The sequence below is a fragment of the Meriones unguiculatus genome, chromosome 11 (genome assembly GCF_030254825.1).
Source record: "Meriones unguiculatus strain TT.TT164.6M chromosome 11, Bangor_MerUng_6.1, whole genome shotgun sequence".
Lineage (NCBI taxonomy): Eukaryota > Metazoa > Chordata > Mammalia > Rodentia > Muridae > Meriones > Meriones unguiculatus.
Genome location: NC_083359.1, coordinates 99795359 through 99866392, shown reverse-complemented (window position 1 = coordinate 99866392; position 71034 = coordinate 99795359). Strand labels below are relative to the sequence as shown.

At 48.5% G+C, this 71034-nt stretch overlaps 1 protein-coding gene and 1 long non-coding RNA gene across 3 annotated transcripts; one reads left to right on the top strand and one right to left on the bottom strand.

The window, feature by feature from the left end:
- Positions 1-19697: 19697 nt before the first annotated feature.
- Parp1 (poly(ADP-ribose) polymerase 1) lies at positions 19698-52159 on the bottom strand. Of its 2 annotated transcripts, none has more exons than XM_021654925.2 (23): positions 51903-52159; positions 46654-46819; positions 43422-43537; positions 41789-42003; positions 40548-40647; positions 39810-39926; positions 39226-39402; positions 36569-36716; positions 35289-35429; positions 34433-34672; positions 34164-34232; positions 33814-33946; positions 32935-33130; positions 29291-29419; positions 27553-27636; positions 26565-26687; positions 26007-26135; positions 23626-23724; positions 22794-22946; positions 21935-22062; positions 21350-21411; positions 20735-20849; positions 19698-20538 (listed from the first exon to the last, which is right to left on the bottom strand). In XM_021654925.2, the coding sequence occupies exons 1-23, from the start codon at positions 52020-52022 to the stop codon at positions 20457-20459; spliced, it is 3042 nt and encodes a 1013-aa protein (XP_021510600.1). In that variant the 5' UTR covers positions 52023-52159; the 3' UTR covers positions 19698-20456. The 2 variants fall into 2 exon arrangements, with proteins under 2 accessions (XP_021510600.1, XP_060220796.1); XM_060364813.1 differs by lacking the exon at positions 51903-52159 and adding an exon at positions 46975-47123.
- Positions 52160-52166: 7 nt separating this feature from the next.
- LOC132646409 (uncharacterized) lies at positions 52167-64607 on the top strand. The gene is made up of 3 exons (XR_009584659.1): positions 52167-53983; positions 63213-63348; positions 63969-64607. It is a non-coding gene; the product is annotated as an uncharacterized LOC132646409 (long non-coding RNA).
- Positions 64608-71034: the final 6427 nt, after the last annotated feature.

Here is a 71034-nt window from a genome sequence, read left to right as displayed (position 1 = left end):
CAGTTGTGAGCTGCCATGTGGGTGCTGGGAATTGAACCCGGGTCCTTTGGAAGAGCAGACAGTGCTCTTAACCACTGAGCCATCTCTCCAGCCCCGAGGGCTATCTTTTTCGATGTTGTTTTTGTTTTTTTAAGATTTTATTTATTTTGAATGCTCTATCTGCAGGTACACCTGCATGCCAGAAGAGGGCAGTAGAGGGTATAGATGGTTGTGAGCCACCATGTGGTTCCTGGGAATCTTGACCTCAGGGCCTCTGGAAGAGCCGACAGAGCTCTTAACCACTGAGCCATCTCTCCAGCCCCCTTGATGTTGGTTTTTTCAGACAGAATCTCACTATGTAGTCCTGGCTGTCCTGGAACTCAATCTGTAGACCAGGCTGCCCTTGAACTCAGATTCGCCCCTGCCTCTGCCTCCCAAGTGCTGAGATTAAAGGCGTGTGCCACTAAGCCTGGCAGGGGGTATTCTTTACGTAAAAGTCACCAGGCTTTTAAGGAAAGTCAGTGGAAACTGACCCACAGAACGTTTGGAGACAGAAACAGTTAACAGACTAAAATGTCCCTGGGGAGCACAGCAGGCACAGCCACCAGGCTGTTGTCACATCTGTCATCAAAGGGAGGCAACCCTGGAGGAGCAGTAGACCCAGGGCAACCACCCCAATAAAAAGTCGTGATCCCTGTCCAGTTCTGGGCCCTGAGCCAACCTTTGGATCTGGAGCTCACTGAGGAGCTAGCCAGGACCGGGGAAGAGAAGACTGTGACACTGTGACAAGTGTGCACTGGAATGATAGCGATAGCTCCTTATTCCCCAGAGGGACCCACTTAGAGCAAAGGGAAATATGCCTCCAGAACTGCTGAATTGACGCTAATAGTCGTCAACCTGGAGCCACCTCAAGCTATCGTTCCGGAGAGTGGAGGAGGAAGGCAATGAATGGAATAAGCGGACTCTTGACCAAAGTCTGGCTCACTGTGGACCTGCTGACACACTTGATGGTCACTTCCTGGTTCCCAAAGGTGGAACTCGGCAGCTGGAGAAATCTCCTGTGGGTTAAAGCTTCTGTAGTAAGAAGGTTAAAGGGCAAACGGAAGCCACCAAAACTTTCCCTTCGTCCCCCAGAGGACATTAAATAAAGAGCAAGAGCTGAGCTTGGTGATGCAGGCGTATAGTCCCAGTCAGGAGGCTCAAGCAGAAGACTAGTGCGGTGGAAGTCAGCGAAGGTTAGAGACCAAGACTCTGAACAGGAAAGATAAATGAAAAACAGAATCAGATCACACTCTGCAGCGAAGACCAGGGCTGCCATCAGAGATCTACAGGATGGCCTCGGTCTTCATTCTGTAGGATTATTAGGCTGGCCAGGGATACACAGTCAGATCCTGCCTCAGAAAACTTTATTTAGTTGTTTTTTGAAATTACATTTACTGATTGATTTTCTTACTTAGCGTGTGCATGCAGAGGTCAGATACAACGTACGGGCCCGCCTGGGGATGACTGTGCTCTCCACCCACTGTGTGGGGCCTGGGGACGGAACTCGGGTGGTCAGCCTTACTGGCAAGTGTGTTTACCCACTGAGTTACCTCAGCAGTCCTATTTATCATGTCTTCGTTTATGTGCATGCATCTGTGTGAGTGGGCGCCATGGTCGTGGGCACGGGCGCTGAGCACGGAACTCTCTAGAAGAGCAGCAAGTGCTCCTCACTGCTGAGTCATCTCCCCGGCCTCCCGGATTTGATTTTTAAAGAAATTACTCAAAGCTTAATATACAGTATACACAAGTTTGTCTTTCTGTCTTTCTTTCCTCCTCCTCCTCCTCCTCCTCCTCCTCCTTCTTTTTTTCCTTTGTGGTGTACTCCTACCTGTCCTGAAACTTGCTCTGTAGACCAGGCTGGCCTTGAACTCAGAGATCCACCTGTCTCTACTGGGATTTGCCACCACCGCCCAGCCTACTAGTTTCTTACCACTTGCAAAAATCATGACATCAGTCACACTTACATTTTTGTGTTGGTTAGATGTAGCCATCAACCTAACAGAACCTACAGGCAAGCACCTTGGACTGTGGGCATGTCAGGACATTTTATCCCATCCCAGTGACACACTCAACAAATTAATCCAAATGGTTATCCTACCACCTAGAGAGCAGGGATGAGCAAATGCTGGCTGTATGAGCAACATGCTAATAGGAGGAAGCGCAGTTTGCTTGGAGCTTATTAAAAACAGGTTGTTTCTTTAAAAACTCAGATATGCTATGTAAATATGTTTTTGTTTTAATACCAAGTGTGTGGGATTTTAGTTTGGGCTTTGGTTTGCCCACAGCTGATAATTGCCTCCCGCAGGGTGTGGTCTTTGCCAGCTGGTAATAGCCTGTTTCGAGCTACACAGAGAGGCTGGTGGCCTAGGGCTCTGAGGACATAAACACGAGGTCTCAGCAAGAAGGAGTATGGCAGTGGCATGTGGCGTGTGGCAGTGTGTAGAGACCAGAGACACTTTTGGCACAGCAGCATGGAAGGAGACCTCTTGCTGCATTTGCTGTTGACAGAGACTGGTATAGCCCATCTACCCTGAACATCCAGAAGTACAGGGGTCTGCGCCCCTCCCCCCACTAGCCTTCCCTCTCCTTCCTAGGGTTGGAGGGTTTGGGAGGGAGAGGCTTTAAGGACTCCCAAATAAAATAGAGTTTTTAAAAAGAGCCCAACAGAACTTGGGGCTGGGTGGTTAAGAGCACTAGCTGCTCCTCCAGAGGACCTGGGTTTGATTCCCAGCACCCACAAGGCAGCTCACGACTGTTGATAACATAAGTGCTAACTATGCACACAGAATGGGTGGTGGTGGCGGCACACGCCTTTAATCTCAGCACTTGGAGGCAGAGGCAGGTGGATCTCTGTGTTCCAGCCTGATTTACAAAGAGAGTTCAGGACAGCCATAGCTACACAGAGAAACCCTGTCTCTAAAACAAAACAAAACAAACAAACCCAAATATGCATATGCATAAGCTAAAAATAATTATATCTTTTTTTTTTAATGAGGGGCTGGAGGCTCAGTGGTTAAGAATACTTGTTCCTCTTTCAGAGGACCTGGGTTTCATGCAGTGCTCACAAACATCCATAATTCTAGTTCTAGTGCATCCAACACACTGTTCTGGCCTCTGGGGTCACCACAAGCACATGGTGCACAGAATAACATGCTGGCAAAACATCTATACACAAATAAATAAATAAATCTTAAAAAAAACTGTTAAAAATGAGATTTGGGAGGGTAAGCCAGGAAGATCTCAAGTTCAAAGTCAATCTGGGCTACATGGCCAGATCTTGGGGGGGGGGAGCACACCTTTAATCCCAGCATTCTGGAGGCAGAGGCTGACAAATCTCTTGTGAGTTCAGCCTGGTCTACAAAACCAGTTCAGGACAAGCAAGGCTACACAAAAACCAATCAACTAAGCAAACAAACAAAACAAAACAAACCAGGAAAGGTGGCACAGGGCATTATGGTAAGGAGGTCACTTCATAAGCTGAGAAAGGAAGAGGCAAGGAGACCAGAATCTCAGTACCCCATTCAAAGGCATACTCCAAATGACCTAACTTCTCATGAGGCCTAGGGTATACAACTGAGAACTCATGTACCATGATGCTCCCAGATCTCTCTCCATTTTCTGAATCCAGATAATTCCTCTGTCCCTACTTGATACAACTGCTATTGATTATGTGCATTTTATGTGCAGGGTAAAGTAGTCTTTGGGACTCTCTGGCTCTTGCCCATGCCAGGCATGTGCCCTGTCACTGAGCTACACTCTAGGCCTTTTGGGTGGTTTCTGGAGAGCAAACACCATACGTTAGTTGCCAGTGTTCTTAAGTTCATTGAGTCACTTGTATGAATGAAAACCAAACAAGTATGTACTATTTGTGTATTCACCAATTCTGCAAGAGATTCCAATGTGTAGTCATCACTGGGAACCAAGGCATGAACTCTGATTTTCCCTGAGTTATTTGCATGGCTGTTGTAGATATAAACGTGTTTTTGTTTTGGTCCCAGGTGTGGGACTGATGCAGATGGTCCACAGCAGCAGAGCATTTGCTTTGTGTGGGCTCTGAGACGAGCTCCTTGCCAGCTGCAGACAGTTTAAATCTGAGGACTCTGGAGAGAGAATAAATGCCAGGGTCCAGAGAGTGTGGAGGTCTGAGAAAGAACAAGGCTGCTCCTGCTTCTCCTTTGCTGCTCCTGGCTGCTGTTGTGAGACAAGAAGTTGGAGATCTCCTGGGATGAGGATTGGACTAGCTCCAAGGAACCCGATGACCCTAACCAGCAGGAAGCAGCTAAGAGAACTGTGTCCCCTTTCCCATTAACCCTTTCTCTCTCCTATCTGGTGTTGGGGTGTTGGGGTGTTGGAAGGGATTGCGGTAGAGTAGGGAGAAAAAGATTTGAGAAAAGTAAATAAGAGTTTAAAAAAAAAGTATGCCAACAGCTATCTGAAAAACAAGGCCAGGAGAAAGGTGAATGATTGCTGGGCTGATGAAAAACAGGGTCTGCTTCTCCTATTCACCTCCATCAAAGGCAAAGTGTTCAGCTTCATTGATTGCTTTCCTCTTCCAACAAACAGGTTTTGGCTGTTGCCTTTAATCCCAGCTCTCAGGAGGCAGAGGCCAGCAGATCTCTGAGTTTGAGGGCTGTAGAGCAAGTTGCAGGACAGCCACAGCTACACAGAGTAACCGGATGGGAACGAGAAGGGATGAAACAGGAAAAGCCACACCACAGCCAGGCCTGGCCATGACTAGGGAGGGCAGATTTTAGTCCTTGGCTGAACATTCTTTTTGGCAGTGCACAAACTCATTAGCTGGACACTGAAGCTGGAAGGATACAAAAACAGACGGGATTGTGCCTGTCAGGGTGTCATCCTTTCAACAAAGAACAAAAAAAGAAAGACAAAGAGGGGCACAACTGCTTTTGAGAGTTTAAGGTCCATCGTGAGTAACCACAGACAAGTTATAGCACGAGACGACTGTCCTGGTTGGTTTTGTCAACTTGACACACACCTAATCCCCTCTGGGAAGAGGGAATATTAATTGAGAAAATGCCTCGCTTAGACTGGCCCCTAGGCACGTGTGTATGGCATTTTCTTGATTAATGATTGATGTAAGGGCCAACCTATTGGAGGCAGTGCCACCCACAGGCACGCGGTCCTGGAGAGTATGAGAAAGCAGGCTGGGGACACCATCGGGAGTAAGCCAGTGGGCAACATTCACCCGTGGTCTCTGCTTCCATGGCCGTGACTAGGGGTATGTAAGGCAAACAGACTTACCTCCCCAAGTGCTGGGTTTTTGGTTTGTTTGTTTTTTTTTTTTTCTCATGAAGTTTTATCACAGAAATACAAACCTAACTATGAAAATTACATTTTTATCACTTTTCATAAAACCAAAACCAAACAGTTTTGACAGTTATTTTTTTTAACCAAATGAACAAATTAGATACACAGACTCATGTATTGGCATTCAGCATAGTGATGATTATAAGATTGTTTTAAACATATATTTTAAGAAATTAAACAGTTTTTTGGGTAAAGGCTCCTGCTGTCTGACAACGGGATTGAACCCGCCTAACAGAGAGCAATGATTTCTACACACACACACACACACACACACACACACACACACACACACGAGCGCGCGCATGACTTCTACATGCTGTGGCAAATGAGTGTACACATACCTGCATACACAAATACGACTGAAGAGAAATTTAAATATACAGTTTTTAGCAACTTTTTTTTGCCTTCTCAAGGCACTGCGAGCACACACGTTCTCAGCAAATGAGAGCGGCCATACTAGCTGGCCAATCGGCACACAAGAGTCTCCTACGGCCTAGGCTTAGAGCCATTCAGTGTCTCCTTCATGATCCTTGGTGAAGTTCTGCCAAAGATGACAGCCCCGTCCTTTGTGGCCTCTCCTTTTGTGTGTATTTTATTTCTGGAGAGTAGTTCTGACCCACAGCGGGTGGCTTTAGGACTACAGCTGGACCTTTTTCCAGAAGCACAGAGAAGAGATGCTGGATTTTAGCAGGGGTGGAAGAGCCTTTCCAGGAAATGGTCCATAAGGATGGTCAGGAGTCCTCTGACTCCAGGAAGGAAGCCCTAAACATCTCTTTACCCTCAGTGTATCTGTCACTCTAACAGAATACCTGACAAAGGACTTAGGGTGTACAGAGAGTATTGGCCTTGTAGTTTAGAGGTTCAAATACAAGATCAGATGGTCCTATCAGTTTGGGTTTCTACTGAGGGTGGCAATGTCACAACCGGGGTGAATATCGGAGCACATTGTTCACAACTCAAATCGGCAGAAAGACCAGAGTCCCTAGTCATTGGTGGCATTCCCCTCTGTGGTCTAAGAACCTTCCATGAGTGCTCTCTCTCTCTCTCTCTCTGCAGATTTTCTCTGTGTGGCCCTGGCTGTACTGGAACTCACTATGAGACCATGTCGAACCCAGAGATCCAAGTGTTGGATTAATGGTGTGCTCCATCACCACCCGCTCCACTTTATTTTTTTAAGACTTTCTTAAAATATAACTTACTTATTCTTATTTTACATGCATTAGTGTTTTGCCTGCATGTATGTCTATGTGAGGGTGTCTGATCCCCTGGAATTGGAGTTACAGACAGTTGTGAGCTGTCATGTAAGTGCTGGGAACTGATATATATTTTTTAAACTAGACAGGGTTTCTCTGTGTAGCCCTGGCTATCCTGGGACTCGATTTGTAGACCAGGCTGGCCTCGAACTCACAGAGATGTGCCTGCCTCTGACTCCTGAGTGTTGGGATTAAAGGCTTTCGCCACCATGTGCTGGGAACCGAATCCTGCCCCTCTGGAAAAACAGCCAGTTCTCTTAACAGCTGAACCATATCTCCAGTCCCAAAGGCCCCACTTATGATGATGATGACGATGATGATGATGATGTGTTTAAAGCCAGGCATGATTTGATCTCAGCACTAGAGAGGCAGAGGCGGGGAGATCTCTGAGCTAAAGGCCACAGACTGATTTCTAGGACAGTCAGAGCTACACAGAGAAACAGGTTGGGGGGCTGTTACGTGTTTGAGTTTTTTGCCTACATGTATGTCTGTGCACCAGAAGAGAGCTTTGGCTCCCTTTGGGTGGGCCCAACCTCTTCTTTTTTTTTTTTTTTCTTTTTTCTAAATCGAAAATATAATTTTTTTTAATGAAAATGTATCTCTTAGCACATGTGAGGCAGTCTGCATGCCTGTGAAACGCAGCTTTAAACATGCTTTTGAGAATTCTGAAGAAATAAAAAATTAATTTATTTTCTTAATTTATTCATTTTACATCCCAATCAAGGCCCCCACCCTCCACTCCTGCCAGTCAGTCCCACCCTCACACCCTCCTCCCCCCAATTCAGCTCCTTCTCTGAGAAGGGGAGGCCCTTCTGGGTACCAACCCACCCTGGCACACGAAGTCACAACAGGACTAAGAGCATCCTCTTCCACTGAGGCCAGACAAGGCAGCCCGGCTCATGGGCAATGAGTGGTCACCTTTCAGGGACCTGCTGTCTCCTTCCGCTGTGGACTCCAGAACTCCGATCACTAGCTACTTGTACTGCTGAGTCCCTCCACAGTCTAGAAAAGCTTTGGTTTGTTTGGTTTGTTTTGTTTTTGAGGCTAAGTCTCTCTACATAGCCTTGGCTATCTCAGAACTCACTATGTACACTTGGATGGACACAAACTCCCAGAGATCTGCCTGCCTCTGCTTCTCGAGTGCTGGGATTGGGTCCATATGCAACCATGCCTGGCCAGTTCTTAGGCCCAAGGGTCCCTGAGAACCTAAACTCCCATACTCACTGAACTGATAATCTATTGACACTATTAGCAACTCATTATCTCAGTCTCTATGGCCCAAGAAATAAAGACGGGCACCTGGGTGATTCTGGCTTGTGTTTTGAAGTCAAGAGGTCACCCAAGGTCAGAGTCATCTGACACAGCAGCTTTAGGGTCCTTAGGGGTCATCAGGCTATGTCTAGAGACATCATTGATTATGCTATTGACTTCCAGAGGGCAGAGGCAGAGAAAGCACTCAGCCCCCTACTGTGCACAACACAGCTCCTATAACAAACAACACATCATCCAGGCCACACATCAACAGACACTTGACGTCTGTTACTCAGCCTTCCACAGTGTTGAGACCACGCTGTGTCCTGCCCTGTTACTCCATACTGTGTAAACAGTGGTTTTTCAGGCTGTGCCTTATCCTAGGAGGTTCCATTTTATGAGCCGCTTTGACCCCATTTTACACTGTGCCTTGAACCAGTTCAGTCCCCAGCACCCATGTAGAGGATCACAGTCATCCATATAACTCCAGTTCTGGGGAAATCTGATGCCCTCTTATTTAGTGTGTGTATATGTGTGTGTGTGTGTGTGTGTGTGTGTGTGTGTGAGAGAGAGAGAGAGAGAGAGAGAGAGAGAGAGAGAGAGAGAGAGAAGATAGGATTTCTCTAGCTCTGGCTGTCCTGGAACTTACAACGTAGACCAGGCTGGCTTTGAACTCACAGAGATCCACATGTCTCTTCCTCCTGGGTACTGGGATTAAAAGTGTATGTCACCACTGCCCAGCTTGATACTCCCTTCCTGACTGTCACTGATACCAGGCACACATGTGGTGCATATACACACACGTGAACAAAACATTCATACACATAAAAAAATAAAACAAAACAGAGAGAAGGTCCAGGCAGGGTATGGTAGGGGCCTTCCTCCTGCCACTGTCTCAGCATAGGTGACAACAGTGCTTGCGGCAGGGAGCCACAACGAGCCCCCACCTCCACTCCAATCCTGAAACGAAGCATAGGCACTGAGAGTGTTGAAGCTCTGAGGGGAAGTCCCCAGTGTGTGTGTTCCGGCTCTGAGGGAGAAAGGCTTCCCCGATGGTAGTGTTCCGGCTCTGAGGGAAAAGGATTCAGCCACGGGGCTCAGCGGTCCTTGCTAGGAGCCCACCTCTGGCCAACTGAACTTTGCCTTCTAAACACACCTTCCCAGTCAGGAATGGTACTGTCCTCTGCTAGCAATCCAGGCAGAAAAGTGAGGATCCCTTTGTCTTGGCAAAAGGAATTGGACCAGACCAGGAGCAAGGCATGCATGATGTTCTTAGAAACTGATGCTAACTGGATTCCCTCGGGCAAAGAGTTCTGTGTCTCCAAACTTACTGAGGATGCCTGGACTCACCAGGCTTGCCCACCTCAGCCCAGACCTGCCTGAGGAGCCTTTTCCCACCACATACCTGTTCCTGGAGAAAACTAAAGAAGCAAATTAGAGAACCCAGGAGCAGTGCTTTCTCTGTAGTGACAGCACAGGGAGTGTGATAGGAAACTCCTCTCACATGACAGAGATTTATTGTTTCATCACCAGCTTATCCGGGCTCATTGTGGAAAAATACAAAAGCTCAAAGAATGAGAATTACTCAGAAGATGGGGGGGGGGGGGTGGCTCAGAGGGTGTGTGTGCCTTGCACATCCAAGGCTGTAGATCCCATCCAGCATCTAAAGAAAAACCCTCTTGCCCAGGTGTGGTGGTATATATCTGTAATCCCAGCACCTCGGGAGGCAGAGGCCGGCAGATCTCTGCGAGTTCAAGACCAGCCTGGTCTACAGAGTTAGTTCCAGGACAGCCAGGGGCTATATAGTGAGACCCTGTCTCAAAAACAAGCAAAGAGGAAAAATCCTTTTTCAATAACATAGAGATGAGATTTTGGCTTTATATCTGGGGGACTTTCTGTGCATGCATATTAATATTTTTCCTCATGGATTTTTATTGTACTACATAATACATTTTTTCATTTTATAGCCTAGGCTGGTTTTGAACAGTCTTTTAAAAATGTTTATTTATTATGAATATGTCTGTCTGCATGTACCTCTGCACACTAGAAGGAACCAGATCTCATTATAGATGGTTGTGAGCCACCATGTGGTTGCTGGGAACCAAACCCAGAACCTCTGGGAAGAACAGCCAGTGCTCTTAACCTCTGAGCCATCTCTCCAGCCCCTTGAGCAGCCTTTCTGCCTTAGATTACTAATGAGGTAGGCTTCTTTTCTTTGGTACTGAGAATAAAAATTGGAGTGTCACACATACTAGGCAAGGCCCCTACACTGAGTCACATCCCTGGTACCAATATAGATTTTTTTTTTTTACAAAAATTATTTTATTTTTGATTTTTTTTTTTTTCGAGACGGGGTTTCTCTGCGTAGCCTTGGTTTTCCTGGACTCACTTTCGTAAACCAGGCTGGCCTTGAACTTACAGAGATCTGCCTGCCCCTGCCTCCCCAAGTGCTGGGAATACCAGTGTGGTCCAGTTTACAAAGATAAGTTAAAAATTTTCATTATGTATGTATGTGACACAGGGGTGGAAGGTATGTGCCCCTTGAGTTCAGATGCTTGGGTTCAGAAGATGGTATCGTATCCCCTGGAGCGGGCGTGCTCGGCAGTTTGGAGCCCTTTGTAGGGCTGGAAACTGAACTCAGGTGCTCTGGAAGAGCAGCATGTGCTCACAGCCACTGACTGGTCTTTCCAGCCCAAGAAATTTAAAACTTTCTTTCTTTTCCTTCCCTTCCTTCCTTCCTTCCTTCCTTCCTTCCTTCCTTCCTTCCTTCCTTCCTTCCATCTACCTATCTCTGTCTATGTATCTGTCCATCCATCTATCATTTGTCTATTCATGTATTTATGTATCTATCTATTCACCTATACATCTATCATTTATGTATTCATGTATGTATGTATGTATCTATCATATATGTATCTATCCAGTGTGTATGTGTGAGACAGAGAAAGAGACAGACAGACATACAGACACACACAGAGAGAGAGAGAGAGAGAGAGAAATGTTTATAGGGATTCAAGGACAACTCTCCAGAGTCCATTCTTTCTTTCTACCATGTGGGTCCTGGGCATTGAACTCAGCTTGTCAGGTTTGTGGGCAAGCACCTTTACTCCTGAGCCATCTCAATGGCCCCAGATTTTAAGACAGGCTGGCCTGAAACTCATAGCAATCCCCTTGCCTCAGCCTTCTGTATGCTAAGATCATACATGTATAGCATCGACCTAGCTCCGGATTCTTTTATGATTTAAGAATGTGTAGATGTGTGCACGTGAGCGCAGGTTCCCTCAGGGACCCGAGGAGTCAGATCCCCAGGAGCTGGCGTTACAGGCAGCTGCGAGCCACCTGATGTGGATCCTGGAAACTGAACTCACACACATCCTTTTTAAGAAGAGTATATGCTCTTAACTGCTAAGCTACTTCTCCAGCATCAAGAGTTTTTTAAGAATAAGCTGTCCTGGACATATTTTAAACCTTTAATTTTAATCAAGTCAATTTATGTGGCGGCATGTGATAGGTAAATGCAATGTTGGAAAGGTTAGGGCGATCTGAGCTATAAGGTTACTTCAAGGCCAGTCTGTGTAACTTAGTAAGACCTTGTCTTGAAATGAATGTGAAACAACAGTAACAAAGTGAATTGGGAGTTGGGGCTGGAGAGAGATGGCTGCTTAGGGGCTGTTCTTCCAGAGGACCCGCTGTGCTCAGCACCCACGTGGTGGCTCACAACTGTCAGTCGCCAATTACAAGGCGTCTGATGCCCTCTTCTGGCATCCTTGGGCACTGTACACACAGTGACACCACACACACACACACCTCACCCACCCTCACACACATGCACAAGCAAAACACTCATAGACATCATACACAAAATAAAAATAAACCTTGAAAAGGAGTTGGGGGTGTAGCTCAGCAGTAGAATGCTTATGTGTGAGACTCTAGACTCAATTCCCAGTGCTGCAAAATAAATACATATAAAACTTAAAGCAGTTGGAGGCAGAAGAGCTAGCCAGGACAGCGGCACAAGCTGAATGTTTGGGACAGGGTCAGAGGACATCTCAGCGCTGGTGGTCAGGACTCTCGAAGGACATGAGCCCTTGCTATGACGGTTGCATAAGTAGTCACATCTATTGAGCAATAATAAGAAACCTGTCAAGATAAACTCTACCTTTAAGTGTTCGGAACTGCTCCAGGAAGCAGGTACCGTTTGCTGTTCCCATCTTATGGATGAAAGACTATGAAGCACAGAGAGGTCCAGCAAGCTGCCCAAAGCTTCACAGTTGGAGAAGCCATCCCGCAGGTGCCTGCACTCCTGTTCACTTCAAACTACAAGGGGCAGTATTAAACACCTTTAATATTGTAACAAAACACCTGAGATAGTCTACTTGAAAAGAAGAGAAGTTTGATTTGGCTCACAGTATGGCTCACAGTAAGGCTTCTGGCTAGGCACTGCTGCGGCACTGTCTTGCTTTCTTGCTCTATCATCACAGCTGCTGTAAAAGAAATAACAGGCACAGTCCTTGTTTGCTTTCCGTTGCTTCAACAAAACACTGATTGAGACCAACTGGGAGGAAAGGGCTTATTTCATCTTGTAGAAACAAAGCCAAGGCAGAAAGCAACTCAAGACAGGAGGCAGAAGGTAGGAACTGAAGGCCAGCCACAGAGCGATGCTGCCTACCGGCTTGCTCTCCATGGCTCGCTCAGCCTGCTCTTTACTGTACAGGACCACCGTTCGGGGCGAGGTGTGCCCTTCATGGGGCTGTAGGACTCTGTCTTCTTGCTCTTCCTGTTATTGTTTTCTTGCTCTCTGGCCCACAAGGTAAGCAGTATGCTTTGCCATACACTGTGACTACGATGGCCCTCACCAGGGGCTCAGAACAACAGGTCTCACTCAATCTTGGGCTGAGATGCCTAAAACTGTGAGGTGAAATATTTTTATTTTCTAAGTTATTTGCCACAGGAATCTGTCGTAGCGATAGAAAGCTGAGTAATACTGATGGGAAAGAGGCTGCAGGATAAAGAAGGAAACTTCCAACAGTGGGAAAGGGTGGGATTTTTTTTCTGGCATCTAGCCTGTGAAGGGAGGGATGTCAATGTTAAGTTAAAGAGGATGGAATTGTTGGCAAAGCAGCTGCAGGAGGCCCTGGGTTTGATTCCCAGCACAGCATTAATGGGCCTGCAATCCCAGCACTTGAGGGGTAGAGGCAGGAGGATCAGAGGATAGGATCATCATTAGCTATGTAATGAGTCTGAGGCTATCCTGAGATATGTTAGATCTTTCCTCAAACCAGCCAGCCAGCCAATCAACCAACCAGGCAGCCAGCCAACCAACTAGCCAACCAACCAGCCAGCCAACCAGCCAGCCAGCCAACCAACCAATCAAATCACCCCACCCCAATAGCCACAGCCTAAATTCATTAAATAGAATTAACAAACCCTGTAACTGCACTCCAGAATGAACATTTAAATCGTGGAGTGGCTTGCTAGGCCTGAGTTGAGTCTTGGAAGGGTCACCATGGAGAACTAAGGGGAAGAACTCTAGGCCTGCAGCTTCCTCCTGGTGGCAGGAAAAGCTTAATCACTCAATTCTAAAGGGCGAGTGCGAGACAAAGAAATGCTTCTGGTCACTAGCTGTTCTCTGTCAGGTCTGTCTCTTTGGTGGAGGTGTTCTATGTATTTCCTTAGAATCGCCACAAACCAGACCTGCCAGGTGATGATCCCTGCACTGGAACAGCGGGAGTCGCCCAGGGACTCCTGCTCAGTAACACAGCCTTGCTGAAGCTCCAAGGCGGTTGCCTTTGGGAAGATTACTTCACAGCTAGACACAACCAGCTGTACCAGGTCATCAGGTCCTGGGCACCACCTGAAGAAGCAATGAGATCACTGCCAGCATCAGTGACGTCTAAGACCAAGAATTTGGGCCCAAGGAAGCAGGGATAGAACCGACCTTTGGGCAAAGACAGAAATTCACAGTAGAAACTGAAGAGAAAGAGGAAGGCAGGTGCCTGGCCTTCCTGACTGCCCAGCACGACCTCTGCAGTCACCGAGGCCTCGCAGAGCCTGTGATTAGCACTAAAAGCTGCCGTTTAAACTATTCTGGGCAACAGCTTCTATTTCTGTGCTGGTTTACATCTTTCCTCACAAAGTCACAGAAGAGCAGAGCAGCTACGGGAAGCTTAGCAGTGGCGTGGTTAGAAGTCCTTGAGATCATGGACACAGAGGGTCGGGCAGAGGGGGCCATCTAGGATCCCCACAGGGAAGAGTCTGCACTCCTCAACTTCTGCAGTCTTCCCAGGGCACGGCACAGATTGCCGCTCTCCACTTCTTGTTTTTTTGCTGAGACAGCCACCTCCTCTAATCAGACTGATTGGGTGCTTTCTGTAGAAGGAGGGCAGCATGTGGTCCCAACCTTGGCCAAAGACAGGAGAAGAGATATGGATTAGTGGACAGCATGAGGTAGACACTGCTTGCCTTGGGGTGGTGATGCTGGGACTCTTGCAACCATGATGGGAGAAACAGAAACCCCATTAACAGATCCTATAACTGCTTGACAAGGGATGCTGCGTGTCTTGTCAGCACGGGTGGCACCTTGTGTGTTCACTGACCATTCTGGAAGCCTAATTAATCTGGACTTACCTTCCTGCTCCTTCTCTGGTCTTGAGTTTTTCTTTGTGACCAATAGCAGATCAAACCAGGATGGTCCATCCCTTTTCTAGGAGGGGCTTCTTATACTGGGGAGGGGTTGTTACATAGTCACTTCCCCTGAACTGAAATAGTCCTTCCTGAAGGGAGGCCAGTAAGACTTGGAAAATGAAATGAACTTGTTAACACCTAGGAAATTCCTGAAAGTGGTCAGATTCACAAGGCCCCTCTTGTAAGGGGATAAGCAGAAATCTATTGCTAGGAAGGCTTCCCTGTGAAGGCCAATGCCTGGCAAGCTGTGAAGGGGCCCTTAGGGCGCAGCTTACATCGGCTATCACGACGCCAGGGGTGTGTTTTTGGCATATGGCTGCCTTGACTTCTTAGTAGCCCCTTATTGTAGTGCCCGAAATAAACCCAGTGGCTCACTAAGCTAGGCTTGGGGGAAGCTGCTGCTTTGGCCTATTGATGGCACCCTGTCTGGGACCAAGCCACCTGCTCACATCTCCCTGGGAAGTTGGTCAGGGGGTGTGACGCTTAATTTCAACTGTCAGCTTGATATGACAGATCTAGAGGAGTGGCTCCCAACCTTCCTTGCGATGCCACTCTTTAATAGGTCTGTTGTGTTGTGGTGACCCCCAACCATGGAATTACTTTGTTGCTACTTCATAACTGTGATTTTGCCGCTGTTTTAAATCATAATGTAAACATCTGACAGGCAGGATGGTCTTAGGTCATCCCCATGAGAGGCTCCCACAATCCCGGAAGTGGAAGTGACCTCACAGGCTGAGAACCGGTGATCTGGAATAAGCGGGAGGACGGGCCTCTGGTCATGCCTCTTGGGGATTATCCTGACAAGAGAACTGAGGAGGGAGGACCCACCTACTGTGCGTGGCACCATTCCCTGGGCTAAAATCAAAGGCTGAGCTGAGCGGCATTCGCTACTCTCTTCTTCCTGGTTGCAGATGCAGTGACCAGTTGCTTCCAGCTCCTGCTGCCTCTACAGACCTGATACTTTTCCTGGGGCTGAAGAGATGGCTCAGGACTAAGAGGCCACTCACCCTTCCTGCCACACACTCCCCCCTTCCTGGAGTTCCTGTTGTCACAGTGTTTCATCACAGTAAAGAGAAAAGTAACTAAGGCAGGGGTGATAAGAAAAAAGGAAAGCACTTTGGGAAATGCAAGTTGTCAACTCCTCAGTTCCAACCTGTTACTGATTCTCAACTTCCGTATTAGGTGTCACTGAGCACCACCAAAGGAGAGGTCCAATCAATGTCTTATGGGAATGTGGTCCTTCCTAAGCTTCAAGATGCAGCTCACCACCCCGAAGCTGCTCGGTGGATATTCAGGAAGCCAATGTGGCTAGCTGGCTTCTTTTTTTCATTTTAACCAAGAGATCAAGGAGCAATAGGTGTCCCTGGGATATTGATGCTACCAGGAAGGCAGCACCAGGCGGTCCCCTGCTTCTTACCATTCATTAGCACTCTGCTGCTTTATCTGGTGGCTTCATAGCTCGGGCTCCCGATTCGAAGAAACAATATCCTTTAAAATTATCTTTCAGAAATTCCTATCAAATGCTGGGCAGATAGAGAAACCACAATTCAAAGCTTTGTTACTGGCTGTAAACCAAAGTCGCACGCTGGCTTATTCAAATCTAGAAAGCCCAGCCTGGTCCCTGGGTGAATAGCAGCAGCACATGGCTAAAATTAGCCCGGCCATCTGCTGAGACAGCAGCTGGCTATTCTAAGCCCCAGAGGGACTGCCTTGAAGTGGGGCTGGGCCTCTCAGGGAAAGAGCCAGAGGTCTGCTGCTTCATGGTCAAAGGAGAGGACAGGACAGCTAGCGAAGACTGGAAGAAAAGCCAGGTTCATGGAGACTAGAAATGCAGAGACCTGGACCCAGGTCTGTCTTTCCAGTTTCTTTTGTACAGCTTCCCGTTGGCCTTCAGACACTGGCAACACCATTCTCTGGACCTCAGCAGTAATGGTCTCGGCTATTCAGGACTTGCCATAGCGAGCTGAGAACCTGACAGTGTTCATTCTCAAGGTAACAGAGCTGGATGCCAGATTTAGAAGACTGTCACACTCATGTTGGGGACCCTGGCTCAGGCGACCCGTGAAGCTGAAGATCTTCTGTGGACTCCATCTTCATTTCTGCCCCCAGAGAGGAACAGTGTCCCTCAGGGCTAAGACTCTATTCAAATATGTACTTGATTTAAACAGTCACCTGTCCCGAGAAAGCCTCCCCAGGTCGTTTGCTCTTTGACTTAAAGCTGCAGTCAACGGCTCAAGTGGTTGCCCAGCTTTACCTCTGTAACTGCTCATGAAACCTTAGCTGGTACTTGCGCCTTCTCCTTTCTCAGCCTGGCTCATACTGGATTTTTACACTCTTTCCTTTTTATGTGTGAATGTTTTCTCCTGCGGTCATGTATGGGTACATGTGTGCTTGCAGAGGTCAGAAAAGGGTGCTGCACCCCTGGAACTGGAGTTATAAGTGGTTGTTAACCACTAAGCAGGTGCTGAGAACCACACCTGGAGCCTCTGTAAGACCCATGAGCGTCTCTTTAGCTCTGCCCTCCACTCCCTACTCCTCCTTTCAATTGGCACTGGATAGAACCCTTGCATAGCTAGCCAAGTGTTTTTTCACTGAGCCCCAGCCCAATAAAGTCCCTTGGGGGTGGGTTATTAGCAGCACACACTCACTGCCGAAAGGGAAGGACTTCACTGTGACACTGCACATAATATCTTAGAAACTTGTGTGGCGTATGAACGTATGCCAGGACCATTGGTCACCTTTGGTGTTCGCCCTTCCCACTCCCACCTTATCTTTTTTAGGCAGTCTTTCACTGAACCTAGTTTACCAACCTCCGGTGCGGGGACTACAGGTGCCTGCAGCCTTATATGGTTTAAGTTCTAGGATCCCAACTTGATTCCAACTTAGGTCCACATGCTCACGAAGCAAGCACTTTCCCATGGAGCCATTCCCCAACCCCACACCAGCTTTTCCACGAGACAAGTGTAGTCAGGCTGGCCTTCAGAAAGTAAGCCTTCTACTTCTGTCCAGTGCTGGCATTACAGGCACCAGCTCCCTGCCAAAAGTCAACGCTGCTGTGCTGGTTCTAGTACAGTGGGCACAGCTTTTGAAGGCCGGGAAATCGCCCAACAGAGGCTCGGAGTGACTAGCTGACTTACACCATGCACGCATCAGGGCCTACACCATCCCTGGATCTCAGCTGTCCCAGACTCATTCCTAAAAGGCAGGCCGTGAGGTTGACACCAGGCGGAATTCCAGGCAGATCACACTAGAGCAGCTCTGAGGTGTGCTGTGGGATGTGTTGAAGGAGCTGTTTTCCCCTGCCCAAGAGGGCGACACTCGGGCATAGCCAGACAACACGGAATCCTGCTGGCCAGCGCACAGCAGGAATGTGGAGTGCTTCTTAACCTCTGTGGAGACAGGCCTGAGCTGCACTGCAACAGCATGGTCTGAAACAGCTAAGGGTGGCTGGATAAACACTGGAGGGCTGCTTGTCCAGGCACAGGCAGGGGGCAGCTCACCAGATGAGCAGGGCCCATCTTTCTGCACAGCACATGCTCAGACACAGAGTTTGGAGCAAGGTTGCTGTCAGCTCTGCTGACAGGCCAGCACGTGCCCTACAATAGAGCTATACCAGAGCCTGGTTTTTAATCTATAGACTGACTGGTCTCACTTTCGGTTGCTATGGTAATAAGACTGAAAATGGCCCCCTAGGCTCACAGGGAGTGGCACTATTAGGAGGTGTGGCCTTGTGGGAGGTAGTGTGTCATTGGGGGTGGATTTTTAAGGTTTCAGCTCAAGCCAGGTCTACTGGCTCACTGGCCCTTTCTGCAGCCCGTACAGCCCTCAGCTACTTCTCCGGCACCACGCCTGCTTACATGCCACCATGGCTCCCCCCGCTGACAGTGGACTACACCTCTGCTCTGCAAGGCAGTCCCGATTAGATGTTTTCCTTTAGAGAGTAGCCGGTCACGGTGTCTCTTCACAGCAAAGCCGCCCTAACAAAGACAGCTGCTTTTCTCAGAGTAAGACCTGAATTTCTTTTTCTCTTCTCTGAGACAAGGCTTCTCTGTGTAGCCCCGGCTACCTCAGAACTCAAGAGATCCACCTGCCACTGCCTTCAGGGCTGGGGTTGAAGGGGGGTGCCACCAGTGCCCAGCTAAGACTTGAATTTCTGAAACATGGAGAACAGTACCAAGTGAACACTGCAATGTGGCAGGGAGGCTCCTTCTTAGAAACAGCCAGAAATGGGAATATGGGCTTCAGAAAGTCAGTTTTGATTACAGGGAATCCATTAAGCAGTATCTCCTAACAAGAAATACTTTGTTTAATCAAGCACTGCGGGGTAATTGCTTTTCTCTGCTGTTAGAAAGGTGACTGGCAGCTGATGAGCGTTACGAATGGTGGGGTGAGCTGGAGACAGTACTCAGCTCAGAGGCGCTGGAGACCGTCAACACGGAGAAGGCAAGAACTCCACTGCCATGTAACCAGTACAGTCACGGCCCTCATCAGAACCCAACACTGCCTGGTGTCCCCAGCGTGACTGCAGCTGCATACCTGGGTTCTCCAGGACATAACCGTAGACCACAAACGACAGAGAAAATGTAGTTTCTCTTCTTTCCTGTCTTGACTGAGTTCTGCTTTTTGTTTCTCTCATCAAAAGTCAAACCACCACCAACAAAACAACTCCAAGCTTGGAAGTCCTTGGGTTTGGCGGATGGTGGGAGTCCCCTCAACCACTGGAGGCTGTGACCTTCTATAACAGGTCAGAACAGAATGTAACATTCAGGCATAATTTTCAAATTCCAGATAGTTCTATGATGCCCTGTGACTTCATGACAGTATAGTGCAGTGGGTTCTCAACTCCTTTTACAGGAGTTGCCTAAGACCATTGGAAATGACAGACATTTACATTATGATTTTGTAACAGTAGCAAAAATACAGCTATGAAGTAGCAACAAAAATAATTTTATGGTTGGGGAGTCACCACAACATGAGGAACTGTATTAAAAGGTCACAGCATGAGGATGGTTGAGAACCACTGGCCCAGTGATGTAATCTGAAGGGAGCCTTCCCTACGACACAGCACTCTTAGGGTTCATGCCTGCAGGGCCTCCGCAGGCTTTTTACTGTGAAGACAACCACATCCCTGTAGAGGAGAGGAGCCACACAACTCAGGAGTCGATAGCCATTTGCATTTTAATGGAGAACTCTTAGCCCTTTGGATGGCTATGCCGATTACAGAGGGTTCCATTTGGAAGACAAGATTGCTCGTGGATATCAGGAATCCCAGTGCAACTGTGAACTGACCACACTATAGACTCAGTGTTTCCCTAGTTAAGGGCTTTCGGTAGCTCATCTTTTTGTTTCCCCATGTCTATCACTGAAAACCAAAGCAAAACAAAAGCCCAGAAGGGCAAGAGGGGGACAATTAAGTATAAGATAAAAAAAAATAAAAAAAGAAAATCTATATAGTATGAAAGTATTTTTATTTTTAGCTCAAAATAAATGCTTAACATTTTGCCAAAATCAAAGCCAAAGAAGAACCTTTGGAAAAAGAGAGGAAGCACATTTTCCTTCCCTGGGGAAACCGGTAAGGCAGACACTGTGACGGTGACGTGGCTTGTTTTTCCCTCAGGACTAGTCTAGGCGAACAAAACAAAAAGCTCTTCCCAACTTTTCCTCTACTGTCAGCTGTGTCTATCAGGGATGTGCCTGCTGTGCCTGCTGTGCCTGGTAGGATAAAGCCCCAAACAACCCCCCCGCCCCGAGCGCAACAGTGGACAAGGGTCTTGAAACCAGAGCCCTTTAACCTGTCCACATAAAACCTTTCCTAAGGAGATTTGGTGAGGATGCCACCCTTGGGCAGCGCATGGCTGAGGTTTGTGGTGTCTGGTGCAGAGGCACCGGGGGGAGTTTGCCCCCTCGGTACCCCACACTCTACCACAGGGACGTCTTAAAATTGAACTTCAGTTTCAGCAGGTACTTCAGATTCACCTGGGCAATGTCGTAGACAATGTACCTGGGGAGGGCAGCTGTCAAGGAGCCAACAGTCGAGTCCTTATGACCTTCTTCTGACACTGAACCCTTCAAGGGCAGAGAAGGCTGCCCGAGATCCAGGTTTACTCACACAGTGCACACAGCAGACCACCCAAGGAGAAAGGAAAGTTGTCACTGTCCCCATACCAGCTGACCACACAGCAGCCATGAAAGGATACTCGTTATACAGTAGGCAGGTGTCGTTAACACCAGATGGGATCCCTGTCCCCAGCGGAACCTCTACACCATCCAGGGTGATGCTGGCCGAAGGGTCAGGGGTGGTTTTGCCCAAACCTGCAAGGTGAACAGTCAAGTGCAAGGTATGATAGGGGATGTGCAACAGGGGCGAGAAAAATGTGCTGGGTACATGACGTCTACTTTATACAGGATGCCTGTTCACTTTAAACATCCTTCAGATGCAAGCATGGACTCTCTAAAGAAAGGTTCCCCGGCCACAATCTAAACCAGTAAAGTCACAGTGGCTCAGATGGGGTTACACTGTGGAGAACACCCCAAAGCCTTGATCATCATGTGCTTCCCCACTCAACAATTCCCAGTGCACCAGAGGCTCCGGCCTGATTGATACAATTGCTCAAAATCTCAGGCCACCAGTGCCCCAATTTGGTCCCTGGTGTCCCACAGAACTTCTATGGTATTATGATACTAGCTGCAGCCACAGGAATGAAGCAGCTTTGCTTTTAAATGAACCTCCAGCAGCCAGCTCCAAGAGTCCAGCCTTTGGAGGAAAGGTGCCCCCTCACCCGAATCTGCCCTGTCACCCTGGAGGACAGTACCTTTGACGCTGTGTTTGCCCTTGGGTAACTTGCTGATATGTGAGGCATGTTTGAGTTCGTACCTATTCAAAAGAGGACAGTCTCAGAAGAGCCCCTGGTGGGTTCTGCAACAAACACACTCAGCAGCATCGTTACTGTCAGGTAAACTGATCGCCCACGGAACCCTGTCCACCGTGGAACCTCCCTCCCCGCCTTTTGGACTCTTCCAAACTCAGAGCGGTCTCAAGTATAGAGCCTGCACTAGCTGCCACTGCTATGGGGTTACTTACAGAGAAAGGGCCTGCTTGGTGCCTCTCTAGCCTACCCTATGGCCTAGTTCGCAATCCTGTTTTTTCTTCTGTCACAGCTAACAGGATCAGCAGGTTGCCCAAAGCTGGAACTGGATCTTGTCTTTGAAGAATGACCTCTGCTTCCCTCTTCTGCAAAAGCATTGCTGCCAGCTCCTGGCCCTCCCGTCCTTCGGTTTCCGTAGCATCTCTGACTCACCCTTGATTCCTTGAGCTGCTGTCTACTGTGCCTACAGGCCAAGACGCCTCTCCCTCTAGTCCACTCTACCCACCCCGGCCTCAGAACCTGGATACTCACATGTTTCCAAGGGCAACTTCTCCCAACAGTATTAAGCCGATTGGGTCTCCCTGAGATGTGTGGCAGTAGTTTGCACTCTTGGATACCATGTCGGCAAAGTAGATCCCTTTCCCAAACATGTAGCCTGTCTGGAGAGTTGGAAGAGGAGCAGCTGAAACCCTTCCAACAGTAAGTCAGTGAGGCTCTCCAGGGAGTACCCACACAGCCACCATCGGACCAAGCCCTGCAGCCACCGCCTGCTCAGCTCTCAGCACTCACAGGTGGGCCATGGGAAGTCACCTAACAGCCCAATGCCACCTTCTTTTAACCAGGAAGTCTCCTGTGGAGATTGAGTTACTAATCAGTCTGTAGACTAGGCCATGAGCACAGACTCACCAGCAAGCAGTGGCCATTCCCGATCTGTCCTGACCCCGAGGCTTGGGAATGGAGGTCACTGCCTAGCCACAAACAGTGCCTCGCACTACAGTCACTAAGCTCTCTCCTTTTCTTTACTCTCTATAGTGAGGGGCTGGGTGGCCTCTCAGAGGGCCTGTTCAATTGGTCCCGCCTACAACCCAATAGGCCATGTCATCTACCTCGCCCTTATCCTATTCATTTTATTGGTGGAAATCCGAGAGGTCACGGATGCTGCGAGCTGGGGAGAGGCATGCTTGGGCTCCCAAGCCTGTTCCCTGGATGTCAACTTGTCCGATCAAGTCTTCAGCACACCCTGCCCTAGGCACACTATCCCGACTGCCTCACCTCCACTGACAGGGCTGGCCACAGGCTGGAGGCTCTCATAACACCAGAGAGGCTCTTTACAGAGATCCTGTAGGAATAAGCACTTCCACAGTTCCCCACACAGAGGACAGCCACCTACCACAGGTGCTTCAGGCGGGGCTATCCGCAGACCCTGTGACAAGATGCCGGCAAAGTTGGTGGTCCTGGACCCGTGCCACAGCAACCTCCGGTTGTGAAGCTGCTTGAAGGGCTTGTAGCGCTGGCTCTCTCCCTCACGCTCTATCTTAAAGATCTGGGCAGACAGTTGGCAGGAATACAGTTACTCGGGTTCACAGAAGAGATGAATGGACTTAGGAGCTCCTGACACTGAGCACCTGTCCCAAGAGCTAGTTAACTTTAGCTTTGTCACATCACCCCCAGGCTGAGATGGGATGGTTCAATGCACGTCTCAAGGCTCCACTCAACAGGGACAAGCCATTACCAACACTAGGGGCTAATGTGCAGAGATACCCACCTAAGGAACTTTTTGAGAGCAGGCTCGCTATGTAGCCCAGGCTAGCGTTGGCCTTTGAGCCTCCTGCCTCAGCCTCTCAAGTGCCAGAATTAGACATGTGTACCATGTCTGGCCCAAGGAATTTATCATGAGCTTCTGGTAAACCTATTTTCTGGTAAACCTAAAAGCAAATTTTGGGCACTTTAAATACACAGTGCAACAAACGTCACTTCTGCTTACTAAAAGCAAAGTAGGGCTGGGCGGTGGTGGCACACTCCTTTTACACCACCCAGGAGGCAGAGGCAGGTGGATTTCTCTATGTTCCAGGACACCCTGGTCTACATTGAGCGCTTCTGAACAGCCAGGACTACACAGACACTGTCTCAAAAGAGTAAAACAAAATGGCCCACTCTTTCTGAGGCCCAAGAAAGAGGAGACAGGAGAGACAGAAGGGGGCAGAGAAGGGAAGGGTTCTTACATCTATCACTTCCAGGTCGTAGGCGTTGTGTGTGGTTGCGTGAGTGTTCTTAACGTACTTCCTGATGACCTCGGCCTCCTCAGAATCTCGGTCAACCACCTGGAAAACAGGCATTTGGAATCAGGGCGGGAGCTGCCCAGAGAGCCCCACGATGACAGGAAGAACACAAGCCAGGGGCAGTTCATGCTGCCCACGGACTGCCACCTGCAGGCTGGGAGGCCAGGTTCCCGTGTGACCGAACATCACTCTTCATCCACTTGGACTGCTGGAGAAGGGGTTCAAGAGTTCTTGTCTACATACTAGACGATGAGTTGAGCTAGAAGCCTCTCCCCACCCCAGTCCTAAGGACACGCCCAGCAAGTGCTCCACCACTAACTACCGCAGCCCACCATGGGGTTCCGAGGACAGTGTTTCTTCCCTGCGGACAGGGCTGGCTCAGCACATGCCTACCTGTGATGTCAATGCAATAAACCGGGCGTCTGCAGGAGGCTGTGGATGTTCAGAAAACCTAGGAATTCTGGTTGTCTTTGCTGCCTCTTAATTACAAGCTTTCTAACTGTAGATGAAAACAGGAAACTGGCTTTCCCAGGGACATTTGGCATCACATCCTGCTTGTGAGGCAGGCAGGCACAGGGAACAATTTAGCTACTTGGAACTCCACTTGGTTTGGGCTATGTAGGCACCCCTGTCCTAACCCTGCAATCTGCTCTTGTTCATTTTATGCACACTCACCTCTCCACTCAATGCATCTACAACCTAGTACCCTTCTATCTGCACAGAGCTGTGGGCACGCCTACCTCCAAACAACGGAGTATGTTCTTCCTTTTTTTTTTTCCGGTTTTATTTGAGACAGGGTTTCTCTGTGTAGCCCTGGTTGTCCTGTACTCACTTTGAAGACCAGGCTGACCCCAAACTCACAGAGATCCACCTGCCTCAGCCTCCCAGAGTGGTGGGATTAGAGGCGCATGCCATCACGTCCAACTGCTTCTCCACTTTTTAAAAAGTTTTTCCAGATAGGGCTTCTCTGTGTACCCTTGGCTGCCCCAGACCAGGCTGGCCTTGTATTCAAAGAGATCCACCTGCTTCTTCCAAGTGTTGGCATTAAAGGTTTGTGCCAATGTTTTTCTTCTTAACAACTATAAATAGTTGGATAGATTCTATTCTATATATTCTATATATTCATATATATATATATAATATATATTCTAGTTATGTCTAGGAATGAGTACAAAGGCTGATCAAGCCTCAGTTGGTCTTAGGTAAAAACACAATATGGCAAATTAAACCCTTTAAGTGAACTTCTACAGAGAATCTTGTGCTGGCTAGTTTTCTGCCAACTTAACACAAGCTAGAATCACTGGAAGAAGCTCATTTGAGGAAATGTCTCCTTTGGGCTGGAAGCAAGCTTTCGGGCATTTTCTAATCTTATGATTTATGTGGGAGGGTCCAATCCATTTTGGGTGGGGTCATCCCCAGGTAGGCGTTCTTTAAGAAGGTAGCTGAGCAAGCCATGGGGAGCAAGCCAAGCAGCACGCCTCCATGGCCTCTGCATCAAGCTCCTGCCTCCAGGTTCCTAGCCTGTTTGAGTTCCTGTTCTGACTTCCTTCAGTGATAAAGTGTGATGTGGAAGTGTAAGCCAAATAAACCCCTTTTCTTTCCCAAGTTGCTTTGGTCACAGCAAGAGAAACCCTGACTAGAACAAATCTTTTCCTTACTATTTTATGCTTATGTGAAACTGGGCAACCCTGTGATTAAACTCAGATGTATTATGGGAAGGACATGCACAGGGGGCAAAGGGCATACATAATCAAGCCTGTCAATCAATATAGAGAACCACCCAACCTACTCTTGCAACCTGTGAGCCTTCATTTCAACCGTTAGACTAAGAGGCCGAGAATCTGGAAACAGCTGGCCCAGACCCCAACGACCAATAATATACTTGGATGGTGGTAGGTCTATGCTGCCTGGCAGAAATAGACACTGGCTCACTAGACTCTTGCACACTAATCCTGTCACAGGTAGAAAGATGCAGAGGCAGAAGGTGGGCATGTCAGGCTCAAGGTCAGGCTGGGATCACAGGCACACAGCCTGGGCAGGACTATTCCCATCTACCTGAGCCTTCAACACACCCAAGTTCAACTGACTGCTTGTACCCAAAACAGAGAAACAGAAACTTTTGGCAGGCCCCTCAAAAAGCACTCGTGAGTTCAGAAGACCTTGCAGCGGATCTCAATCATCACCATCCAGACAGGTCAGAGGGCAGACTCATGGCCTAGCTGCACATTCATGGAGCTGTGAAGATGGCCCCATTGCACATGTAGGTTGGGGACCACTGCTCTTGGGTGAACTACTGAACACTGGGGAAGGGGCAGGTGTCTTACCTTAATGTCAGTTTTGAGCTTCTCGTAGTTGACATCGATGGGGTCCTTACTGCTGTCATCAGATCCACCCCTGAGAAGACTATAGGCCACCTCGATGTCCAGGAGGTTGTCTAGCATCTCCACCTTGGCCTGGGGACAAAGTAAACACCTGGGAGCTAAGTCCGTAGGGAAAAAGACAAACAAGTCTTGACAGAGCGCACAGCAGTAGAGGACACCCTCCATCTCTGCCCACAGTAGGGGTAGAGACCTCTGTTGGACAGAGCCTGCCGTTACCTCTCACTAAACAGTAGACACTCACAGGTATCCCCCAGGATGCTAATGAGGCTCCAGTGCCTGGGGAAGTGAGGGGCAGATGCCAGAACTCTTACATATGAACGACAGAGGCACTAAGGATGCTACAAACGGACCTAGGCCAGGGACTCGGGGGAGGAGGAGCTTTATGTGGGGACAGAGGAATGGTCTTCTGGTTAATGACAATTTCCTAGACTGACTCGGAATAAAAGAGTAGATATCTCCTAAAGAACACAGTAAGAAGGGCCCACCCCGGTGGCCAGCTACCTGCACACTGTCTGCATTGTTCAGGAGTGGGGGCTTCTTCATTCCAAAGTCATGGGGGATCAGGGTGTAGAAGCGATTGGAGAGATCCAGGATCTGGGAGTCACTGCTGCCTTGGGACACTGCCTGGAAGGGAAGGGGACAGAAGAAACATGGGACTGCAGCGGCTACTGTCTGTACAAGTGGGAAAATGGTCATTGGAACATCTTCTCAGTGGAGTGGTGGCACTGAGGTGGGCAGGACCACGGGTCTGTGATAGCACAGCTCATCCACACAAAGAATTGTTATCAGATACTCCTCAGAAAGTGCCACTGCGAAATCCATGTGCTGGGCTCACGGCTACTGCTGAAAATTCCCTTTGGTTTTTATGTTTGAAAATTGTTCAGCTGGGCTCGGTGACAATGCCTTTAATCCCAGCCAGGTTTACAGAGCTCCAGGACAGTGAGGGTTACATAGAGACCCTGTATCATACAAACAAACAAAAGGAAAACTGTCCATAATGTTGGGGACCATCTAACTGCTGCAGGGGCAAAAACACGGTCCATGCCCGCTACCTGGGGAACGGAGAGCGCAAACAATCCCATGGAGGTGGAGACACAGGTCACTGCTCAGTGGTCCCCAGGCTCTATGGCTCACTACAGGCTTCGTACTCCTGCACCCCCAGGATGTCTACTTTCTCACAAGAGGTGCACCCCACCCTCAAGTACAAGGACAGCCTTCTAATTTCTTGAGGACGTCACTGGACACACTAAATAAAATTATCCACCAAATTCCTAAGGAATTTGTTTATTACAGATCTGATAATTGCAATCATTACTATTTGTATATTTTGTTAATATTCTTTGGCCATTGACAGGGACAATGTAATATTTACTGAACTGAAAAAAATCCAGATCGTTATAAACCACAGTTCAGTCCCATCACTGTTAGCTCACGGTCTCTCACTAGGAGAGAAGATGGCCGGGCTGGAGACCCTGAGCTACTTGCTTACCTGCTGGACCTCACTGAGGATGGAGTAGGCGGCCTGGATCTGCCTTCTGCTCAGCTTCCCCAAGGGCATCTTCTGAAGGTCAATCTGAGGAGACAAGGGACCCCATGGCTGGGCATTCTGCAGAATGGCGACAGAACACTGTTCCCTCCTAGGACAGCAGTGGCTCGCCCTCACAGAGGCTGCACCCTCTTGGCAACTCCATATCACCAGCCCAAAGCTCAGTACCTCTGAAGGAACACCCAACATAATTCCCAGCAATCCCACAGGACCAAGGCGATGGATTAAGCCTCCCGCTGTAAGCTGCACTGCTCAGGACTCCACAGCAAGAAAGGGCACCTTGCTGCCATCCAGTTCAGAAACAAGAGCCTTAGATTTTCTAAGTGGTGAACGTTATTTATCAAGAAGACACATCTGACTTCAATCCTTTCCCTTTCAATCCAGCCACCCCAAAGCCTATACACTTGTTCTCAATAACACACCAGCTAACCCACTACTGCAGGGTCTACTGTAATGAGGGTCTTGAGCTGAGAAGGCAGAGGCACAGTCATTTTGGTTCAGCGAGGAAGAGCCAACAGCTCCCCACCTGGGAAATGGATTGACTGTTTCATCTGGCACCAACTCACTCCTGTAAGTGGACCCCTTGCTGGTCCTTGAGCACTTGAGGTGAGACACCTGTGTGCCAGCAGATCTTTGCCTAGGACCTCGGCATGGGGCACATCCATCAGAGCTGCCTGGCTTGTGGAGCAGACTGCAGCTTCTGGGCTCATGGCTGGAAATAGGAGGCTGTGTGGCTGGCCAGGGTCCCCTCCTGTCTCAATTATTGGGAAGGCTGAAGGCGAGGTGTGAACAGGCTGTGAGTGACTTAGCCTGTTGTCCTTGTCACACAGGCCCATCAGGAGCACTTCGGTTCCAACCTCCATCATCTCATCTCCAATCACTTTTTAAAAAAACTTATTTTTATACATGAGCGTTTTATCACCATGTACACCTGCACACCAGGGCATCAGATCCTAGTGTAGATGGTTGTGAGCCACCATGTGGTTGCCAGGAACTGAACTCAGGATCTCCAGAAGAGCACACAGCACTATGAGCCATCTATCCAGACCCTCACCTCCAATCTTATATGAGCTAAACACTCCTCCACAGCTACACCCAACCCCAAGTTTTAAGAGAGCGCTGACTTGAGTTTGATTGACTGGGGTCAAGACAGACTGGTGGTCACAGGAGTTTTCTTTATAGTCTGAAACTTTTTATTATTATTTTTGTCTATGATTGTTTTGCCTACATGTATGCCATGGACCACTTGGGTACCTAGTGCCTATCAAAACCAAAAGAAGCCACTGATTCCCTTGGAACTGAAGTTACAGATGGCTGTGAGCCGTGTGAGGTGCTGGAAATTGGTCCTCTGGAAGGTCAGCTAGTGCTCTTACCCACTTTTCTTTTTCTACAACAAACGACGTCTTGGACTCTCTGAATCAGCTCACTGGTATGTCTAGGCCCCAAAGAACCAGGCCTACCCACCCTAACACAGAAACAAAATGGGGAAAGGCACGAGGGGGTAGGTAGGGCCCAGGGACAGTTCTCTACACGTTCCACAGGTGGAGTGACTCTTGGCAAGCAGCAACAGGGATGAGGATGTGCCAACACTCATTTTTCAGAGAGAAAAAAATAACGCCCGAGAACCCTGCAGGCTCAGCCCACATCTCCCACCGCGCTCAGCACACGCCGAGACACCCACCTCATACTCCACCAGGGCTTTCTTCATGCTTTCCACGTCGAAGATCATCCCCACGAGCTCCTGCACCGGCTTCGGGAGCTTCGACTTGGTGCCAGGCGTTACTGTCAGCTTCTTCACTGCCTCTTCATCCTCCAGGGAAGCGGGGGGAGCAGAAGAGGACAAACTGTGGCGTCATCAGGGGTTGGCGCCAGGTAACTAGGCCTGCCAGCCTAAGCAAATGTTCCCTAAACTCCCCAGCCAACGGCAGCCAGGAGAGCTGGCCGCCGAAGTAATTCCCACGCACTCCCCCAAGCCCTCCTGACTGCTTCAGATTTGTATCCCAGCTGTTCTGACATCTGCCCCTCTCTGGGTATGCTGGTGCCCTGCAGATGCTGCCCAGTACGCATCCATGCCATCTCGGAACAGACGGCTGCTGTGAAAAGGAAGCTCAGATCAGTGGGCGTGACTTGCTGCATGCTCCTCCTCTCCCTGCCCCGGCTCACCCAGGCCCAGCTGCAGGACCGCGCTTACACACTCCTCTCTACAGAGCCAGCCTAACAAGAGATGGGCCGCATCTTAGCACCTGCCGTCCCTCCTCACCTGTTCTGAGACAGTGCTCATTGTGAGACTTTCCCCCTGCCTCCTGGAGAACTAGGCGAGGTTAACATCGGCTTTGGGATTGCCTCCACTGTAGTTTTCACACCTAAGCCCCGGGAAGGTGGGACCTGTGCTGTCATGTGATGTGTATTGTTTGGTATTTGCAGTGGGTCAACAAGCTGGACTGTGGACCTGAATTCTCCTTGGGTTAAGCTGCAGTCTTCTGTGCTGCCAGTGCTCCAGGTGCTGCTGTCATTTCCCAGGGGACCTACTCTGCGCAAGGAGCTTCAGAGATGCTTTCCTGTCCTGTGGGTATGACCTCACTGAAGGGCGAACTATATGTGTTTTAAGAAGCCATACTGAGCACATATTTATGACTCAGATTCTACCTCTTAGAATTGTTGTGGACATTTTGGTTTATGGTATGTAAATGTGTTTTTGTTATAATCCCAAGTGGGGGATTTTAGTTTGTCCACACCTGTCTTGTGTGGAATGTGATCTTTGCCAGCTGGAATTAGATAAATTCTGAGGACTTTGTGTGTGTGTGTGTGGGGGGTTATAAATATGACAGCCCAGAGGAGGAAGGCGTGGTGGCTTTGAGAAGATGGAGGAGGGCTGCTTGTTGTACTTGCTGGTTATCTGGACTTCTGGCTTTCCTGGCGATGAACACTACAACCCTATCTAGCAGGAAAAAGTAAAGAGGGCGATGTCCCCTTTCCCTTACCTGGGGTTGGGGTGTTAGAAGCAAGGGGTGAGCTTTAAGAACCCCCCAATTAAAGTAGCATTTGAAAAACTAGTGCCTACATAGAGGAGACTGCCTGATAGGTACTCAGACAGGTACTCAGATAGGTACTCTTTATGCCTATTTGAATCACCACAGCAGGTGCCTGCAAAGAATCTAAATATCTAACCAGAGGGAGAAAGTTGTCAGGTTTTGATCCGCTGTGATATCTGGCCCACCCCAAGATGGAACTCAAGGCAGGAAAGAGCCTGTCTACATTTGAAAGAAAAAGAGAGGAAGAAAGGAAGAAAAGAAATGATGCAATAAGTGAACGTAATTCCAATACTCAAGTGGTTGATTCAGAAGCTTGACTCAAAAAACAAAAACCCCCAAAGCAGGTTGTTGAGATGAATCAGTGGTTAGTAAGGGTGTTATCTCAAATCCTCATGACCCGAGTTCAGTGAAAAACTAGTCAAGTCAACCTGAAAAACAAATACATACACCCCCCAAAACAAACAAAAAGCGACCCCCAAAACAACCCCCCCCAAAAAAAACATTTCAAAAGGACACAGTGCTTTTAGGCAAGCATTAGTTTACTCTGGCGACTGCTGGCTACCTGACAGGCCACTGCAGTTTTGAAATGCAGCCACGATAAATTAAGCTGCTATGTATGCAACACCTAGGGTTCATAGCACAAACAGGAAATGCTCTTAACAGTTCTGGGGCATCCACCACAGACACTGAGGCCACTCTGCACAGTGCTGCGCTAAATTATTAAGGTTAGCGTCATGGCTGAACCACTTGTCTGTCTCACACTGCGCCCCTATGGAAAGTGGTGTCTTTGGAGAAAGTATGTGGGGTCATCCTGGCGACGAGGAGAGAGATTAGTACCACATGGTACACGAGGGAGGGTTCCAATATTATGGCGGGAAAATGACAAAGGTGAAACTAGCCAGATGCAGACATACACCACGACTTTACTATGGTCAATCCCGGGCAGTTTTATTTTCTATGGCTTTCTCAAAAATTTTCTACAACAAATACTTAAAATACTCAATTCAGTGAAAGGCAGTACCCTGTCTATCTCCACGTCCAAGGTCTCAGGATCTCAAGGTCTCGGTCTCAGCCTCAGCATTACGCAAGAGCTAAGGTCTATGTTTTTTGTTTTTTTGAAGGAGGGTCTACATAACCCTGGCCATCCTGAAACACACTATAAAGACCAGTGTGATCTCAGGCTCACAGAGATGTGTCTGCCTCTGTTCTGTGTATATCAGGATTAAAGGTGTGAGGCACCACACTGGCCTCTAAATTTTATTTTTAATGCAGAGCTCACAACTCCTCAATAGAAAGAATTTCCACTCTGAGGCACACCAGACCAAGGGCTTGGGATTAAAGTCTACACCACACCCCTTTATACATCTGTTTTCACAAACCAACATGTACATGTCCCTGGCTAAGATGACTAACATCTCAGGCATCTTAAGAAACGGCGCTTTACTGAGTACGGCATACATGCCTGCAATCATGGCGCACATACCTGGAACCTCAGCATTTCGGATGATGCCAAAGGTGACTGCTGGTTTAACTTGCTAAACAGCAAGGCCCTGGCTCAACCACAACGTAAACATCCAGCCACAATAAAACGCTGTCCCACACAGAATAAAAGTCTAAATAATCTACACGCAGGCAGAGCACATCCAAGTCTCCTGATGGTAGGTCATTTCACTTCTATGGGGACACATGGATTCTAATACAATCTTATAGAACCTAAGAATTGTAATGATGTCGCCTCAAAGCAACTTCAGAAACTACCCTTCCTTGATGGCTCGGAATCTCTGCTGCTAGGGGATGGCAACACCTGTAACTGCACATACCTGTAATCCTAGAACGTGAGTTCAAAGCCAGCTTGAGCTCCCCTTGCTCTGTTCTTATCTATGTCTCTTTTGATGCTTTATGGCATAGATTTGACAGTGTTTTTCTGTAGCTACTGAGATGATCATGTGATTTATGCCCTTCACTCATATAGCGTATTGAGACGGCAACCAACCTCAAATCCTGGGTTTCTATTGCACTGAGTTTGGTGTACAAATCCTCACATACTGTTTGATTTGCTAGTTGAGGATTTAACATTACAGAGATGGTGTTCAACACGTTTTTTTTCTCATGTTCTTGTGTAACACTGGTCTCACGTAACAAGCCAGAAAATATTCTTCTATTTGGGGGGAGGGGGGATTTGTTGAGCTGGTATAATTAATATATATTAATGTGTCTTTATTCACCAGTATCCCCATCTGAGCTATACTGCGGCTGAGGGAACAGATGCTGCTAAGGACATTACTGCGATTACCTGGCCATAGTCAATCTCCAGAGGGTAGAACTTTTTGGGATACTTTGTGAAGTTTTTAGAGTGCCAGGCATTTCCGGTCTTCTCTTCATATAATTTCATGAAGTGCTCAACAGCATCCTCTTTGGATGGCATCTGCTCAAGTTTGTTACTGCCGATAACTGTGCCCACTCGGCCCCAGGACCGGAAGATCCAGTACCTGCAGAGGGACAGAGACCACGGTGAGCCCCTGTGCCGGTCCAGGTTCTCCTCAGTGAGGGCAGCTCTGAGAGCGCACTCCCTGTGCGTCCCTCATCTGCTGATCGAGTGGTGCTACAGGGTCTTGAACACACTAGGCAAGCATGCTACAACTGAGAGGACGTTTAAACAGGTCAAAGCAATCACCTTCATTCTAGTAACCAGAGTGTGGAGTAGCATAAAAGAATCAATTTAAAGCCAGGTGTGGTGGCATATGCCTTTAGTCCCAGGACTAGAGAGGCACAGGCTGGTGGATCTAGTGTTCAAGGCCAGTTTGGCCTACAAAGGGAATTCCAGGACAGCCAGGGCTACACAGAGAAATCATGATTTGAAAAACGAAGAGAAAGAAAAAAAATTAATTTTATTATGTACATAACAATAAATCACTAATCTTGCCTCTTTTAAAAAAATCAAATGGCTAAAATGAAAATTAAATAGCCTAGTTGAGATGCAAAACTACACTCCTTGATGGCTGAGCACAGCACAGCAGCATAGCTGATGGCCAGTAGCTGCTGTCTGTTACGGAGAGGTCATGCGCACCATGGCTTTCTTGTTACCGGCTCTGCTCCAGGCAGGCAGCGGCCTGACCCCTAGGTGGGCAGCACACACTATACTAAACCTTGAGGCGATCTGGCCCCAGCTCACCTGTTCTCCTTGTCATCCTCCAGAAGTTGCAGCTTGTAATAGGAGTTGGTCCCTTTCACAATGTCCACCAGGCCAAGTGTGGCACTGAACACCTTCCCGCCTTTCTCCAGGACGTGTGCAGAATGTTCCAGACCTGCCCCAGAGGCAAAGCTCCTATAGTTTCCTCCCTTGAACGGCTAGGGTGCAAGAGGGCTCTGTGGGCCTAGCACTCCCCAGTTAGTTGTGTTTGTCACACCACCTCTACAGGTTCCCTACTGACTCCGAGACTGGCTGGTAAGCAACGGATGCCTACGCCCTGTGAACTGACCCCCTGATCACCCAGGGCATGTGGGTGGCTCCTGCTCACTCACCAGAGTCCGGATCAACAGCTGCTCCTCCCTTCAGAGTTAATTTCATCCTCTTTTCAGACTTGTTGACACCTTGAGGAAGGGACAAAGGAACATAAAGATCTGACTAACAGAGCAAAGACAGCTCCAGAAGCGGGCACCATGGCGCCTGCGCACCGCCTGCCACCCGAGGGCCTGCTTTGTTCCCCCTTATCACTGAAGCAAGGATACCGCTCCCCAGAGCACTGGAGGGACACAAAAGTGAGGTCACAGGCAGGGCAGCTGGGCCTTACCTTCCTCCTTGACAGGGCCCTTGCTCTTCTTGGAAGGTGCAGCTGACTTCCCCTTGGGGGCCACCACTTCAACAGGCTCCACCTTCACCTCAGCCCCCCAAGAGGACAAGCTGTGGGCTGAGAGCAGCTCTTGGAGGCTCTTAGTAGAGGTGGACACATCCTGGAGGAAGTCTTCAGACACAACTCGAACATTGGCTGCTTTCACTTCCTCCATCTTCTTACTCATCTTTTCTACCTCCTCTGTTAAAACCAGATAGGGAAATTAAAAAACAAAAGCCCCGCAAACCCAAAAACACCCAAACAAATCATAAACTGAAAAGTAATCCTACTACAGCCCAAGAATGCCAATGACCCCATCACTAACCATTCTTCACTTCTAAGCTGCTCGCTCCAACTTAACAGTGGTGCTTCAGCGACACTGGCTGCCCCTCGGGTATGGAATGCCTGAGGAGGCTGCCACCTTCTCCTAACCCTCGGTGTGATGTCAGGAGGCGCTTGGCTGAGATGGATTCTTAGGCACAGAGCTGTAACCCTGACCAGTAAGCCTATAAACACGGGCCTGGGTTCCATCATCAGACTGCAAAGTAGTAACCTCTACCCTCCCTACAAAGTAACCTAATACTCTCCATTTTCCAAATCCTTGTTCAGGCTGTGAACCCAGGGACATCCCGTGGAATACTGAGCAGGGACAAGCTTATGGTCTCGCTGGGAATATGAGCCACTGCGAACACATGTAATACACATAAAAATACTAGTTTTTCTTCAAGCTACGGTGGTAAGAGTCTGAGCGCAGCTGTGCCTCGCACCCACTGACCGCTCACCACACTGGTGAGAAGCAGAGGCCTGTGGAACTCACTTTTAGTGCTAATGCACAAGGAGGCCTTGTTGGCTGATCCTGTCAGCTTCCCCCCGAGCTTCTCAATCGCGGCCTTCGCTTCGTCTTTGTTCTGGGAGAGTTTACCGAGGGTCAGGATCTTCATGTTAGATAGGGGCTTGTCTGCGGCAGGAGAGCACAAGTGTTGTCACGTTAGGCCCACTGCATTCTGGTTCCCAGGAAAGGATGAAGCAAAGCAAGACAGCGGGTTCCTTGGAAAAAAACCACAGTAGCCACAGAGCCTGGCAAGCCTTGGCCCTCATTTTCTCTTTGGGAAAATCTTAGGAAGACAGAAGCTGACAGGCTGTGGGAGAACAGAGGGCAGAAGAGCAAACTACCACGTGTGAGTGGAAACTGGGTAGGGAACACGCCATGGACGTGACCCAGCCTGGCTACCCCAGAACTGCTCTGGGGCAGACTAGAAAGGCTGCATCTGGAGGCGAGGGAGCAGAATGCTGGGAAGGGAGTGGGTAGCAGGAGCTCCTGAGTCCCTCCATACTCTTCTTCCCAAGTCCTGCAGTTCTTGTTTGCAAATCAGACTTCTTGGTGACAAAGCGGAAAGCTTCAAGCAGTAAATATAGTCACACTGAGCTAAGGTGTTCCAGGCAAGCTGGCACCAAGTCCCCAGCACGCCAGGTTGGCACTGTCTGTGAGTTGAAGGTGAGAACGCAGCACTGGTTACAGCCAGGCCACAGGCCATGGCTTCATATCTCCCAACCGGGGAAGATCTAGCCTGTCTTCTCTACAGGGTAGCCATTACAGACACCAACTGAATTTCACTGAAGTCTCTGTGGAGAACAGAAGCACTGATTTGGGTGTGAATTACAAGCAAGGATACAGCAGAGGAAGGACCTGTGAAGGAGGGACCAGAAAGCAGACCCCAATTGACCACCACGTGTGCATGCTGACCCCAGGCTTCAAGGGAGGGGTCAGCAGAGAGGACTTGGGTCAGCCTTGTTTACCACCGGTGCTCGGAAGCAGAACCTTATCCCCTACCCAGCCCACCATAGCCTTGACTTTCACAGTTCAAGTCTCCACAAGCTGAAGGAGCAAGCAGCATTTCTCCTTTCCAACACACAGATCTCACTGCTTCCGAGGGCCTAGGGCACGTGTACTCATGACTAGGATGTGCTTTGCAGTGCATTGGGTTGTTTATTCGACATGCCCCAAGGAACATTGCCCACACGGCAAACAGACCACAGGGCACCCACTTCATTATGCTATATCCTTAACCCACCCCACAATCCTTCCCGGAGTCATACCTGCTGGAGCACAGGAGTTCACGGCTGCGGGTGCTGAGGTGACGGAGAGTGGGGGTGCCAGTGGTGCCGGGGCGCTGGTCTCTGGAGGGAATATCCGGTCCTGTTTTTTGACCTTTAATTTCTTGAGGTATGATATTTCTCGAAATTCCTAAACAATGTTAAGTTTTAGTTCGAAGGACATCAGATGTCTCTTAAAATAAACTAACACTAAATAGGCTGAGCAGAATTTGTCCTGTGCAGTTAAGAATTTCGGTTTCTTTAAAAACAGAAACATAGTAAGTTTTTGTTTCAATCCCAGGTGTGAGGCTATGGGACTGCTTTGTAGCAGCTGATATGATTTGCCCTTCGCTCTAGCAGAGGCGTGATTCTGCCAGATGCAGATGGATTCTATGATTGTGTGAAGTTTGGAATTCTGGGGACTTTTTAGAGGGTATATAAATGCTAGGCTCCTGAGAGAATTGTTGGTGGGTTATTTGTTGCTGTTGGTCATGGTTTGTTAAGTAGTCATGTGCAAAGAAGAAGCAAGAAGAAGAAATTAGATATTCTGACAGCAAAGAAAACTTGCCCCACGGAGCTCACTGCCTCTAATCAGCAGGAAGTAGTCTAACCATAGTGTTTCCTTTTCTGACTCCTAACTTTATTCAGGGATCTCTTTCCTTTACTCTATCCCTTTTCTCTCTCTTATGTTAGGAGGTCAAAAGGGAAGGAAAAAAAGGGTTATGGAGAGGTGGAAGAAAGACAAACTGACAGAGTAGCAAAGGGCAACTATCGTCTTGTGCAAATTAAATAATCTTTTTAAAATCCCTATAATAAAATAGGAAAGTGCTCAAGTTCCCAGGAAGAAAGCTTATTATTGTTGTTTTTGCAAGACTTATTTCTTACACCTACAACGGTTAGGTACTCCAGGTGCTCTACGAGAAAAACTGTTCCCTTCAGGAAAAACAAAACAGGCCCAGTGAGCTGTCTCAGTGTACACCGCTGAGCCACAGGTCTGAGTCTGACCCCAGAGGTCTGAGTCTGACCCCAGAGCCCACACGGCTGAAGAAACTCCCACAAGCTGTCTTTGACTTCCACGTGTGCACCATGCCCAGTGCCCCTCTCCAACTAGAAGTAAGATTTAAAACAAACAAAACAAGTTAGTAAGTGAGGGAAGACTCACTAGACCCAGGAGGTATGCCTTGTCCTCCAGTCACTTGCTCTCAGGAGCCTATCTCATGGCTTCAAGTCCCTTAAGACTCACATACTTTGGCCAGCCTTTAAGCCTAGCACGTGGGTTTGAGACCCAGCCTGGTCTACATCGTGCGTTCTAGGACAGCCAGGGCTATGAGGGGAGACAATGAACTATCCAGCTACAGAGGAATCTTGACTGCACATTCCCAAGTGAAGGAAGCTAACACGAGACCCTGTACAACAAGCCTAGGGCACTCTAGACCGTCTAACCACAGGGAGTTCTAGAAATGGAAAAACATGGGAGGTGATGAAAAAGACCAGTGGTTTCCAGAGGACGGGAGGAGGAAAAGACAAATACAACACTGAGAGTCTTGGGGCAATAAATGTTCTAAATGATGCTCTCCTAAGGGGTACATTTCACTCTATATTCTTCAAAACCCACAGGCTGTACAACAGCAAGAGTGGGCCCTCATGTAAGCTATGGACTTTGGGTGACGCTGTAGGTCATGTAGGTCATCAGCTTTAACTGGATGCACCACTGTGGTGCAGGACACTGAGAGTGCAGACGGGGTGCAGGATCCAAAACCAGCACACCCATTGACAGATCCCAGTCTCCTTGCTTGTTAGGGAGGAACACGGGCAGTGCTGCCTCTCGCGTTCACCAGTAATTGTTCAACAGGCAGCTCTTTCTGTATCCCACGTGGCTTACAGTAGGCCTTGCCCTAGGGAGGTTGGTCACTTGATGATGGCACACACAATCAGCTCTGGTGAAGCGTAATCCCCGTGTCTGTCTAATGAGAAAGAACTTCCCAGCTGCACTCACGTTCAGTGAATTCAGTGAATGCCTGGCAAGTAAGGTGCCAGGCACCTCAGATTCACGCTCATCAGTGCCATGTGGCATGGAAAGGTTGGAGGACAGGGTTCAAGAACATGTGCAGGTGGTACCGACACGTCTGCCAAGAGCCAAAGCAGCACAGCTGCCTGGGCACAGGCTCCTGGAAACACACAGTAGCCTGCGGGAGGGAACCCTGGGAAGTAGTGACTCAGACAGGAAGGGCCATGGGGGTTAGTCTGAGGTAAGCACCTGGGGGAACAGAGCCATGGCGTCCACAATCTACCGGGTCCGCATCTCGCACCCCCCCCCAGATGTAAGCACACATGCTAACGGCTAATTCTGCTCACTGTTCTCTTTCACTTGTCCCCAGCAAAAGGCTAACTAATGCTAGGAGGGAGTGTAGAATCTAAAGGTGAGAAAATGATCACATCAGGTGGGCTCCAGAGTGGCTACTCAGGCCGAGGCAGAGAAAGACTGGGAGGGAGAGAATAATTACAACACTGAACAGAGGAAGAGAGAACTAACTCTATGTAGCACTGACTATGAAAAAGGGTGAGAAACATGGACCATCATTTTGTGACCTTTGAGTGTCATGGAGTCCAGGAGGAGGGAGTCATGTTTTTCTGCCAACAGATTGCTAGCCAACCCTTACCTTTGGAGTCACCCATTCCTTCCGACTGGGAGTTTGTGTCTTGACCATGCACTTGGTCCAGGCCGTGACATCCCCAGTACAGTAATAGGCATCGCTCTTGAAGACCAGCTGGCCTGAACACTCCTGGCAGGGCAGAAGGGCCCCAAACGCCATGCCATCCGCAACTCGGTCCAAGATCTGAAGAAACACGGCAGAGACCACGGGCTCAGGAAGGGACAGCTACTGATGCAGACGGAGGGATTCTCAAACAGGTCCTACTCCCCAGAGAGAGGCTGTGTCCGGGCTCTAGCGTAGCTCAGGTGACAGCTTACAGAGCCCCAGACTTCAAACTTCTGGAGTCCTTGGCAATTGCCACAGCAACCACTCCACTTGAGGAGTGGCCCAAAGGTGGGTTTAGCCAGGACTTGTGGCAGCAGTCCCCGGGCTAGGGTGGTAGGCTCACACAAGGCGCCCTCCTTGGGACTTCACCAAGTTCTAAACCAAGACAAACACGTGGCAATGTATGGGACTGCTGGGGAAGCCCCTGACTGAAGGGGACAGTAACCATGGTACCAGTGCGTCCCCCCAACACAAGGGCAGCTCACCGCAGATTCCCCAGACGGTACTTGCTGCTGGTTGAAGATGAGCAACTCCTTCAGGTCGTTGGTGGAACATGCTTTCTTCAGTTCATCTTTGATGTTCCAGATCAGTTCGTTCTGGGCCTGAGGATGAGAAGCCATACCTGAGATCAGTTCTGTTAAAAAAAATTCTTAGGCCATATTGTTTTCTCACCTTAAAATGTAAAAAGTTACACTCATTCATTAATGTGCACACTCCCATGTTCCATACCGCATGCATGTACGGAGGCCTCAGAACTTGTGGGAGTTGGATTCTTCTCCCATGATGCAGTAAGTTTGAGAAAGGGTCTCTCTATTATATTACTCTGGCTGTCCTGAAACCTGCTATTACACCAGGCTGGCTGTCCTCCAACTCAAAGATCCTCCTGCCTCTACCTCCCCAATGTTGGGCTTAAAGGTGTATATTGCCACACCTAGGCCCCTAATGTAGGTTTTGTAGACCAAACTCAGGCCACTAGGGGTCAGTAAGAGGCTGGTGGACACAACCTTGGTCTTGGGATGGGCCATGGGGCACCTGGGACGCGGAGGAGGTGTGGTTGGTTGCCCTGAGACATGGGGTATGGGCCTCCTTTTGGGATAAAAGGTCTGGGCTGCAGACTTCAAAAGTTCAAGTGGTAACTTAAGGGAAAGACTGGAGCGAGACATGACCTCACTCACTGGTGCTGCACAACAAAGAACAGAAAGGAGAGACAGCCCAGGACTCACCTTCAGGGCCTTTTCCAGCTTACTATCCTTGTCTTTTCCTTTTTTAGATTTCTTTTTGGCCACCTCATCCATTCCATCCACTTCGTCACACTTTCTCTTTCTGAAAGCGATACAGGACTTAGTAAGAACCAGAGCCTCGAGACCAACACCCAGTATGAGCAGGTGACATGCCTCAGTGGCATCTTGATCCCGTTAGTTACCTCCCACCTGCCTTCTTTCTCACTCTTAGGCTCCTGCTATGTACAGGTGACACTTGCAGCCAAGCAGACAGGAGATGCCATGCCCTTCAGCATATCTTCTGCCAATAAAGAGGGGCCAGGAGCTCACCTTAGTGTCCAGAACAACCAGGACAGACTAAGGGCTCAGGTCACATCTGATGCTAAAGCCATGTCTCTTGCGCACACAGTGACTGGGAATTGTGGAAAAGAACTGAGACTGGCGTGAGACACACAGCTGTTCACCAGACCACCACGCAGCTGAGCTCGCCCCAGCACTCTTCAAAGCCACGTGCTAGGGAAGAGCAGCATGCACCTGGTGGGTCTATGGTGATAGAGATCAAACAGCTCAGGCACAGGGCTGAGGGAAGGGCCTGAACACTCCAGGTCTCCAGCTCTCATGGCATGCATCCTCACCCCTGGCTTGTGCTGCTCTACAAGCTTGTGCCAAGATCTAGACTAGTGAAGAACTTGGTGGCAGTGGCATAGGATCTGCTCGTGAGCACAGCGCACGGTTCCACAGCCCTCAGCATGCTCATCAACACCATTCTAGAATGGGGCCCTTCCCACAAGAGATGCCAATTCCACCTATGGGCCCGTCTGTTCTGATTCCAGGCCCTTCCCACTTCCATCCTTCTGTGAGTAGCCATAATTCTCTTAGAGATTCAGACACAGAAACATCTCTACTGCAAGACTGCAGTGATGCCAAAGGAACACTGATGTGGGTCTTCACAGCGTGGAGAACTATGGCTATTCACCCGTGCAAAGGAACTTGGGTGGTCTTTTAATATCTGAAGACTATACGAGAGGGTGGTGTAGTGGGCTGGCCTCAGGGCATGGGTTGGGAAAGGTCCAGTGTGCCCAGGAGCAGACAGACCTCATGGTGGTGAGCTGGTGGGTGGGTGCTAGAGCAGCAGATGCCCCAGTCTCTGCTCCTAAAGGCCCACAGCTCCTGGCTTTCCGATGGAATCCACAGGCTCTGCAGGCCTTCCCTAGGCTTCCACTTGCTAACCACCACCCACCTACCCTTCACTCTTGACTCCTGGGAGCTGCTTCTTCAGCGCTTCTTTGTCCTCTGCAGAGAGGAGACTGAAGCCCTTGAGCTGGCTGGCGCTATACTCAGGCCGGAAGCCCAGCTCCTCCCGGTTCTTGACGAAGCAGGTTGGGTGGTACCAGCGGTCAATCATACCCAGCTGTGGCTTCTCTGGGTCCAGCATCTTCTTGGACAGACGAACCTGGCCCTGTAGGGAAAACCACGTGGTATCGAGTGACTCACAAGGCAGTGCAGGGAGCAGCTAGCCTGGGGCCTTGAGTCCAAATCAAAGCAGAAGTGGAAGCACTTATGCCATCAAGGGTTGTGAGGTATCTCTAGGCCCCAGCACTGACATTCCATGAGACTGACACGCTGCCTCCTGAATTGATAAGGCACTGGCTCTCAACTTTAAATGACTATCTACATACTCACCGGCTTAGACCAGTAACCCCGGGATGGGTTAAGGGATGCTGACACGGCAGGTAGGTAGGTCAGTCGGTCGGTCGGTCAGCAGCCGCACTGCACCGTCCTGTGATGGCTTTAGCATGGCGACTTATCCCGACGGACTTTTCATCCATCCTCACCCTCCTGTGACTCTCTGGCCACTATACTTAAGAGCTAATCTGCAGTGAAGAGCTGGGACCTGCCAGTCTGCCAGGCATACAATCCTCACAACTGGCATTCCTAGAGGTGACCCACCTGTGGCGCAGCTGAAAGGAATCAGGACGACAGACAGGGCTCCTGCTAATGTAGAAAGCTCCATCTCGGGCTAATGCTCAAGAGAACAGAGCAGGCTGGTGTTCCCTCAGGGGCACGAGGACCATACTTTTTGCCTCCAATTTTTAATGGTGAAAGATGAGGACAATTAGCAATTAACTGCATGTTCCTCAGTTTTGATTTTGCTACGTTTAGCTCTTGAGCTATTCTCAAAGGCCCTACAGCACCAGGCTGTGGTGCTCTTTCTTGGGAGGCTGCAGATGTAGGTTTCCCTTGATGTAAGATGTTGGTCTTCCTCTTTTGTATCCCATGAGCTAAACAGGCCTGCCTTGCCACATGCCCCTGCCACCACGCGCAATACCACAGGCCCAAAGCAACCGTGACTGAAACGTCTGTGACTGTGAGCCAACACCAAGCTCCCTCTCTTCAGGTGACTGTCTCTGACAGCACTGCTGTGCAGAAAGCTGACTCACACACATCACAACACAGCTAATGCTAACTGAAATAGCGACAGGGGAGGCTGGTCTGTGATGTTTCTCTGATTAAACAGGAGTGCTGCTGGGGGCCCGCACAGGATAACCCTTCTGACTTCCAACCTGCTAAACAAGAACTGCCTTGAGCCTGCTGACTTCTGGAGAGACCTATGCTGCTGCTTTCCAAGATTATTTCTTCCAGGGCCGCTACCCACAGAGGCAACTACCCAAGAGTATAGAAAGGGCTAGGCCTGCCCAGGAGAAGAAACTATTACCTCCCAGTGCTACAAGGATCCGCACTGTATTTTTAACTGTGAGTGTTGAGCCAGAAGGTAAAGGTTGACTGCACTTTTTTCTTGAGGTGGCAATGCCCCCACCCCCCACCCCCATAAAGGCAAGCACCCCAGGAAGTGAAGGCACAGGACCCCAGCGCTACCTTTTCTATCTTCTCCATACAGCCCTTGCATGTGCTCCTGTTGGACTTGGCATATTCGGCTGCAAAGTCACCCAGCGTCTTCTCTGCCTTGCCGCCACTTCCATCCTGGCCTTTCCCTGAAGAACCAAGCACAGGTCACTGCCCAACCCAGCCCTCACTGTGGCACCAAATGCCCCACGTCTTCCTCTTCCCAAGACCCTCCCACAGGGCATTGTGGTCCGGTGACCACAGCTGGCCCCTCATTTCTACTGGCAACAACTTCGGTTACTTTTTGTTGCAATTTCCAACTCAGACTTTAGATCACTGCTAAAGGAGTATTTAACACAGATCAAACATAAGCCTGTGGCAAGGGGCTTGGGCAAGAGACAAAAGCTAGATTAAAATAAGCTATTTTGGGCTGGAGAGATAGCTCAGAGGTTAAGAACACTGGCTATTCTTCCTAAAGGTCCTGAGTTCAATTCCCAACAACCACATGGCAGCTCATAACCATCTGTGGTGAGATCTGGTGCGCAGGTACACATGCAGGCAGAATGTCATGTGAATAATAAATAACTCCTTATTTTTTTAAAGTTATCTTACTCTTCGGGAATGGGGATTCTGTATGCATGTCTGTGTACCAGGTGCATGCGGGGGCCAGAAGAGGCACCAGATCCTCTGGAACTAGAGTTATGTGTGAACAACCTTGTGGGTGCTGGGAATCAAACCCAAGAGGTCTTCTTTTCTGTTTTGTTTTTTTTCGAGACAGAATTTCTCTGTATAGCCAGGCTGTCCTTGAACTCAGAGATCCGCCTGCCTTTGTCTCCTGTGTGCTGGGATTAAAGGTGTCCACCACCACGCCTGGCTTGAAACCAAGTGTTCTGGATGAGCTGGGAGCTAAGCCATCTTGATTCTTCTTCTTCTTTTAAATCTATAAATTACACTGGGTGTATTAGTGCATTTAATCCCACACTCGGAAGGCAGAGGCCTGCCTGGTCTATAAGGAGTTCCAGGATATCCAGGGCTAACCAGTGAGACCCTATCTGAAACATAAACATGACGATGAGATACAATTTGAATTGTATTGCCATGACTCATCCCACAGATTGTCCTTTTGCCCACTTTTGAACTCAATAAATAAGTCAGCGGGCTGGAGAGATGGCTAATTGCTCTTCCAGAGAACCCTGGTTCAAATCTCAGCACCCACATGGTAGCTCACAACTGTCTGTAACTTCAATATCAGACACTCGCATGTGGACACACATGCAGGGAAAACACCAACGCATACCTTTATTTAAATAAAGGTCAATACATTTCTACATGTTAGAAATAATACCAGAAAAAGGAATTAAAATACACAGGTACTTAAACACTTGCTGTCACACTTCCCTGTCACGAAGATTCTGAGCCCTCTTCTGAGCCCTCTAGAACTGTAAGCCCAAATAGTTTTTTTTTTTTTTAAGATTTATTTATTATTTATACAACATTCTGCCTGCACACCAGATCTTACTATAGATGGTTGTGAGCCATCATGTGGTTGCTGGGAATTGAACTCAGGACCTTTGGAAGAACAGCGACTGTTCTTAACCTCTGAGCCATTTCTCCAGCCCCTAATTCATTCCTTTTTAGGTTGCTTTGGTCATGGTGTTTTATCACAACAGTAGAGAAGTAACTAATACAGAACACTCCTGACAAACGCCCCTGTAACAACAGATAAAGCCCTCACTGTCTTCTTTACAGCTAACACGAAGTAACCTAAGTCCTTGGGACTCAAGTGGTGTTAGGAGAGAAATCACCACGAATGCACACAACCTCCTCCCCACAAATGACTGTGATGAGAACTGTAGTTAAACTGAAAGGGGAGCCATGGACCGGGAGACAGCGGCAGTCACAATACTTGAGTTTAGCCAGCGGCCTGCGCCTGGGACTGAGCACTCACTGAAATCATGCCGAGCAGACTGGTGAGATGGCTCAATGCTTAACAGCGCATGTTACTCACAGAGGATCCAGGTTCAAGTCCCAGGACCCACACATGGTGGTTCATAACTGTCCATAACTCAGTCCCAGGGACCCAAAAGAAGTCATTTTCTGACTCCATGGGAACCAGGCACAAACGTGGAAAGGAAAAAGAAAAGAGACCACGACAAGCTACAGGCTGAGGGTCCTCCATGCAACAGCTTGGTAAGAGCCGCTCTGGAGTGCAGCTCTTTGTTTTGAATAACTGCATACACAGACATCCTGGGACAGGACGGCTGCAGGTCCACACATGAAACCCATCCGTTTCACAGAAACATCAGACACACAGCCCGAAGGAAAGTGCATACAGTATTTCTAGCCTGTCTACAATTCTGATGCCAACTGTCATGAACTCAGGTGTGGAACTTTCCACCGGAGCTGCCGGGCAGCTGGTCAAAGTTATAAATTTTTTGAGCACTTCGGATTTTTGGATGAAGGGCAGTCAAACTTTATCACTCTTACAAAGTCTGCAGGGAAACAGTCAACTGCCTGGAGTCACCACCAGCAGAGACCAGGATATGCAAAGCGTGGTGTCCAAACACAGGAACACAGGTCAGCAACAGAGACAACCAAGGACACGTCACGAAGACCGCAGCAGCCAAGAAAGCACATACATTTCCTTCTCTCTGAAACAAAACCTAGGCAAAACTAACTGAGGCCAGAAATCAGAACAGAAGCCACACGCAACAGGAGTGAGCACCTGTAATCCCAGCACCCACGGAGCTGAGACAGTAAGACTGTCAACTCTAAGGCCTGTATTTATGAGACAGGGTCTCCCCACATACCACTGGCTGTCCTTGAACTCAAAGAGCTCTGCCTGCCTCTCTGCCTGGGCTCAGTTTTTTTGTTTTTGCTTTTTAAAAACCAAAAGGAGGACTAGCAGAGGCTTCCCCCTAGAAGGAGGGTCCACAGGACCTGGCAGGCATTAGTTATGGGCACGCTATCTCTCCATCCACCCAAGCCTACAGAATGCTCAACAGCAAAGGGTGACGATTTGTCAGCCAAGCTCCATCAACTGCTGAGGTGCACTGACGGGGCCGGAGGGAGCTCTGTGCTCTCACTTCTCTCTGCTTTCCCAATACTGCTCTAAAAACAAAGCCAGGCTGGTGAGATGGCTGTCCAGCACAGGGAAGGATCAAACACCCAACCTCACAGAGCAGACCGAGCGGCCCGGTGAGGGGCTGCTGAGGCAGTGTGCTCCTGACAGAGGGGGCGAGCTGGAGGACAGGGCTATACACACCTGACACTCCTCCAGCCTCTGCAGTCTTCTTGACCTTCTGCTGGTCATCCCATCGCAGCTCCGAGAAGCCATCCACCTCGAGGTCGGGCTGTCGGATGCAGTGGCCCACCTTCCAGAAGCAGGAGAAGTGGTACCAGTGTGGGACCTTCCCGTCGAACATGGGCGACTACGAGCCAGAAAGCAGGCGAAAGGGCTATTAGTGTCCATGCAGGCCACAAGCCCACCCTGCCCCCGCCCACGAAGAAATGGGAGCCCCCTTCTCCCTGGGGCAGCCCGCTGTTCTTTCATGTCACACAATGACTTCAGCTCCCAGCTTCTCACCTAAAGTACTTTCCTAAAAGCCAGAGGTTATGGCTGGCCACCCCCAGATCCACTGTCTCAGGATGAGAGGTTGGCCCCAGTTCCTTCTAGAGCAACACAGGACAGCTATTCAATGTCCCAGTGTCCCTGGGACCCGTTAGAAGAACCAGGCAGCAGCGCTTGAGCTCAAGGGTCTGGCTGGCCCAGAAATGGCTTGTAAGTGCCTCTGCAGTTAAAAATAATGAGGAACAGGACCTAGATAGAACCAGGCAGGAAAAAAAAAATGTGTCAAGATAGTGTGAGGTGTGTCAAGGCATCTATGTACGTGTAAGTAGAATGAATGGCTTCTGTGAGGGGACGAAAAAGAGCCTGAGGCAGAAGACTTCCAGGCCTGGAGCTAGGCTGACCTCTGTCCTCAGGGGGGCCCCAGAGGTAAAGACACTGTGTCACTTCAGTTGTTTTCTTTCCCCATGATGCTCCATGCCCAGTGCTGCCTGTGTTAACGGCAACAGTGTCCAGGATGAAGGCGACACAGGCATTAACCCAGTTTTGTGGTGCCCTTCCTCCACAAGCCATGCCTCTGGGAAGGCAGCAGCAACCCTAGCTCCAGATGGCGGCAGCAACAATGGAGACACAGCAAGCAAGGCGGGCGGGACAAGAATCTGATCCGGAGCTCTTCCACCACCCTGCCTGCAGAAGAGCCACTTAACAAAGGATGCCTTCTGTCTGACCAGAGAGTAAGACCACCATTGTGACTGCCTCAAGGGACACAGAGGGAAAGAAAGGCCTAAATAATAAAAATACTAAAGAGGACTGAAAATAAACACCAGAATGAAGCTGGCCTCCTTTAGATGCATTAAAATGTAAGACTGAGGGCTGAGGAGGTGGCTTGGTGGCTAAGCTGCTCTTCCAGAGGGCCTAGTCCTAGCACCCATATGGTAGTTCATAACCACCTGCCACCCCAGTTCTGGGGGATCCGATGTTTCTTCTGGCCTCTTTGGGCACCAGAAGGTGATGCACAGGTCCATGTAGGCAAAATACCCACACACATAAAAATTAAGAAAGAATGTAAAAATTTGAAAGTATAAGGCTAAGACCTGCCTAGGTGACCCAACGGTAATTACCCAATCCTGGGCCTGAAACTCTCCTGAAAGCCTTTGAGAGCTCTTTAGACTTCCTTGGGTGTCTCAAGGTCCCACCCACAGCTTTCCTCAGGGAGTTTGTCAGAATCTACCCAAATTCCAATGCTTATTCAGAGTTTCAAACCCGTAGGAGTGGCGCAGGACCAGCAGAAAAGATGTCCTCTAAGCCAGACAACAATTGGCATTTCCGAGTAGACTCAGCTTCTGGCTCCAACACTCTTTGGCTCTCACCAGGTGGTGCATTCAGGTCTTTGCGCCCGTGAGGCACGTGGCTTCTGCCTGCCTCAGCCTGAGGATCCCTGCTCCTCCACAGCGCTCACTTACTGTAATGTAAAAGAGGGCCCACAGCTACAGCTCTTCCAGAATAAACACCTACTGCCCACTAGACTGGGTGCTGTGGACTGGTGACACCAAGAGACACTCCCTAATTAAGACACGAAACCAGAGAAGTCCGTCCTCCACAGGAAAAGACAAAAGATCGAGAATGATGGCAGTAAAGGTCCCAAGATGTTGGCCTCTACCTAGGAGCTATAAAATACGTAAGGTATGGGATCTAGAACTCAGAGCAGCCACAGACCAAGAGCCTCTCCCCTAGCCCTCAGCAACCATTATGTTCACCATTTCCTTCCAGGTAAGACAGGCTAAGAACCCAGCCAGGGGGAGGAGGGATGGCCTTGCCCTGGGCACGGAACTCTCAAATCTGCCCAAGATCTTTTCTCTACCGCCCAGGTCCTCCCTCAGACAGGACTCTGAAAGATCAGGTTATCAGCTGCTCAGAGAACAATCCTCTCATACAAATGTAAAAGAAGGTATTTAGATTCAAGCACCAGAAGAAAGGCCTCTTTCTTTCCGGCCCACCCAGGAAAGGACCAACTTCAAATTCAGAACTAAACTCCCAACTTCAACCAAGAAGACCACCATCCTTACTATGAAAAGAACCAAGAAGACCACCATCCTCACTATGAAAAGCAGTTTCTTTCACAATCAAAAAACCTGGAGGAGGGCCTTGAACGCTAACTAAATTATCTACGGAGGCTTCAGCCTCCCCAATATCCTCTTTTCTTTCCTCTCTTCCTAGACAGTACTGGGAATCATGCTTTCACAGGAGGGCTACCCTCTAGCTAGCACAAGCACCTAGGGTCTGGAAGGAAACTGATCATTTGAAAGGCCAGAAACAGGACCTCACAGCTTTAATCTCATCACTGGGGAGGCAGAGGAAGATAGATCTCTGAGTCTGAGGCCAGCAGGATGACATAGTGAGCCCAAGTTTCAAAAACAAAACAAATGTGGTACATGCAGACAGGCCTGTACCTGTCAACACTCCAGAGACTGGGAGGCCAGAGGATCAGAAAGATAAGCCTTTACAATCCGGTCTCAAAACCCACCAACCAAGCTGGGTGAGGTAGCACATGCCTTTAATCCCAGCACTCAGGGAAGCAGGTGGCTCTCTGTGAGTTCGAGGCCAACCTGGTCCGGGGCAGCCAAGGTTACACAGAGAAATCCTGTCTCAAAAACAAAACAAAACAAAACAAAACAAAAAAACAAAAAAAGCCCCACCCCAACTAACCTAATGAAAAACAACAACAAAAAACCCAACCAACCTACTCTGGGGATACTATTACTTCAAACCTTATTCATACTCCTCTAATAAATGCTGTCATCAGGTTGAGGAAGTCCCAATCATAAAATAACATGAAAATATAAGCCTATGACACTTTTGCTTTTCTGCTTACACTCAAGATCGGAGGAAATAATCTATAAACTGGCAAGGTTGTGGATGTTTTCTTTTAAACCTAGAGAGAGAGAGAGAGAGAGAGAGAGAGAGAGAGAGCGAGAGCGAGTGCCTTGAATTCTATTTACCTTCTCACAGAAACTGTAGGGTAAAGTTCATAGACCTCAGTGGGAAATGGGGCTTTGAATTGTTCTTTGAATTTTAGGTCCATCCCTCTTACTATCTCCATCTTTCTGTCCCACTTCTGGGAATAAAGACTCTTAATCAAGCTCCCACACTTGGGACATTTTGGGCCCCTCCTATTTAGGGCACATAGCCCAGGGCTCAGTGCCATCATATGCAAGGCTTATCAATCTTCCCCACTCCCTTAACCGAGCAGAAAGCACCTAGGGTGGGTTTCCTATCCAATCATGAACGCAAACAGAAAAAGGTGTGCTGTAGATAGAATGTTTTCCTAGTATGTATACAATTTACCCTTGTTCATTCAAATGCTGATTTCTCTACCCCACTATCTGGTTTCAATCTGGACATTGCACTGTGATGTTTATTCTAAGCATCACCTGTCTCAAGTTTGTGTAAACACGCCACCATTTGTTCTCTGTATTGTCCACAAAACAACCAGCCAATGCAGAGCAATGGAGAGAATAAGGAGGGACATCCTGATCCAGAGGGGAGTGGGAGGAATCAGAGAAAAAGAGATCGGCAGGAGAGGACTAGGAACCATGAGGAGATGAATGGGACCTAGGATATGACTAAGGGCAAGTATAATGTGGGAAATCTGAATGGGAGAAAACTATGTGGGCTTGGAGGTTTAGGATGGAGTAACTATTGCCCAGCATTGTGTTCTAGGTTAATTAAATAAATCCAAGTCTCTGTGTGGTAATTTGGGTATACAGCTGGTTTAGGATTAACCACTGATTAACTGAAAGATAAATCAATTCCAAATATTAATATTCAACAACAGTGTGCCTAGCAGTACCTGTAAATTCTGTCACCAATGATAATTATAGACACTAATTTAGCACCTGGAACCTGGCTGCTACTTAATAAATGTTTACAGAAAGAGTGAGAACTGTGTGCCAGGAATGCTGAGCTAGGCAGCCGCTCAGAGGGCATCAAGATGACAGCTTCAGTTCTTGCCATAATGTGAAAGAGAGGCCGTGTGGGTCCCTGGTACCTACTGGGTCGATGTCTTCCACCCCTCTCCCAAAGTACTGACATCCCGTTAGGAGATGACAGGCCTTTTCTGAAACACATTACTGAAGCTGGACAGCAAGTACCTTCACCGCTAGCAGTGAGCTTTGGGTAACAGCGTACAGGGGTAGGGGCTGAAGGTGGGGGGAACTGGTGAAACAGGGCAGGTGAGAACCAAACTTGCAAAGACAGGCATCAGCAAAACCAGTAGCCCAGGAGGCAAGAGCCCCTGGAACTGCAAAGACCCTTTATTATCTCTGACCACCTCGGAAGAGTCGGTGAAGATAGCTGCAGAAAGCACCGAGAAATCGTCAAGTTTGGAGACACGGTTATTTCCAACTAGAAATCAGGCCCAAAGCGAGCGCCCTGTAAAGAAGCAGCACAGCCTTGCATAATTAAAACAGAAATACCAAGAGTGAGAGGATGTTGAAAGGATAGCCAAAAATAGGATTCAGAAGAAGAAGGAAAAAAAAAAAAAGAAAAAACCAACCATGTGTATCTATGTAGAGCAAAAATCCTCCAGGACAAGATAGGCCAAATCAGAGCAGCTTCAAAGACCGCGCGCACATCCTCCACCCCCCACCGCAAGCAAAGGCAGTGAAAAAAAAAACAGGAACTCTGCGACCATCCAGACCCAGGGAGGCGGCGGGCCCCTTACAAAGCCAGCGACACCACCAGATGCTCTCGCTTCCCGGGCTTTTCTTGCAGGGTTAGCGCGATCTGCCGGAAGGAGCTGGCCCAGTGGGCCTCCAGGACCCCGCCGCACGCAGCAGCACCGCGGGCCTTTTCGGCCCTCACCTCCCGGACGCCGTGGGCCGCCCCGAGCCCACACAGCCCCCGCGGCCGCGCCGTTCTGCGCCTCCGGCCCGGCCCCGCCGCACCTGCACCATGATGGCCATGCGGAGCGAGTCCTTGGGGATACTCTCGCTGCATTTCTTGCAAGAGGCGCGCCCGCTCTTGGCGTACTCCACTCGGTAAAGCCTCTCCGAGGCCTCCGCCATCCTTCCGCTCGCGCCGCTTGCAGCAGCCGGACGCCACCGCCGCCTGCCCGCTCCGCTAACGTGTCGGTTCACCGCAAGGCTGCAAAGCCGCCTCCGCTCGGGATAGATTGCTGATGCCTGGCGGCGGGACCACCCCCTAGGCCCGCGCGCGCGGGGCGGGGCGGGGCCTCCCGTCCAACGGGGCGGGGCTTCGGCACGCGTCCTGTGTTGGGGGGCGGGTTGCGTTCCAGCGCGACTGCGCGCCCGTAGGCGCTGGTTTTGCTGCCTCTGGGAAGGGGCAGGGGCGTGGGCCCGAAGAATCCGACAGGCGCCGCCTCTTTTGTCGGTTAGTCCCAGAAAGGCTTTTTTTGCTCTCCCAGGTAATTCCATCTCACCAACTCCCATTTTTTTTTCTGCGTCTCTCTTGAGAGTGAACCCTGCGCTGACCCTAGGTAGGGCATTCTGGTTTGCAGCCTCCGGACTGCTGGCACAGAATACCAACTAAAGCCTAACTTTTTATTCCTAGTAAGTTTAAATGCAGAACTGTAAATTCCAAGGGAATGAGCAGTACCAGTGACTGTCAGCAATACTTGCAACAGATTTTTTTTTCTTGACTCTCCCGCCCCACTTCCCCCACATGAAAGGTCTCTCTGTGTAGCCTTGGCTGTCCTGGAACTTGCTCTGCAGACCAAGCTGGCCTCAAACTCAGAGAGTCACCTGCCTCTGCCTCCCGAGTGCTGGGATTAAGGGCACGTGCCACCATAGCCAGCAACAGATGTTTTCATGGGGAGATCTCAAAATATTTACGGTTATCACCAATTGAAGTTATGTGTATTGTTAAATTTACTGCTGTTAGATCATCGTGGTTTTTTTAATGTAGCGCTAGGCGTTTTTTTTTCTTGTTTGTTTGTTTGTTTGTTTGTTTGTTTGTTTTTTAAGAGGCAGAGCCTTGGCTATTCTTGACTCACTTTGTAGATCAGGCTGGCCTGGAACTCGCCTGCCTCAGCCTCCCTGAGTGTGGGGATTACAGGTGTGGGCCATCACTCCCGGATGTAGCTCTACAATTTAAACATAATTGGTTTTGTTTTTTGTTTTAATAATTGTATGTGTGTGACACAGAGTCTCACTGTGAATCCCTGGCTGGCCTAGGACTTGCCAAGATGATGAAGCTGGCTTCAAAGTCACAGAGATCTGCTTGCTTTTACCCTAAAGTAAACGGGTAAACTCCATGCCTGGTAGCAAACTGGTTGATGAGCTGTGGCCTCCTTGTCCATGGGTCGTTCTGACTCAGCAGGAGGAACTGGCTCCAGATGCCTGCTTTGAGCTGCCTCTTCCTCGCCCTGATCTCACCTGCCATGAGTGAGACCCCTTTGTGGCAGACTGGCCGACACATGGCTGTTCCCCAGCCTAATCCAGGTGGTGGAGCCCTTCCGCTTTGCCGTGTAACCAGTCCTCTACCAACGCCCCTTTGCTGCAGAGTCTAACCAGGCAGGCAAGGCTACCTCACACTTAAAGAACAGAGTCTCCCAGACCAGATTACAATGTGTGAATTGCAGGAACGTTTTGCCTGTATAAATGTGTGTATGGAGTGCTTACAGAGGCCAGAGACGTTTTTGTATCTCCTGGAACTGGAGTTACAGATGGTTGTGCACTGCCTTGCAGGAATGGAGAATCGAACCCAGGTCTCTGTGAAAGAGCAGCCAGTTGCTTTTAACCTCTGAGCCATCTCTCTACACCCTCCCCCTTGTAAAAGGTTTTTGAAAGCTTGTGGACAGTTGCATTTACTGAGAAGTATTCAGAATGTCCCCCCCAAACAGCTGCAAACTTTCCCATTACTGTTCAGTGACTAGAACAAATATTTCTTTTGTATATTAGTTGTGGATGATGGTTTATGCGTCTTCAGCTCTGCAGACATGCATGATTTGTTGTGACATCTACTTCAGGCCATTGCTGCCTTGACTTCCCCACAGGATGGACTTAAAGTGAGTAAAATAAACTCTTTCTCCATAACTTGCTTTTGTCACATTATTGTATCATAGTAACGAGGAAGGAAACCAAGACAGCTTAAAATTACATATATTACAAATAAGTACACACACACACATACACATATTTTGGAGATGGAGTCTCACACAGCCCAACCTTTCCGTCAACCCTGCAGTACAGCCAAGACCGGCCTTGAATTCCTGGTCCTCCTGCCTCTACTGTCCAAGTAGGATGATAGTTGTATGTATATCACTATGCTTAACTCTTGATATTATTAGGAAAAAAAACCAAGGATTTTTCTAGGTTCATTTTTATTTACGTATATGTGCATGTGACTGTGCAGATACATACCACATACGTGGTGATGCTCTCAGGGGCTAAAAGAGGGATGAGAACTTCTGAAACTGGAGTTGCAGGTGGTTGTGAATTGCCCAACGTGGGTGCCGGGAGCCAAACTTAGGTGCCCTGTAGATGCAATACTGCTCCAATCTGCTAAGCCATTTTCCAGCCCCATATTGCTATTTTCTTAAACATACTTTTGGATTGCCAATAAGGTTGAATATATATTCTTTTTTAAAAAAAGATTTATGTATGTGTTTCTTATGTAGACAATGTTCTTTCTGCACGTACGCCTGCATGCCAGCAGAGGGCACCAGATCTGATTATAGATGGCTGTGAGTCAACATGTGGTTGCTGGGAATTGAACTCAGGACCTCTGGAAGAGCAGCCAGTGCTCTTAACCTCAGAGCCATCTCTCCAGCCCTATATTATTTTTCTTTCTCCTTTCTCTACATTCACTCATTCATTCATTCAGTGAGCCGGGGTCACACTGTGCTGCCCAGGCTGGCCTCAATTCCTGGTTGAATGAGTCTCTGGTCACACAGGTAGCTGCGACAACAGCTGGACCACTGCACCGAACAATACAGAATGTCGTCACTCGTCTTTTCCAACTTCCTGTGTGGATTTCCTGTACTGCTTTGCCCATTAAAAAAAAAAATCCCATGCTATTTATGTTAAATTTCATAGTATTGAAAAAGATTTGCTCATTATTTTATTTTTGCCTGCATGTGTATATACCAGGCACATGCATGTCTGTAGAGGCCAGAAAGGGCATTGGATCTCCTGAAACTGTAGTTCTAGACAGTGTAAGCCCCTGTGGGGGAACTGGGAACCGACTCTGAGTTCCCTGGACAAGAATCACCAAGCCTCTGAGCCATCTCTGCAGGCTCCAGTTTTCTGGGGGTTTGTTTGTTTGTTTGTTTTTATGATGTAGCCTTGTCTTATTTCCTGTGTTCACTCTTAGCTCTTAACTTCTGAATGCTCTTCAGCACAGTTGGTGTTGTGAAGGGGAGATCAGAGTCCAAAAGCTCTGTGGTGAAGGAAGAAAAACAATGATCAGACGCCTGGGCTACTGCGTTGCAGCGGCCTGTGGAGTGGGCGGCAGCGCTGTGCTGTTTCCCTGGCAGCCTCCCCACACTCTGCCTTCTCTACCCCTCTTTTTTCTCCTAGTGTCAGTCAAGAAGTGTTTTGTTGTTGCTCCTTTTTTTTTTTCCTTGCATTGCTGAGGATGGAGCCCAGAATTTCATGTGGATTAGGCAGATCTTACTGCTGAGCTGTCCCCAGCCCAACAGCCTTATTGTCTATAAAAAATGTTTACAAGTGTTTATTTATGGAGAGAGCACATGCCATGGTGTGTGCCTAGGGATTAGAAGACAAATTGTGGGAGTTGGTTTACTCCTTCTGTCGTGGGGGTCCTGGGGATTGAACTCCGATCATCAGACTTGGCTATAAGCGCCTTAACTTGTTGCGCTTTCTCCCCATGAGTCATTCAGGTACATAATATATGAATTATTTTGTTTTCTCAGCCCTTAGCCTAGTACTGGGCATATGGTAGAAATTCATTGAAAAATTACTGAATGAACAAATGATTCATATATAAATATGTATAAAGAAGGTACCCCCCTCCCCGCCAGGGGAAAAAAAATCAGGACAGATCCCCAAGGACATGCTGATGAGCTGGGACCATTGTATGGTGCCTTGTTAGCTAGTTAGTTCCGTGTATCCCAGGCAGGAGGAGCCCAGCCCTGTTCCAAGGACTCTACCCACGTGGACCAGTATCTACCGAGCACATTTCTCACCCAGTTATTTTAAAACACGAGGCCAACATCATGAAACTCACAATTGCCTCTGAAAAGTATGTTCCCTTCCAAGCCTACGCAGTTGTCCTGGCTGCTGATTTTCTATCAAGAGCGGTGCTTGCTTGTGTGGGCACAGCCATCTCAGGGGAAGTAACGGGGGCCCACAGCCCATCTGAAGGCTGATTGGGGGGACCTACCCAGGTCACAGTGAGCCCCTCCCGTGATAGCAAAGCTAGGGGTGGGCATCCTCCTAGCTAGTCTGAGAACCTTTGTCCTTATTTGCTCAGCGCTGTCATGGATCTTATAAAAATAAGATCCTTTGGGGGCTGGAGAGATGGCTCAGAGGTTAAGAGCACTGACCGCTCTTCCGAAGGTCCTGAGTTCAATTCCCAGCAACCACATGGTGGCTCCCAGCCATCTATATTGAGTTCTGGTGCATAATAAGATCTGGTGTATATATAATAAATAAATAAAATCTTTAAAAAAATCCTTAAAAACAACAACAACAACAACACACATACAAGAGGATAGGAAAGAAAACTGCAGAGAGAAGTAACTGCTAGTTAATTCTGTTTATCCCGGGTAGGATAGGAAAGAAAACTACCCCAATCCAAGAGGGAAATAGTTTCACCAAACCCAAGTTACATTACAGTGCAGCTGGGAACCCTTGTGCTTATGAAGCCAATTTCCTTTGTTAATAGTTACATAAGTCTAATCAGAGTGTAGATTTCTTAAGTGTATTCACACACAGGCACTTTTCAATCGCTGTGATTTATTTTTCAATAACACTTCCTTTAAAAAAAAAAAAAGCTTCAAAGTTCTGTCATTCTGCCTTCTATATAATTTCCAAGGGCAGAAACTTTCAACTAGAACTAAGTAAACACATATAATTTCACATTTTGAGATTTGATTTTTTGAATTACAGTTGAATCTTATTGCAGCATGATTTATTTGACATGTTGAGAAATAACTGAGTCAGATCTTGTTCCCTGGAAGAGAATTACATGCATCAAAATCTCCAGGATGCTAAAACAGGGAAGGATTGTAGAGGCATTCGTGGCTGCGGCGGTGGTGTGTGTGGGACTCTGGAAGCCACAGGTCGCTGGCTTCCTGAACGTCACACAGCTAGTGCGCCCTGGGTGAGCAGAGTGGCCTACACTATCCCCAGTGCCTCCGTGAGGACATGATTCTTTCTTGAGCTGTGGACAGTGTTCTGAAAGGCACATTCTGTGCCACTTGGGAGAAAGTGGTAGGCTGGGGTGTAAGACCCACTTTCTTGAGTGGTGGCCAGCGCGCCCTAAAATTACTCCTATGTGGGAAGCTGGGTCAACTCAACACAGGCTTGGCCATCTTGACTCTTCCATCAGTGGTGTCCAGAGCACCAGGCCCCTCTCCTGAGTCAGGAGCGCATACTATCTGGGCGCTTGACCCAGGAGGACCTTTGTACAAATCTGACTGGTCAATTATAGTTAAGAACTCAAGGAAGGTCTGGTCATGGTGGCACTTTCCTTTAACCCCAGCAGAGGCAGGTAAATCTCTGCGTTTACAGAGAGCGTTCCAGGACAGCCAGGGGTATACAGAGAAACCCTGTATCTACCCCCCCCCCAAAAAAAAGCAAACCCAAAAGCAAGGCAGGAACTTGACACCTGCTGCAGCTAAACCTGTGTGTTTTCTTCCACCGTGAGTTAGATCCTGTTTTACTTTCCATTGTCTTAGTCTGTGCAGGCTGGATGGCTTATAAACAACAGCAGTTTGTTTTTCACAGTCTGTAAGCTGGGAAGTCCAAGACTAGGGTACCAGCAGAGGTGGCATCTGCTTCCCCACAACGGGTATTTTTTTTTTTTTTTTAATAGGCTCAGGGTTGTAGATGAGCCCTGTTTTGTTTTGTTGCTGTTGTTGTTGTTTTTGACATGCATGTTGGGGATTTGAACTCAGGCCATCCAGCTTACACTGCAGCAACCATTTTTACTAATTGAGCTATTCCCCCAGCCCCTGGGGAATTTTAATCCTGCAACGAGGTTACTCTTGCCAGAATACAAACACACCTTTAATCCCAGCAGATAGAGGCAAGCAGCTATCTGAGTTCAAGGCCAGCCTGGACTAGAACAAGTTTTAGGTAAGGAAAAGCTGAGGTCCAGGTGTGGTGGTACACGCCTTTAATCCCAGCACTCAGGAGACAAGCGTGTAGATCTCTGAGTTCTGTTCAGGCTGTTCGGTTTTGTGAGCTGAAAGGCAGGGCAGTGGAGTTGAGTTTGTGGTAGTTCAGTTTTCGGAATTCAGAGGCAGTTTTACTGGGAGAGTCTTACAGAGACAGGCTGAAGAGAGAACGAGCTAGAGAATGAGAAGGAGCCAGAAGATTAAAGCAGATTGCCCAAGTTAGTATGAGGCCAAGCAGAGCAATTCAGGAGAAGCCAAGAGAAGCCAGATTGAATCAGTCAGCTTGGAGAGGAGAACAGAAGCTGAGAGAGAAGTGAGATTTGAATTAGTCAGCTTGAAGTGTAGTTTTGAGTTGAACCAGCCAGCCAAAGTTCAGAAAGAACTAGAAAGGGTGAGCTTTTTCAGCAGTAAATCTCAGAGGCTGAAAACATTCTAGGCCAAGATAAGCTAGAAGCTTCCAGGACTAGGCCTAGGTTGGCAGATGGAGGCAGTAAGTCTCAGAGATGACAATTACATCTGGCAAATAAAAGTTACTTTTACACTGGAGCCTCTCAATAAGGGCACCAGTCACTGATGAGAGGCCTCACTTTCAAATACCTTCAGAGTTAGGGATTTAGTAGGCGGACAGGAGCCATGGCTCTTGCTGCTCTTCCAGATGTCCCAAGTACAGTTCTCAGTGGCATGTCTAGGTGGCTCACCCAGCTTTTAAGTCCAGTTCCAGGGGATCCAACCCTGTCGTCAGGGATCTGTGAGTACCACGTGCACACGTGCACACGTGCACATGCATTGTGCACGCATAGACACGTACACATAGATAATAGTAAAAAAAAATATCTGAACAAGTACATTTGGAGGGATCACATTTATGATCCCATTGAAGTGTCTAACCTGTGAAATCCTTTAGGACAAAACAATGTCTTACTCAGCCCAATGTTTGCACTAAAAGAATTCCATGAAGGTTTGCAACCTACATGAGCAATGGCAGGGGCCGCCTGTAGGCACAACTCCAGGTGTCACAGCATGGCCCCTGATATATGATTACATTTGTTGTGTGCTCTAGGAGAACTTTCGGTTGAGCAAGACAAGACAATTACAAAGATGTTTGTAGAAGGTCTTTCACAGTAGCAGCCAGTGGGTCTAATATAAATATTCACAAAAGGTAAAATAAAAACATACATTACGCTGTACTCACCCAATAGAATTCTAACGCAGCAGTGTCAGTGAACAAATTACAGCACACCTGTCAATACACGTGAATCTCAAAAACAGTGCTAGGTGAAAAAACGAAATCAGAGTCACTACACTCAGTGTGGGTCGGTCCATGTGTACAAAATTCAAAGCCAAGAGAAATAAATTACTGCTTACATATACTACATTCCTTAAAGAAGGACAAAAAAAACTGATGGTGATGCGATGTTCTGAAAATGTCTTTCATTCTCCGAGGCTCAAACTTTTGCTGGACCTCAGAGCTGAAGTTAGTAATGCACCTTAAAGTCACTTAAGACTTAGGCTGCTTTCCTGCTGTATACTGAGCCTGTGTGTTTCACCTGCCCCTAAAGAGAACGATGTAACAAGCAATCTTACTTGAGGTGGATTTCCCTCAAGTAATCAACTTCCCAGCCCTGACCCGTATGACGATTGTGTATCAGCTCCTCAAAGCAGCCAATGCAGGAAGTTGAAAGCAACTTCCTAAAACCTACCGTAAACGTTGACGCCACCATTTATTGATATTGGTTGATAAACAATGGTGTCTGGAGTACTATTTGTTGTCTGGGTTAGTTGGAACCAGTTGGAGCCAGTGACTTAATCCCATAACAAACAAACAAACAAACTCTTAAAGATTTTGTAAAGTATTCTGTCCCTTCCCTGTGTGATGCTCTTTATGCTGTTGAGTAAATACACAGTTGAACCCTTTGTTATTGGCAGACACACACAGCTCACACAGCAGACCAATACAGAGACACACAGACAAGTCTTCAGGCAGGCACAGATGCAGACTCAGGCAGAGAGACAGAGGACAAAAGACACAGGGAATGAAAAGTAGAGAATTCAAAACCTGGACACACTCTCGGTTAAACAATTCCAAGGGGAAGTGCTTTTCTTTTTTCTTTTTTTTAATTATTTATTCATTTTTATTTTATGGGCTTTTGTGTTTTGCTTTCATGTGCATCTGTGTGAGGATATCAGACCCCCTGGAGTTACAGACAGTGGTGAGCTGCCATGTGGGTGCTTGAGCTGAACCTGGGTCCTCTGGAGGAGCAGCTAGTGCTCTCAACTGCTGATCTGTCTCTCCAGACCTCCCCCGCCTTTTTTTTTTTCAGTGTGATGTTACCTTTGCATTATCAGTGACTAAGGATTAATCACAAGTGTATGTAATCTGTGCAAAATTGTTGACACTTCAACTAGTAGTTTTTTTAGGGGAATGGGCATAATAAAATGGAGGCAGAATCGAGGAGCTTCAGAGTAATTTTTTTTCAGCCAGAAGATTAATATGTGACTATTTTATTTGTGTTCTTTTGAAATGTTATATATAATATACATGTTCCCGAATTTCACAACAGAACATCCCAAATAGCATCAACAACAGCCCCAGTGACACTTTCCTGAGCACCTCTCACAGCTGTCTGGCTTTGGAGAGCAGCATGCTAAGAGCCCCGGACTGACTGCACGGGGAATGGTTGACAGTGACCCATCTCAGCCAAGTGCTGTCCTGACTGAAGGACTCTGCCTACAGGGCGAGCAAGGACGACCAGCCACAGGTGGTGTCCCTACCCTCCTGACAGGCTCCTTCTTTCTGAGCATCGTTAAAGGGAGAATGGTTGAAAATCTTCTTCCCCATCCCAAGATTATGGCTCACCAATGGACAGAGCCCAGTAAACACAACATGCCTGTTAATAGCTGGGTCCCACAGGTCCTTGTTGAATACCAAGGGCAGGGCCCTTGTGTGCGGGAAACACAGAGCTGGCCCCTTAGCAAGTCCAGAATATAGTTTCCTCAGAAGGGACCAGAGAGATGAGTCAGCAGGTAAAAGCGCTTTGACCATCCGAGTTCAGGTCCCTGGAACCCATGTTAAAAGGCCAGCTGTGACAACATCTGTAATCCTAACACTCCTACTTACTGGGTATGAGATGGGAAGAGGAGGGGGAATCCCTGCTCAGGAGGGCAGGTAGACTGGAGAGCACAGCAAAGGCAAGAGTCAACAAGGTGCCAGGAGAGACCTGACTCCTACCACCAGCTCTTCTCTTACCTCCACATGTGTATGGAGGCACGTGTGCCCGCACTCACAATACACACAGCACATCCCCTGTCTAAGTGAGGATTTTATTTCTGTGAAGAGACACTATGACCACAGCAGCTCTTATAAAGGGAAGCATTGAATTGGGGCTGGCTTACAGTGTCAGCAGTTTAGTCCATTATCCTCATGGCAGCAAACATGGCGGCACGCAGGCAGACATGGTGCTGGAGAAGGAGCCGAGAGTTCTGCATCTCGATCCACAGGCAGCAGAAGGAGACTGCGACCCTAGGCCTAGCTTGAGCATATATGAGATCTGAAAGCCACCTCCACAGTGACACACTTCTTCCAACAAGGCCATACCTCCTAATAGTGCCACTCCAAACACATGCGTCTATGGGGAGGTAGAGGCAGGTGGAGTTCTGTGAGTTCGAGGCCAGCCTGGTCTACAAAGTGAGTCCAGGACAGCCAAGGCTACACAGAGAAACCCTGACTCGAAAAACCAGAAAAGAAAGAAAGAAAGCAAAGGAGAAGGAAGAAAATTTTTTCTTGGTCCCTCACAGATATTGTATGCTCTTCTCCAGAGTCATGCACAATTCTGTCATTAAGTAACCCAGGTTGGGGGTGGAGAGATGGCTCAGTGGTTAAGAGCCCTTGTTGCTCTTGTAGAGGGTCCAGGTTCAGTTCCCAGCACCCCAAGGTTGCTCACAACCATCTGAGGCTCCAGTTTCAGGGGATCCAATACTCCCTTCTCCAGTCCTCCGTGTGCACCAGCCCCACACACAGAGTGCACATATATGAATGTGCAAAACACCCATACACATGAAATAAGTAAATCTGAAAAATAAAAAAAAAAAAAAAAGAAACCTCTCATTTAAATATCCTAGTTGTGAAGTCCCAGAAAAACTTGAACTTGCCTTTTGGAAGCTCCATGCTGTGAGCATGGCATTTGGCTTCCCAGAGCCACCTGTTGATGGCAGTAATGGATACTCAGGAGGTTGGTGCAAATGCTAAGAAGGAGCATCAGTGTTAAGCCCCTCATTTTTCCCACAGAAGGAGGTCAGTCAGTTTTTGTTGAATGAATAGCCACTGTCCAGGGCTTGCTAGTCTGCTTTAAAGGCTCTGGGTGGTTAGTTACATCTTTTGGATTTGATTGTGGTGATGACAGTGGCCACTTCTCAGGAAGGCCAGCTGTCTGGGGCTGGGAAAGAATGTACAAAATGGCCTCACCTTGATGGACTCACTATGTCCAGGCTCTGCCCCTTGGCTACTCTTATAATTCAGATTTGTCTACATATTCGGAGAGAACCAGTTAGGAACCAATTGGGACATTCATAGGAAAATCATGACACGAGTTTCTTAATTTACTGTGGGAAATAGCAATGTAGACTCAAATTTAGTCTCGAGGCTTGGTGGTGTTGTCCCTTTGAGAAAGTGATGGAAGTGATGGAAAATCTGAAGGGACAAAGAGTCTGGGGGTGTTATAGCTTAGAATTGGAGTAAGTCCCCCTTCCCCCCGGGTGCTGAAGGGTTAGGTTCCAGCTTGGTGTTACTGAGAAGTTGTATGACAAAACATTTTCTGGGGAGATGAAACGCACGGTCCGCTCACCCAAAATAGGGAGCCCATGAAAGACCAAAGTACTGATACTACCAACGGCCAGCTTGTACCCTGACGAGTTTTATTGCTGCTACTTACAGAAATACCGGTAGTTACTTACGGGAACAGAAATGGCTCACAGACAGCTGCACCACCAAAGCCCACACCAACATGGATGGCAGGTCACGGAGACGGGCACCTGGAGCTCACTGCACAGCCTGCAGGCATCTCATCAGGGTAAAGAGGGTCCTTCAGGCGCCTCTGTAAGTCTAAACCTCTTCCAGGCAGGGCCGCTGGTTCTGGAACCAGCATCCAGAGCACAGGTGAAAGGCTCCTGAAGGCAAGGCATCCCTCAGTATCATACCTTCTGCCCCTCCCCATATCTGGCTTCTGAAGCAGGCTGGACATAACCTTTGACACACTGACCCTGTAATGAGGTCAAGTCGAAATGCTCCTTCAATGCGGCTAACAAGCCATCTTTGAAATTAGGAAGATCTTTCCGTAGCCTGGAAATAAATTGCCCTGCTGTCCACTAGATGGTGTCCAATATACACCCACAGTCCCTCCTCACGGTGCTCTGGAGAGGCACAGGAGGTCCTGACTGTGACACTGATAAAGGAAACCTGCATGTTTGGCAGGCCTGGTTTGGTTGCTAACGCTTTGTGTTCTGGTAGCTGGAGAAGAAAGGGAGTTGCTGGTGGAGTCGTTCCGGGGGAGGTGATGGATCTGGGCCTGGGCCAGGAGTGGGCAGCGAGAGGTGATCATAGAGGGCAGGACCCCAGGGGCAGGTTGGTCACAGCCCTCTTTGAAGTTGGTTGTTTCAGTCCTTCTCTTTTCTCTTCTTTTTCCCTTTCCAGGTTGTAAGCTCCAGGAGCTCCGAGGTGCGGTTCCATTCATGCTTTTCAGGACCGCTCAGAATAGAGGCAGTTAGTTTATTTATGGTGCTGACATCATTAAATAGTCCATTGCTGTGTCTGGATTTGGAATCACCTAGAAAATGTCCTGGGTGTGTCTCTGAGGGCTTTTCCACAGAAGTTTCACCGGGTAGGAAAGATCCGTCCCATGAGCTGTGTCCCAGACCGAATAAAACAGAGCAAGCGAGCTAGGCACCAGTGTTAATCTCTACTTTCCACCCCACCACCATGCCTCCTTGTTGTGGTGGTCTGTGTCACCTTAAATCACCAGCCAGAATAGGCCCTTCCTTCCTCAAGTTGCTTTGTGGGATGTTTCACCACCTCAATGAGAAAAGTAGCGATGAAACTCAAATGTGTTGAGGGTCCCTGTGAGACTTCTAAAGCACTTGGGTTTGCTTCTGTCAATTTCTTTAGTTATTCCCAAATAATTAAATTGTGATTTTGGGGCTGGAGAGTTAGCTCAGAAATTAAGAGCACGGCTTGTTCTTCCAGAGGTCCTTAGTTCAATTCCCAGCAATCGCATGGTGGCTCACAACCATCTAGAATGAGATCTGGCGCCCTCTTCTGGCACTCAGGTGTACATGCAGGCAAAAGATTGTATACATAATAAAATAAATAAATCTTTAAAAAATTGTGTTTTTTTGTCCAGGTCCAAATTCCTGGGAGAGATGTAATTTACCCAGGGTTCTTTGCAAACTCCTTCCTGGCAATCCTGATAACAGAGTTGAGATCAGGAAGTACCCACCTCTAAGCTACTCCATATTGTGTGAGACAGTGGCTTTTCAGGCCTGGCTTCACTCCAAGAGACTCCATTACTCAATCAGCACTTGACTTCATTTGTAGGACAAAGGATGTCTGCACCTGGGTGGACACACGGATGGCACCGTCTGTCCTGCCCCACCCATATGGCTCAGACTGGTTACTCGCTTATAAAAGAAAAAAAGGGTGCCACCCTATACATTTACCAACATAAGTTAGGACTATAAAGTGTATGGTCTTATTAAAATCATATCAGGAAGACCAGGCCTGAGAACTCACGGGTTACACCAGACTGAGAGAAGGGGGCAACTCTCCTACCCGGGTCCCATGAAGAGGCAGACACCTAATTCCATGGTGGTGATAGTCTCTATTGATCTGTGTGTCAAGGGACCATCAGGCAGGGAACCCCCAACTGTCTAGGGGCTTCATCTTGGCTCAGTCTCCACTATTGATGAGGCCTGCTTGAATTGTCACCCACCCACCCATCTTCCTCCCCTCCTCTCCATCTTTTCATTCCATTTCATCTTCTGCCTATTTGTTCCTTTGATTGTCCACATCTGGCCCAACCCTTCACCTCTACAGCCTCTAGCTAAGTGTAAACCTTGACTCTATAGCAGTATCTAGAAGAACTCCCACCAGGCTAGTTACCTGATCTCCTATGGAGTCCCTTCACATCCCCTACCAGCTTCCCATTACTGCCTCTCAGTCTGGCCTCTTCAAGACTCACTGTAGCCATTCTTTAACCTAGACATCTGTCTGTCTGTCTGTTTATTGACTGTATGAATGGGTAATGTGTGATCTGAGAGTTAATATTAGCTAAGGTTGGAACAAAAGAACCTGAACTTTCCTTAGCTGGATAGCAGAGACATAAGAGCTACTCTGGCAAGCTGCTGCCAACAAGACTGACATAGCTTGTGAGTTTATTATGACATTGTGGGAAGACGCAAATGTATTCATCTATGTTCCTGACACAGTGAAATCATGACATATGGCTTCGGGATTGAAGCGTGCTTCTCATCCTCTCCTCTTCTCTGCAGAATACCTCCAGCCTTGTTTATTCACGCTCTGTATCCATCAGATCTCCAGGGATGTATGTCTGTGAGTACATCTGTGATGCGGGTCCCTCACACACAAAATTCTGTCCAGGGGCTGTCTTTCAGGCATTCCGGCTCCTAGCTCTCCTTGCAAGGCTGGCACCTCAGCTTTGTCTCACTTCACTTAGGGGCTCATGGCTTTCCACTGCAGCAATCTTCGGTCCTCTCAACAACCAATCATTTTCATCAGGGCTTGTAGTGGCCTGAGCGTGGCATTTCAGCTCCCTGTGTTCTGTCAGTTGGTGCCTGGGAGCACACGGGGGATGTGGAGACCAGGCTGCAATGGCAGGTGTAAGGCCCTGGCCAAGGCTTTCACTCCTTCTGTTTCTTCCCCAACAAAAGAACAAAGCACCATTGTATTTTACTCATTTCAACTACTTATGGGAGAATCTATGTTTACAGGTCATTGTCCCAACCTCTGGCTTGCTGTGGGGGATGAGACACCCTTCCAGTGTGAGAACCTCGCTGCTCTTTGCAGCGATGCTCAGTTCCCTGAAGAGAGAAGCTGAGGTATGCTCAGGGACACTGGAGAGATGAAGGGAATCCAGAAGAGTCTGAGAGCTCCAGGGAGCCTCAGCTCAGAGGCCACCTTCTTGTGGCCAACCTCGGAGCTCCTTTTCAGCAGACCCCGGGCTGATTAACAGCGCAATCACTGGGCTTTTAGTTCCCCATGTTAGTTAACACACTATACAAAGGACATGACGCCAGGCTTGCCCTGTGTCAGCAGTGGGGCCTTGGCTCCCTGGAGACCTTCATCTGCTATTCTGACAGGACACAGTAGGCGCTCTGCCTTTGCCCGGGGGATGACTATGGGGTGGCACTCATGCAGGGTCTTTGTGATGAGGGAGGACTTGGATGGCGAGGATCATGGTGACACCAGGAAAGCAGGTGTTAAAGGCAGCAGCCTGTGGAGGTGTCCCTCTCTGTGGGGTGTATGAGCAGCAGCCCACCCCCTCCAGAATCCAAGCTTTGCATGAAGACTCTCTCCTCATAACCGAGTCCCTCACCCGGGTCTTCTCACTAAACCACAGTCTCCTCATTCTCTGGCATCGGCTATTTATCTGCACGGCCTTGGAGGGAGATGTGTGGTCACCTCACAGCCCCTTGCTCAGGGACTCTCTGTCCTCTCTCTCCCCATAGCTGTGCAGCTGAGCCTGTTTGTAGTCCTGAGTGAGCTCCAGAATCATCAGGGGAGCTGTTTAGAAATACCAGGCTTTATGCAATTGGCCGGAATGCAGGGGCCGCAGGGAGCCTCACTTCTCCAGCTTCTCCGATGATAGTTGCTGCCCTGCCTGGAACGGGGGGGGGGGGGGGCTTCCTGCCCCCGCAGCCAGCCATCGGCTTGCTTTGATCTGCTCCAAGCAGCAGCTCTAGCCCTTTTCTCTCCAGCAGCATCCCTGGGCTCCTTGCTGTCTCTCTGCTCTTTGGTGTCCCGCACATCTCTGAACCCTCTCAGTACTGATTTTATGCGTGTCCCAGCAGACTGCTGCTGTTTGAATTACAGAGAGCAGAGCCATAAAGATATAGCTCCTGGGAAATAAATTAAAACACTCAATCATTCAGCCAAGACAGAGAACAGAGGTAGGGAAGACTCTCAGCCCCCAAAGACGGGCCAGAGAGGGAGCTGAGATGGGAGAAAGCAGCTGGATCATAAGATGATGTTTATGAAAAAAAGCCACTGAGGCAGAGGGAGGGAGGGGTGGAGGGAGCACCTTAGGAGGCACCTGCCGAAAAGGTCCCAGTGATGGTAACTATTGATTGTCAACTCAGAGGATCTAGAATCACCCTGGAGACGAAGCTCTGGGTGTGCTTATGAGGGAGTTTGTAGATTAGGTCATTAAGTTAACTGCCAGGCCCAAGAAAAGGAGGAAGCAGGCTGAGTTAACAGAATTTAGCCCTCTCTACTTCCTGACTGTGGATACAATGTGACCGACTGCTTCTGCACCTGCTACCAAGTCTCCTCTGCCAGGATGGACGTTATCTCTTGGAATTTAGTCAAAGTGGCCCCACCCCCACATGGGGTCTCACTATATGGCCCAGGCTGACCTGCAACTCACTGTGTAGACCAGACTGACTGCAAACCTACCTGCTTCTGCCTCTCAAGTACTGGGATCAAAGGCATTTGCCACCCTGCCCTGAAGGCCTTCATTTTCTTACGTAGCTATTGCCGGGTATTTGGCTGAGGCAATGAGACAGATAATACAGTTCTCTCTGACGACCACCTCTGAGGAATTGAAGGACAGAAGACAGAAGAGGGTTTGGTGTGCCCACTGTTTGGAGTTTGTGCCAGCTGGGTATTTGTGATGTTAGCCAGATAAAAGTGGGGTGTCAGGGGGCTGGGGAGATGGCTCAGCAGTTAAAGAGATGTGCAAGCATGAAGCCTGGAGTTCAGGTTCCTAGAATCCATGCAAATTCCGGGTGCCTAAGACAGCTGCCTGTAACTTCGGCCTCAGGAGGCTGGAATGGGATTCTTCCCAGCAAATTGGCTAGTGAGACGAGCCATAGTGATGAGGTCCGGGTTTGACTGTCAGGAATGTTGCCTTCCTGGCTGGAGCCCTTTGGAGCCTGAGCCCAGTGTTCCTGAGGAACTAGATTCTTGCCTCAGAGCCCTGGGACTAGACCTTTATAGTCAAGGGTGCCTTAGGACTCACCAGTCAACTTCGCTTTTCTTTTTCTTTCTCTTTTGTCTTTTTGGAGGCAGGGTTTCTCTGTGTAGCCCTGGCAGTCCTGGAACTCACTCTGTACACCAGGCTGACCTCAGACTCACAGAGATCAGCCTGCCTCTGCCTCCTGAGTGCCGGAATTGAAGATGTCTGCCACTGTCGTGCAGCTCAACTTCACTTCTATAAGGCGCTAAGTGGCACCCCATCAGCGCCTCTGGCTCTGGGCAGAAGACTGGGACCCGAGCAGAAAGACTCAGCATCTTATCTGGTGAGCCAAGTGTACCTGCTGGGGTTCAATGCACATACTCGATGTCTTAGTTACTTTCCTATTCCAGTGGTAAAACACCATGATGGAAAGGGAGCATTTCACTGGTTTTGAAGAGTCAGAGTCCATAACAGTAGAGAAAGGCGTGGCGATGGGAACAGCTGACAAGCAGGAGGCAAATAGAGCTAACTCCGAGAGAGCGAACACGAGGAACGGCTCTTTTGCAGCCTCGAAGCCAGCCCCCAGTGACGTATTTCCTCCAGCAAGACCACACCTCTGAGTCTTCCCCCAAAGAGCCACCGAAACTAGAAACTTAACTATTCAAACCTTCGAGCGCGTACGGGGGTCATTCTCATTCAAACCACCACACCAGACCTGGTGGAACTGCAGCCTCCAGACCCGACCCTATGAGGTGGCCACAGGGCCCTGAGAGGCAGGGAGGGAGTGTGACGGAGCCTGTTCCTCTTCCTGGGACACACCTGTAGAGTAAGTGCCTGGAAACTTCATCCCGGAGCTGCCGCTGGGAGGTCAGCTACTGGCCGTAGGTCTGTCTAACAGGGAGCTCTCTGTCTGTGGAGTTTCTCTGATCAAGTGGTGGGACAGAGCTGGTCGGGAGTGGGGACGGTGGGCAAGGCCTTGGGAATAGTGCTACAGGGGAGTCTGTGAAACTCCTCATACCTCGGCTACTTGGTTAGACAGCATATTAGTTACTCCTCTCATTGCTCTAACGAAATCCTTGACAAAAGCAACTCAAGGAAGGGAGGATTTATTTGGACTCGTGGTGTGAGGGTACATAGTTTGTCATGGTGGGGGAAGTGGGGACAGCTTGGTGGTTTCCTTGCGGCTGCAGTGACGAAGGGCAGGGAGAGGGACGCTGGTGTTCCTCTTGTTCCCCCTTTTTATTCAGTGTGGGACGCCAGTCCATTGGCTACTGTCACCCACATTTAGGGTGGACCTTCCCTCCTCAGTCACACATCTTTGCAAATTCTCTCACGCATGCCCCAAAGGAGGTGTGGCTCTTGGTGTTTCTAATGCCAGTCAAATTGACAATAAAGGTCGATCACTGTGATGTGGTTAAAAACATCATGATATATATATATATATATATATATATATATATATATATATATATATATCAGCATTTCAGCATTTGGATTGGCTGTTAACTTGAATCACCACTAAGACTGGACCATATTTAAGATTTTTTTTTTAAATTTATGTAGATGACTGCTCTATCTGCATGTACACCTGCATGCCAGAAGAGGGCATCAGATTCCAGTATAGAAGATGGTTGTGAGCCACCGTGTGGTTGCTGGGAATTGCACTCAGGACCTCTGGAAGAGCAGACAGTGTTCCTCATTGCTGAGCCATCTCTCCAGCCCAACATCTTTTATTTTTACTTTTTTAAACAAGTGAAAAGAAAAGAAATAATTCCAGGGCTGAGATACAGCTCAGCAGTGAAGAGCACTGGCTGGTCTTCTCGTGGACCAGGGCTTGATTCCCAGCACCCACATGGAGACTTACAACTGCCTGTACCTCCAGTTCCAGCAGCTCTGATGCTTTCTTCTGGTCTCTGTGGGCACCAGGCATACACAAGACACACAGACATACATGCAGGGAAAAACCCTCAAATGTAAGTAAGTAAATATTTTAGGCTCTCCCCCCAAAGTAACAGCCTAAAGAGGAAATCACTGAAGAGATCTCTTAAAAAATGTGATATGGATGTTAAAGCCATCTCCACAACCGATGGCTTTCTGAAGGTCTGTGCAAGGGGCAGGCCACTGAGACTTTGATCACGCTCCAGTGGATATGTAGATAACACACACACACAAATTTTTTTTGAGGTTTTTTTTGTTTTTGTTTTTTGAGACAGGGTTTCTCTCTGTAACCTTGGCTATCCCGTACTTGCTTTGTTAACCAGGCTGGCCTTGAACTCACAGTGATCCACCTGCCTCTGCTTCCCCAAGACTGGAATTAAAGGTGTGTGGCACCAAGGCTGGCTTACAAAAATTAAAAAAAAAAGACTAATAAATTCAACCATAAATGGACAAGAGGGGTCTAACTTACATGCCTCTGTAAGGACTTAGTTATTCTTTGTATTTAGCTGCATGTATGTACATATGTGTGGAGATGGGAAGTTGAATGTTCATATATATTTTTTGATCATCATTTATCTTTGAGAAAAGATCTCTTGCTAAACCTGGAGCCCACTAATACAGCTCCATTAC

Excerpts from the sequence above, each read along its gene's own strand:
- Parp1 (XM_021654925.2), bottom strand. The coding sequence starts at position 52,022 with ATGGCGGAGGCCTCGGAGAGGCTTTACCGAGTGGAGTACGCCAAGAGC. Across the intron at positions 43,538-46,653 it reads AGAGGCTGGAGGAGTGTCAG|GGAAAGGCCAGGATGGAAGT; the intron begins GTGTGTATAGCC and ends TTGGTTCTTCAG. Across the intron at positions 39,403-39,809 it reads TACCGTCTGGGGAATCTGCG|ATCTTGGACCGAGTTGCGGA; the intron begins GTGAGCTGCCCT and ends GTGTTTCTTCAG.